We start from the raw sequence: 72,089 nt of genomic DNA, 5'->3' as shown, positions 1-72,089 counted from the left end.
TAAATAAACATTATGCTACGTGCCAGAAAAGAGACAAATGAGGTGTTGAGAGAAGAAAAATGCTGATGGCCTACTTCAGATTGTGTGGTCAAGGAAAGCTCCTCGGAGAAGGCGACATTAGGTGAGGCTAGAGAGATGAGGGGCCAACAATGACAGGGAGAACATGAGCTCCAGGCATCCAGATGGGCACAGGCTGTGAGTGGGTAAGTGCCAGGTGCATGGGGAACCTATACGAGGCCCGTGGCTGGAGTGAGGTGGGCAAGGGCCACAGCCGCAGGGATGAGGCAGGAGAGGTGGCGAGGGTTCCTGGATAAGGGTGTGGATTCTGTTCTGGGTGCAGAGAGGAGCCACTGAAGGACTTTAAGCAGAAGTGAGCGTTACTCCAATTCACATCTGAAGATCACGCAAGAGAAAGGGCACATGAATCTGGAACCTGCTGCAACTGTCCAGGTGAGAGATGGCAGAGAGATAGGCACCAACAGTGGGGTGGAAGAACCAAGTGAATCTGAGATCTAGTTTAGAGGTAAACTCAGCAGGAGTGACTTACTAATGGATGGGTAGGAGATGAAAGAAGAAAGTAGAGGAACTCCTCAGCAGCTGGCCTGAACAGAGTTGTGCTGATGGAGGTGGGAATCTGGAGTATCCAGCAGAGGCCTCAACACATCTCAGGTCCTAACTGCAAATTCCAACAAGAGTAACTGGCTTCCTTTGGGTCAAGTGCCCACCCTGATCCACTAGCTATGCAGAGATGGGGGAAGGTATACAGAAGCGAGTGTATGAGGGCCTGCCTAAACTTCCCAACTATCTTTTAAGGTGGAAATAACCATACAAACAACTAGGAGACAAAGCATCACAAGGCCTGGGACATATACCATTTGGCGGTGTCTTCTCAGCCCCACCAGCCATTCGCTGCCCCCCTTCTCTGCAGTTAGCCCACCTGCCCTGGGGTGGGGGCTAGCTACAGCTGATGGCAGAAAGAGACTCTCCTATGAGAAAACAAAGAACAACAACAATTCAGTGGAGAACAAGGTGGAGCATGTCCGTAAACACACCTCGCATTTTGTGTCTGAAGATTTGACAATTCCACAATGACTTTTGTCTACTTTGATTTCTCATTGATTCCAAGTTACCTCATTTATATACATAATTAATCTATACAATAGATTGGTCATTTTTTTTCACATGCCAGAAAAGATTTAAAAATGGTTTTCAAGTTACTTTATGGATCTATGTCTATCTAAATTTTCTGCCTGCCTGATAGGCCCTCTGAATCCACGGAAACTTCTCCATGAATTCTTGTTTACAAGTCATTCAGGACCTCTGAGTATTTTGGTGTACTGATGTCTACTAATTCACTGTATAAATGGCCTCTCTATCTTTATGTCTAACTTCTCTATCTTTATATCTAACTAGAGAGAAAGACAGGCTTCCCTGGTGGCTCAGACAGTAAAGAAGCTGCCCGCAATGCAGGAGACCTGGGTTCGATCCCTGGATTGGAAAGATCCCCTGGAGGAGAGTATGGCAATCCACCTCAGTATTCTTGCCTGGAGAATCCCCATGGACAGGGGAGCCTGGTGGGCTACAGTCCATGGGGTCACAAAGAGTCAAGCATGACTGAGTGACTAAGCACAAGAGAGAAAGAAATACATGGATAATGTTGGCCTAAAGTTTACCCATTTCTGGTTTCTATCCTAAAAAATTATTTTTGGCTAGGTGACCAATCTCTTAACCTTTAATTTCTCATTTGTAAAATGGCAATTGTAATAGTGCCAGCCTCACTGGGTTGTTCTGAGAATTAAATGGGATAATATGTGTAAGCCACTCAGCACAGTGCCTGGCACATGGTAAACCAAATACTCAATTACAGTTGGCAGCTATCCACCTGAAAGAAATAAAGAATATGTCTAAATGCTACCATGGTGTGGTCTCCAGCATGTATGGTGAAGTGAGAAAAAACAAGGTAGAGAAAGGTGTACAACCATAAAAATGTATAAAATATTAAATACATAAATGTATAGATTACATGTATACACACACACACACACACACACACACTTATATTTAAAAGCCAAGTGATGGAAAAATTACCAATAAAATTTAAAAATGGTTACCTATGGGGATGGGGCTTCCCAGTAGCTTAGCAGTAAAGAATCTGTCTGCTGATGCAGGAGGTATGGGTTCGATCCCTGGGTTGGGAAGATCCCATGGAGGAGGGCATGTAACCCGGTCCAGTATTTTTGCCTGGAAAATCCCATGGACAAAGGAGCCTGGTGGGCTCCATGAGGTCTCAAAGAGTCAGACATGATGGTGACTGAGCATGCATGCACCTATGGGACAGAGGGACCAGGGTCCTCTGGGAGGAGGAAGACAGACAGCAAAGTCGAACTCTGAACATAACTTCATATCTAGATTTGACTTTGGAGCCATGTGAATAATATGCGTAATTATGAAGTGTGTGTGTGTGTGTGTGTGTGTTTTAGTTGCTCAGTCGTGTCCAATTCTTTGCAATCCCAAAGAATCCAAAATTTTAAAGTCAACCATAAAATAAAAAATGCAGTAAAACAGATCAGTTTTGGGGATAACTCAAACTGGATAACTCCCAGAGGAGGAACTCTTCTAAATGACTGAAAAACAGTAATTTAAGGGTACATTCCATTGGATATACTCTCAGGACAAAAAAGAATGGCCAAAATAAAATCAGTAAGCTGTGTGGACTTTCCCGGTAGTCCAGTGGATGAGAATTCACTGGCCAATGCAGGGGACATGGATTTGATCCCTGGTCTGAGGAGATTTCACATGCCGTGGGGCAACTGAGCCCGTGTACCACAATTACTAAGCCCATGCTGTGCACCAAGTCACCGCAATGAGAAGCAAGCCCATGCCCTGCAACTAGACAGTAGCCCCCATTTGCCACAACCAGAGAAAACCTGCGTGCAACAGCAAAGACCTAGTGGAGCCAAACATAAATAAATATTAAGCTGTATGATCGTATTTATGCTAGCAGAAGTGTTATTCTGAGATTGCTGTACATTTGTTGTAGGATAATAAACCAATAAATATGTGAAATTGGAATTCTGTCACTCCCAGTGTAAACGGGAGACAGATGTCTCAGTGTAGCAGAAAGAGGATATGGGTATAAGACAGAAGGGGTCAAGTAAAATCCCTAAGGTCCTGATTTTGAACAGGAACTACTGGGATGAATTCAGAATGTGTGTCTCAGCTCTGTCCATGGAAAAGACCTAGAAATAATGACCAACCCTGTACCGGTAATGAGCATTCCCAGCCTCCAGATTGTGGCCTTATGTTAAAACATACCCATAGGATATAAATTTATGGAGGTAACTGAGTGATGACACAGAGAGGTGATGCCATTACAAGAATTTATTGCTCACATTTTCCAAGAGCAGGGCATGCCACACCATGCTGGGCCACGTGGGGAAACACCAGGTTTCACCAGAAGGCATAAGGAGTGAGGAGAGAGAGTGGTTCAGAGCCTTTGTTGTGTTTTCTGTGGGAAAGGCAAGGCAGAGAAGGATAAACAGTTTAGGACTGAATAGTCTGAACAATGTTGGTGGTCTCTGGGTTCTAAGATGGTCTCTAGTTGTCTGGTTCTGGCCCTGGGTTGACTTTGGGCAGGGGAAATACTGGCCAGGTGTGTGACAGTTAGATAACGGAGGTGGTTGGGGCTTTGGACTTCGGATTGCTTGGTTTGCGTGTGAAAGGTACACTTACAGGACAACTGTCTGTTATTTTTGAATTAGCTAGCCCTGGGAGAGGCAGTCTTCTCCCAGTCACCAAGGGTCCCCAAGACTTCAAAATATCATAAAATTCAAGCATGATTAGTACATCTTAAAATACCATTTCCTACTGAAAGGAACCAGTAGTCCTGGGAGAAATTGTTGGCTCTGGGAAATATAAGAAGGGCTTGGAAGGTCTTATCATACCAGGGAGTAAAGTGAAAGTGTTAGTTGCTTAGTCATGTCTGACTCTTTGCGACCCCATGGACTGTAGCCCACCAGGCTCCTCTGTCCATGGAATTCTCCAGGGAGTAAGGAGGTTTTTCAAAGATGACTTGGGTCATCCCCAAAGGACCCAAGAGCCAACCTGAGAAGCCTCTCTCTGGCAAAAGATGGGATGATTTCAGCATCAATAAAGATAAAAACTGCAATGGATTAAAATACATTTAGTGACAGGTTATTATACTATGCCAAAGCCTTTGACTGTGTGGGTCACAATAAACTGTGGAAAATTCTGAAAAAGACGGGAATACCAGACCACCTGACCTGCCTCTTGAGAAACCTATATGCAGGTCAGGAAGCAACAGTTAGAACTGGACATGGAACAACAGACTGGTTCCAAATAGGAAAAGGAGTATGTCAAGGCTGTATATTGTCACCCTGCTTATTTAACTTCTATGCAGAGCACATCATGAGAAACGCTGGGCTGGAAGAAGCACAAGCTGGAATCAAGATTGCCGGGAGAAATATCAATAACCTCAGATACGCAGATGACACCACCCTTATGGCAGAAAGTGAAGAGGAACTAAAAAGCTTCTTGATAAAAGTGAAAGTGGAGAGTGAAAAAGTTGGTTTAAAGCTCAACATTCAGAAAACGAAGATCATGGCATCCGGTCCCATCACTTCATGGCAAATAGATGGGGAAACAGTGGACACAGTGTCAGACTCTATTTTTCTGGGCTCCAAAATCACTTCAGATGGTGACTGCAGCCATGAAATTAAAAGACGCTTACTCCTTGGAAGAAAAGTTATGACCAACCTAGATAGCATATTGAAAAGCAGAGACATTACTTTGCCAACAAAGGACCATCTAGTCAAGGCTATGGTTTTTCCAGTGCTCACGTATGGATGTGAGAGTTGGACTTTGAAGAAGGCTGAGTGCCGAAGAATTGATGCTTTTGAACTGTGGAGTTGGAGAAGACTCTTGAGAGTCCCTTGGACTGCAAAGAGATCCAACCAGTCCATTCTAGAGGAGATCAGCCCTGGGTGTTCTTTGGAAGGACTGATGCTGAAGCTGAAACTCCAATACTTTGGCCACCTCATGCAAAGAGTTGATTCATTGGAGAAGACTCTAATGCTGGGAGGGATTAGGGGCAGGAAGAGAAGGGGATGACAGAGGATGAGATGGCTGGATGGCATCACCGACTCGATGGACGTGAGTTTGAGTGAACTCCGGGAGATGGTGATGGACAGGGAGGCCTGGCGTGCTGCGATTCATGGGGTCGCAAAGAGTCAGACACGACTGAGCGACTGAAGTGAATTGAACTGAGTGACAGAATAACAATGTTACTAAAATGAAGTTTATTGTTCCTGATTAGAGGATGCTTGAAAGTCAACTTTGTGTTTTGAAAACCAGTACATAAAGAGAAGGAATCAAGTATTTATCCCATTTTTCTGGACTGTACCACTGGGTAATTATATAGTAAATGAAAGGTGTTTCAGTGCTGTATGAGGAACAGGGGAATTAGACTATCAGACTGCAAGGAGATCCAACCAGTCCATTCTGAAGGAGATCAGCCCTGGGATTTCTTTGGAAGGAATGATGCTAAAGCTGAAACTCCAATACTTTGGCCACCACATGTGAAGAGTTGACTCATTGGAAAAGACTCTGATGCTGGGCGGGATTGGGGGCAGGAGGGGAAGGGGACGACAGAGGATGAGCTGGCTGGATGGCATCACTGACTCAATGGACGTGAGTCTGAGTGAACTCCGGGAGTTGGTGAGGGACAGGGAGGCCTGGCGTGCTGCAATTCATGGGGTCGCAGAGAGTCGGACATGACTGAGCGACCAAACTGAACTATACATTAAAGGATCTAGGCATTGAGTGTTAACATCCCTCGTCATAACAAACATGAAGAGCCTCCTGCTACTACAGTACTTAGGAAGTTATCTTGCAAAAACATTGAACCTGAATCTGAATACGCCTATAGTTCCAACAATTTATAAGAAATTCAAAGGTGAAGCAAGAGAAATACGATATATGATGCCACCACAGAGCTGTAATTGGCAAAATCCAGACTGTGGGAAACTCTCCAGGGCAAAATCCCTGTTGTATTCAACAAATTTATTTCAGTGAAAAAGTATTATATGGGGCAGAGGTGAGGGGACTGGGGCACTTATGGACAGATCAATCAGTATCCATGTGGACCTGAGATAGATCCTAAATAAAATAAACCTTTTAAATGTTGTAATTTGGAAATTCCCTGGTGGCTCAGTTGTTGGGATTTACTCTGTGCTTCCACTGTAGGGGGCACAGGTTTGATGCCTTGATGGGGAACAAAGATCTTGCATGCCAAGAGGCCAAATAAGTAAATGAATAAATAAAAGTTATACTTTTATGAAGTGACTGGAAATTTAAACTCTGATTAGAAGTCAGAGAAATATTTTAAAACTATTGGTTTTTTTAAAGATATAATAATGGAAATGGGGGGATTTTTTAAAAAGAGTCCTTACCTGTTAGAAACAGATACTGAAACATTTATGGTAGGGAATGTGTCCGTCCGAGGATGAACACTGTGGGAAGTGAGGCTCTGGACCTGCTGGCAGCCTGCCATTTGGAAATGCTGCATCTCCTGGGTGAGATGATAATCCTGCTCAGAGTCACACAGCAGTGAAGTAAAGCTGGGCTTTGGCCGGTCTGTCTGCTTCCAGAGCTCCTAGTCTTCAGTTCAGCCTTTGTCTTCACTGGGAAGTAACCGGGAAACGGGTCTGCAGGAACCCCCAGGCCACTACTTGGGGAAGAGTTTTGGTTTCTGGAGACTGTGAAGAAAGAAAAGGGGGAAGGTATTAGTTCTCAAACCTTGGCTCTGGGACAGAACTGTGTTTGAGTATCTCCTGTGAGGTGCGGGTCAGCAGTGGACTGCTGCAGGGGCAGGGCTCTGGGTGCAGTAAACCTGGGTATGGCATAAGCCCTCCTGGAGAAGGTGGCCATTAACCCCACCATAGAGCCACCAGAACTTACACAGGACTGGGAAATCAACTCTTGGAGGACACAAATAAAACCTCATGTGCACCAGGACCCAAGAGAAAGGGGCAGTGACCCCACAAGAAGCTGACCCAGACTTGGCTGTGTGTGTCCAGGAGTCTCTGGTGGAGGCGTGGGTCAGTGCTGGCCTGCTGCAGGGCTGGGGGCACTGAATGCAGCAGTGCGTGCATGGGACCTTCTGAAGGAGGTCGCCATTATCTTCATTACCTCCCCCATAGTTTCGCTTCAGGTCAAACAAGACCTCGGTTCGATCCCTGGGTCGGGAAGATCCCCTGGAGAAGGAAATGGCAAACCACTCCAGTATTCTTGCCTGGAGAATCCCATGGACGGAGGAGCTTGGTGGGCTACAGTCCACGGGTTGCAAAGAGTCAGACAAGACTGAGCGACTTCACTTTCACTTTCAAACAACAGGGAGGGAATACAGCCCCACCCATCAACAGAAAATTGGATTAAAGATTTACTAAGCATGGCCCCGCCCATCAGAACAAGGCTCAGTATCCCCCTCAATCAGTCTATCCCATCAGGAAGGTTCCATAATCCTCTTATTTTTCGCCACCAGAGGGCAGACAGACTGAAAACCACAATCACAGAAAATTAACCAATCTGATCACATGAACCACAGCCTCCTCTAACTCAGTGAAACTATGAGCCATGCCCTCTAGGGCCACCCAAGATGGACAGGTCATGGTGGAGAGTTCTGACAAAATGCAGTCCACTGGAGAAGGGAATGGCAAACCACTTCAGCATTCTTGCCTTGAGAATCCCATGAACAAAACGAAAAGGCAAAAAGATAGGACACTGAAAGATGAACTCCCCAGGTTGATAGGTGCCCAATATGCTACTGGAGATCAAAGGAGAAATAACTCTAGAAAGAATGAAGAGACAGAGCCAAAGCAAAAACAACAACCAGTTGTGGATGTGACTGGTGATGGAAGCAAAGTCCGATGCTGTAAAGAGCAATATTGCATAGGAACCTGGAATGTCAGGTACATGAATCAAGGCAAATTGGAAGTGGTCAAACAAGAGATGGAAAGATTGAACATTGACATTTTAGCAATCAGTGAACTAAAATGGACTGGAATGGGTGAATTTAACTCAGATGACCATTATATCTACTACCGTGGGCAAGAATCCCTTAGAAGAAACGGAGTAGCCATCACAGTCAACAAGAGTCTGAAATGCAGTTCTTGGATGCAATCTCAAAAACGACAGAATGATCTCTGTTCGTTTCCAAGGCAAACCGTTCAATATCACAGCAATCCAAGTCTACGCCCCAACCAGTAACGCTGAAGAAGCTGAAGTTGAATGGTTCTATGAAGACCTACAAGACCTTCTAGAGCTAACACCCAAAAAAGATGTCCTTCTCATTATAGGGGACTGGAATGCAAAAGTAGGGAGTCAAGAAATACCTAGAATAACAGGCAAATTTGGCCTCGGAGTACAGAATGAAGCAGGGCAAAGGCTAACTGAGTTTTGCCATGAGAATGCACTGGTCATAGCAAACACCCTCTTTGAACAACACAAGAGTTAAGACTCTACACATAGACATCACCAGATGGTCAATACAGAAATCAGATTGATTATATTCTTTGCAGCCAAAGATGGAAAAGCTCTATACAGTCAGCAAAAACAAGACTGGGAGCTGACTGTGGCTCAGATCATGAACTTCTTATTGTCAAATTCAGACTTAAATTGAAGAAAGTAGGGGAAACCCCAAGACCATTCGGGTATGACCTAAATCAAACCCCTTACATTATACAGTGGAAGTGAGAAATAGATTCAAGGGATTAGATCTGATAGACAGGGTGCCTGAAAACTATGGACAGAGGTTTGTGACATTGTACAGGAGGCAGTGATCAACACCATTCCCAAGAAAAAAGAAATGCAAAAAGGCAAAACGGTTGTCTGAAGAGGCCTTAAAAATAGCTGTGAAAAGAAGAGAAGTGAAAGGCAAAGGAGAAAAGGAAAGATATACCCATCTGAATGCAGAGATCCAAAGAATAGCAAGGAGAGATAAGAAAGCCTTCCTCAGTGATCAATGAAAAGAGAGGAAAACAATAGAATGGGAAAGACTAGAGATAGCTTCAAAAAAATTAGAGATACCAAGGGAACATTTCATGCAAAGATGGGCACAATAAAGACAGGAAATGGTATGGACCTAACAGAAGCAGAAGATATTAAGAAGAGGTGGCAAGAATACACAGAAGAACTATGCAAAAAAGATCTTCATAACCCAGATAACCACCTAGAGCCAGACATCCTGGAATGTGAAGTCACGTGGGCCTTAGGAAGCACCACTATGAACAAAGCTAGTGGAGGTGATGGAGTTCCAGTTGAGGTATTTCAAATGCTGAAAGATGATGCTGTGAAAGTGCTGAACTCAATATGTCAGCAAATTTGGAAAACTCATCATGGACACAGGACTGGAAAAGGTCAGTTTTCATCCAAACTCCAAAGAAAGACAATGCCAAAGAATGCTCAAACTACCACACAATTGCACTCATCTCACATGCTAGCAAAGTAATGCTCAAAATTCTCCAAGCCAGGCTTCAGCAGTCTGTGAACTGTGAACTTCCAGATGTTCAAGCTGGATTTAGAAAAGGCAGAGGAAGCAGAGATCAAATTGCCAACATCCACTGGATCATCAAAAAAGCAAGAGAGTTCTAGAAAAACCTCTACTTCTGCTTTATTGACTATGCCAAAGCCTTTGATTGTGTGGATCACAAGCAACTGGAAAATTGTGAAAGAGATGGGAATACCAGATCACCTGACCTGCCTCCTGAAAAATCTGTATGCGGGTCAGGAAGCAACAGTTAGAATTGGACATGAAACAACAGACTGGTTCCAAATAGGGAAAGGAGTACGTCAAGGCTGTATATTGTCACCCTGGTTATTTAACTTATATGCAGAGTGAAAGTGAAGTCGCTCAGTTGTGTCCGACTCTTTGCAACCCCGTGGACTGTAGCCCACCATGCTCCTCTGTCCATGGGATTTTCCAGGCAAGAGTACTGGAGTGGGTTGCCATTTCCTTCTCCGGAGGATCTTCCCTACCCAGGGATAGAACCCAGGTCTCCCACATTGTAAGCAAGACGCTTTACCGTCTGAGCCACCAGGGCAGAGTACATCATGGGAAATGCTGGACTGGATGAAGCACAAGCTGGAATCAAGATTGCTGGGAGAAATATCAATAACCTCAGATATGCATATGACACTACACTTATGGCAGAAAGAGAACTAAAGAGCTTCTTGATGAAAGTGAAAGAGGCGAGTGAAAAAGCTGGCTTAAAGCTCAGCATTCAGAAAACTAAGACCATGGCATTTGGTCCCATCACTTCATGGCAAATAGATGGGGAAACAGTGGAAACAGTGGCTGACTTTATTTTTCTGGGCTACAAAATCACTGCAAATGGTGACTGCAGCCATGAAATTAGAAGACACTTACTCCTTGGAAGGAAAATTATGGCCAACCTAGATAGCATATTAAAAAGCAGAGACATTACTTTGCCAACAAAGGTCCATCTAGTCAAGGCTACGGTTTTTCCTATGGTCATGTATGGATGTGAGAGTTGTACTGAGAAGAAAGCTGAGTGCCAAAGAATTGATGCTTTTGAACTGTGGTGTTGGAGAAAACTCTTGAGAGTCCCTTGGACTTCAAGGAGATCCAACCAGTCCATCCTAAAGGAAATCAGTCCTAGGTGTTCTTTGGAAGGACTGATATTGAAGCTGAAACTCCAATACTTTGGCCACCTGATGCGAAGAGCTGACTCATTGGAAAAGACCCTGATGCTGGGAGGGATTGGGGGCAGGAGGAGAAGGGGATGACAGAGGATGAGATGGTTGGATGGCATCACCGACTCAATGGACATGGGTTTGGGTGGACTCCGGGAGTTGGTGATGGACAGGGAGGCCTGGTGTGTTGCGGTTCATGGGGTCGCAAAGAGTCGGACAGGACTGAGCAACTAAACTGAACTGATGACTCTATTATATACCAAAATGTATGTTTGCAGGCATATATAATTGTTGCTAAGCAAATTGATAAAGGAGTTCTACTTCTAATTCTATCTAATATAAAGAATAGCCCTTGATTACCCAAGTAGGATCCCTACTTTCATTGTAAACACCAGTGTACAAAAGTATTACCTGAAATTCCAGGCTATTTGCTGAAATTAAAACACATTTTTATAAAAGATGATGAACTATTTTGACTCCAACAAAGAATTAGGTAAATTGTGTGGAAGGAGAAACAACCCATAATCTTCATTTAATTGGTCTTTTCTACTAAAACATTCTATCCTTTTAACTGTAAGACAAAGTATATCTTTCAGCTCAGTCGCTCAGTTGTGTCCGACTCTTTGTGACCCCATGAATCGCAGCATGCCAGGCCTCCCCGTCCATCACCAACTCCTGGAGTTTACTCAAATCCATGTCCATCAAGTCAGTGATGCCATCCAACCATCTCATCCTCGGTCGTCCCCCTCCCCTCCTGCCCCCAATCCCTCCCAGCATCAGAGTCTTTTCCAATGAGTCAACTCTTCGCATCAGGTGGCCAAAGTATTGGAGCTTCAGCTTTAGCATCGGTCCTTCCAAAGAACACCCAGGACTGATCTTCAGAATGGACTGGTTGGATCTCCTTGCAGTCCAAGGGACTCTCAAGAGTCTTCTTCAACACCACAGTTCAAAAGCATCAATTCTTCAGCACTCAGCTTTCTTCTCAGTCCAACTCTCACATCCATACATGACCATAGGAAAAACCATAGCCTTCACTAGATGGACCTTTGTTGGCAAAGTAATGTCTCTGCTTTTGAATATACTATCTAGGTTGGACATAACTTTTCTTCCAAGGAGTAAGTGTCTTCTAATTTCATGGCTGCAATCACCATCTGCAGCGATTTCGGAGCCTCAAAAAACAAAGTCAGCCACTGTGTCCACTATTTCCCCATCTATATGCCATGAAGTGATGGGACCGGATGCCATGATCTTAGTTTTCTGAATGTTGAGCTTTACAAAGTGCTTATTCTGTGCCAGGCACTCTTCTAAGTTCTCAAATATTAATGCATTTACCTCACAAATAACTCTCTGTGATAGGCACTTAATTATTTCTCAATAAATATAGTTTTGTTCAGGCACAAAACCTTGGGGTAATCCTAGATGTTCCTTGGTCTCATCTCATATCCAATTCATCTGTAAATCCTGTTGACTCTACCTTTCAAATCCATCCAGAGCCAACATCTCCACCACCACACCCCAGTCCAAGTCACCACTCTCTCTTTCCTGAGCTTTGTTTAGCTCCTTATCTGTCTCCTCCTTCCACCACTGTCAGTTCATCTGTAGCTGGAGTTACTGTTGATAAGACAATCTTACCATGTCTCTTCCCAGCTCTGTACTCTCCAGTGGCTCCTAGGACACCCTGCATCTCCTTAAGGTCTACTGTTTACACAGCCAGCCTCTGCCTGCCTCTCTGAGCTCATTCCTTTCATTCTTCCCCTTGGTTGCTCTGCTTCAATCTCGTGAACTTTCTTGCTGCTCCTTAAATATGCAATAAATCTGTGTTAAATGAATGAAATACAATAGTTGCTGAATGACTGAATTAGTGAATTCTACAATAATTGCAATCAATAAAACAATTAGCTGTGACCGCTACCTACCTGGTCTAAACTGGTGGATCTCAGACATTACCTGGTAACAGAATCACCTGGGGAGCTTGTTAAAACTCAGATGGTTGTCCCTACCCTTAGAGTTCCAGAATCAGTAGATATAGGGTGGGTCTAAAAACCTACATTTTTAATACATTCTCAGGTGATGCTGATGATAGTGGTGCAGGCATATATTTTGGCTTAAATATTCCAGCGTGGAAGGCCAGCTGAACATTCTGAACAGAATTTTGGCAAATTTTGTTCTGGTGTCCTGTCTGGTGGTCCTGTTTTTTGTATGAAAAGATTAATTGCAGAAACATGTGAGGGGAAAAAAACCCACAAAACTCTGGACCTCACTTTTTGACACTTAACCACACGGTGTCCCCCTAGTTCCAGTCATGACTCCATTGGCCCCCATTTAAAATAGCTTTTGTTTTTTTTGGAAAAGTTCCCAGCTATTTCCTTTTTAAAAAAGTGAATTCAGCAATAGGACGAGTAGCTTGCCGTTCACAAAAGGCTGTCTCATGGGACACACTGGCGGTTTCCTTAACAATGTGAGAGTCTATGCTGTTAGAAATGACTGCTGTCCTTCACACGGAAATGATACGGGGAAGTAGGTGTGCACGTATGAGAAGACTCGCTATCAGAAATGGAAAGGAGATTTCGTTGTAGCCAACAAGGAAGGGAGCACGCAGAGCACAGACGTCGAGCTCTGCGTAGCCGACGGCGCCCTGGACACAGCAGACGCCACACAGGCTGACCAGCCTCTCATGCCTCTCACACGCCCTCATCACTCCCCAACCCCATCCTCACTGTGCTGCGGGGGGGGACCTTCCCTTCAGCGGCTGCCTGATCTTCCATGGCGTCTTCACCTCACTCCATGCCAGCCAAGGGCCCAGGACTCGCAAGGACTGACGATTGAGAACCGGAGCTCATCGTCTTTCCGGGTGAGGCGTGGATACCTCCGCAGGGGCTGGGCTGGCAGCGGATGGGCCAAAGTGTGGAACGTGCTGGGCGGGCCCGCGTGCGCGGGCTGCGCGAGTCGCGCCTCCCTCTTCTCGCCTGCACACGTGTTCTCTTGCTTCTTTCTCCCTGCAGACTAAGATATACATACATTTCATATATTCATGGGGTCTGGAAAATGCAGCCAAGTGATAATATGCAAAAGTTAAAAACAGCCTTTCGCATGACAAGGTGGTTTTCATTCCCAGAAAGGTAAACAAGATGGTAAAATTGCCAAGGGTTCTTTGCTCATCAGACTGTCTTCAGTAATATAGTTTCAGCGATTTAAATGAGTTCTTTATGTGCGATTAGCCAGTTGATCTTTTGTCCCAGTACGGGTCTCAGTGAGACTATAGGTTGACCTCTTTGGGGACTGCTAGTAGTGTTTAGCCTTTGTTTTCATTTTTATTAAATTTATGAGAACTATGTCTCTTATCACAAATAAGTCTCATGTCTCTATTTTGTACTCCTTTGAGAGAAAAAAAGAGCAAAGGGAGTACAATTTCAAGTAGACGTAAAACAGGTATTGCTGAACAGAGATGGTGACACCACAGAAACAGATCCACCGGCCAGTAGGGAACAGAACGGCAAGACGGTTTGAAGTATTTATTCATTTGGGAAAATCTGCATGTATCATAATGCAGGCATTTAGGGGGATCCAGGCCTTGTCTGGAGTAAGGGGATGTGTCCCGTAAGTGGGAGCTGTGGCGGAGCCTGCCCATTGGCCCCTCGAAGCTCGTTCTAACTCCGACAGGTGTAAAGCCCAAAAAAACAGAAACCACTTTTCCAGACTTCTTCCAAGCTCTGCCAGGCAGAGGCGCTTGTGTGAAACTTGGCGGGTGTGCCTGGGAAGGTGCAAGCGAGGAATACAGGGTAGAGCTGTACTGGGACGTCAGATGGGGATGGGGTTCCGCTGCCTGGTTCCTTATGTCCCAGGTGTGGCGTGGTGGGCAGTGCCAACAATAGGACTTCTTTTAGAACAGTTCTAGAACTCGGAACTCTCAGCCGCATTGCTCCTGCCCACTGGCTTTTAGCAATGTTTCCCCTATAGTTCTCAGAAGTGCTACTTTTACTAATACCCTGTAATCAATGCTTTTCGTATCTAGAATGGATTCTGTTGTGTGTAACTTGGAACTCTTACCAATAGGTTACTCTAATCAAAGCTATTATTAAGACTGGGCTCAAGGCGGTGTGTTGTGACAGCATTCTCTAAACCCCCTGAAGTTGTGATGAATCTGCTGCTACCCTTTCTCCTAGTTACTGCTCCGGGTTTTGATCTCTTCCTCCCTGGGCCCTGATGCTTATCAGTCAGAGGGGGCTCTAGCACTCCCTATCGGACTGCCTGTTCTGCCCTGTTTCATCCAGTTTCTTGAAGGAGTTCATTTTGAAAGCCAGCTGATACTCTTCCTCGGCGCTTTTGTGGCACCTCCAGTGCTGTCATTTGGATGTTTTTTTGACAGCTTTTACCATGAGAACATAAACACCACGGAGAAATGAATGCATTGACTCTCGTGACTCAGAATGAGAAAACAAAGCCCAAGTGCTCGTTGGTCAGGGCTTACAGATGCCACCAGAGCTCTCAGCTGAGGGTGTTAATACTCCTTCTACTTGCTAATGGGTATTGTTAGGAAATATCTATGCTAACCCTATTCTGCTGCTGCTGCTGCTAAGTCGCTTCAGTCGTGTGCGACTCTGTGCGACCCCATAGACGGCAGCCCACCAGGCTCCCCCGTCGCTGGGATTCTCCAGGCAAGAACACTGGAGTGGGTTGCCATTTCCTTCTCCAATGCATGAAAGTGAAACGTGAAAGTGAAGTCGCTCAGTCGTGTCTGACTCTTCACGACCCCATGGATGGCAGCCCACCAGGCTCCCCCCTCCATGGGATTTGCCAGGCAAGAGGACTGGAGTGGGGTGCCATTATAATAGTGTAATTCCTCATATGAATGGCATTAACCATCTCTGCATAGAACAATGCTAAATGTAGTATACTTTTATTGTACATAAAGACACACAGCAGGAAAATTGAATATAGGGACTGAAAGCTGCCTAGAGATGTTTCATGTCAATAGCACTGACTAGACACTGAGAGAAGGCACCTGTGCTAAGAAAGAAAAGTGGCTAGCTCCGACTAACACCAGATCCCAACGTGTGGGTGGGACGGAGTTGGTTTTCTCGCATGGCTAATCCATTCTTCAACACCCTCTGGGTGTCCTAAACTTCAACTCAATTTGGACACTGTCCCCCAGGAGGGAGCATCAGATTCTGCAGGTTAAGACCTTGGTCCCACAAGACTGCCCCCACTTCAGATGCCAATCACAAGTCCAGGTTATCATGTGTGTTTCTGACTGATGGGCTATAAATCAGGGGCTCCCATTTTCCCATCCTTGGTTTTGATGAATTTGCTAAGGCTCACAGAAAATATTTACCAGATTACAGGTTTATTATAACAGGATATAATTCAAGAACATCCAGATAGAAGAGATGCATAGAGCAAGATACTGTAGGAAGGGGTGAGGAGCTTTGTGCTTGGAGTGTGCCCTTCTCCCCCGAGACCACCATGTGCTTCCCAATCCAGAAGCTCTCTGAACCCTGTCCTTTGGGTATTTAAAGAGGCTTAATTACATAGGTATGTTTTTTTTTCTTTTTTAAAATATAAATTTGTGTATTTTAATTGGAGGCTAATTACAATATTGCACTGGTTTTGCCATACATCAACATGAATCCACCATAGGTGTACATGTGTTCCCTATCCTGAACCCCCCCTCCCACCTCCCTCTCCATACCATTCCTCTGGGTCAACCCAGTGCACCAGCCCTGAGCATATGGTTGTTTAAATCATCGGCCACTGGTGATCCATTCAACCTCCAGCTCCTCTCCCTTACCCCAAGTCAGGGGGTAGGACTGAAAGTGCCAACTTCTAATCATGTGGTCGGTTCCACCGGACACCAGCTCCCATCCTTAAGTGCTTTCAAAAGTCACCTCATTAACATAAACCAAGTTGCAGTGGAACGGGACTTCTTAGGAACAACAGAACACTCACTTCACCTTTATGGCTCTGAAGCAATTTCAGGAACTGCCCACAAGAGACCACATATTATAATCAAAGATGCTGCTGCTATTCCTAGCACTCAGGGAATTCCAAGCACATGGGGAGCTGTGGGCTAGAAACTGTGGATGAAGACCAACTGTGTATGAGGAGTGTATTTTGGCCACCTGAATGACCAGATATCTATTTCTTACAAATTGCTGTGCTTCCTTGTGGCTCAGCGGTAAAGAATCCCCCTGCCAATGCAGGAGACACAGGTTTGCGGGAAGATCCCCTGAAGAAGAAAATGGCAACCCGCTCCAGAATTCTTGCCTGGGAGATCCCATGGACAGAGGAGGCTGGCCGACTACAGTCCATGGGGTTGCAAAACAGTTGGCCTCGACTTAGCAACTGAACAACAAATCACTAGCGCAGCAGTTCTCATCCTTGGCTCACATCCTTGGCTCACCTGGGACTTAAAAAATGTAAGTTATCCAGGTCCAAACCTAGACCTATTGAATCAGACTCTCTAGGGTGGGGCTTAAGCATTTTTATGTTCAGGTGATTCTAATGAGAACCACTGGGTAGGACTTTCTACTTTGCCTCATTTATTCTCATGAATGTGGCTTTACTTCTCTCTCTGGGGTGTCTGAAGATTTAAGATGAAATAACAGCATAGATTTTTCTAGTAAGTAGCATCTGTGGCTGGAGGCCAGCTTCCAGTTCAAAGACTCTTACACAGATGAGGTCTACTTGGTGTTATAGCTCCCATCTCCATAAGGGAATGAAAACTCGCAGGCCAGGATCTCTGGGGGCCACCTCAGAGTCTCCCTGAGGTATGTGCCTTAGTTTCCCTTGCCACTGACTGCCAGCCAGTCAACCCACAAACTTCAGGCCATGGTCCTAGGGTTGGGCTGGCTGTGCTATCTTTCATGGGCTGAACACCACAGCCTAGTTTACTTGGCTTTCCAGTTTCCAGCAAACCATACCAGTGGCAAATGGATCAGGAGAGATGAGACATATTTTCTTTACGGCAGGGGTTGGCAACCTTTTTCCATAAAGGGCCAGCTGGTAAGTTGGGCCATCTAGATTTTTCTGGGACAAGGCCAAATTGAGGATATCATGTAGATTCTTCTATTAATGTAACAGAAGAGAAAATTCCTGCCCCATCCTACCCCCACTTTGCCTGGGATGGGCCATTCCCAAGAATGGACGTCTTGATGCCCAGGTGCCATCAGCTTGGAGATATTTTCAGGACAGACAGCCACTGGCCTGTCTGGAGAGGGGCTTGATAGACAGTAGGTGAAGGGTTGGCTGCCAGTGTCACCTCAAGCCTGGAGCATAAGTGCAGTCATCTCAACTTGGGCCACTGGCCACATTTGCCAAGTTGTCAACACATGGACTGGGCTTCTACTCCCTGATCCCCTACATGTGCCAACAGCAAAGTCCCCAACATGTAGGTGGTGACAGTGTAGGCCCTGGGCAGGGATAAGATGTAGCCTCCAGCCAGAGAAGCTGGTGTTGGGAATGGAGTGGGGAACAGGGACAGGGCCATGTATGACTTTCCACCACACGGGCCCCTGTATCAGAAACACATATTAAAGATTACAGTTTGTAACTGTGGTCTTATAAGGACAAATGGAATTCAGGCTGAACTATATGCTTTCCTTCTGTTTTCAAAATAAAATATTTTCATGGGCTCCTAAATGTACTGTGGACCCTAGGCCCTGTGTGTTCTGAGACTAATGGGTGAGCTGGCCCTGACCTGGGTGGATGGGGCCACCAATGCTTAGTCTCCTTGGCTGCTCTTTGTCTGTTGGAGCAGTGCCCGAGGCCATACAAAAGCAAGAAGCAGGCTGGAGGCCACGGTTAGCTGACCCACTGCTCGAGAAGGTCAGAATGCAATTAGCTGAGAGCATTTCCCATGGGCCAAGGACACCTAAGAAAAGACATGGTCACCCAGAGAGACTGGGAACCACTACAGAGAGCTGGATCTCCTGCCATGTCGTGCCACCAATCCTGTTATTTTTCTTAATGAAGTATTCCTGACTAATAGAAAATGTATAAAACATATTCGGTCAACTTAGTACATTATCACAAAGTAAACACCCATTCAGATCAAGAAGCAGAACATAGCCCGCATTTCTGGAGGCCCCTCTAGTTCCCTTCCAATCATCGCCCCTCTTTCCACCTGATCATGGCTACTCAACTGACTTGTAACCCTGGTCACTTTTGTTGATGTAAATGGAATAATGCCACACAGAGCATTGCACTCTTTAATGTCTGGATGGTTTTAGTCCTGGCCATTGTTGCTCTTGTTTCTGGAAGGACTGAATGGAGTGGATAACCACTCACAAGATCCGTTTGTTGTAAGATTGCTTCTCTTACATGGACACAGCTGGAGGCGAGGGGCATCTGGGAGCAACCTAAAAAGGCAGCCCAGGGTGCTCTGTGGCCTAGAGAGATAAAGGGTACATTGATGCCACAAAGTGCCTGGCAACAGACCCTGTGAAAGACACACCAACAGGAAAACTGACCTGACCAGGGAAGTTAATTAAGGCCTCTGGGACTCATTAGCCACCACTTGTTAAAAAGAAAAAAAATTTTTTTTTACAGGGCAGACATTTTCAACATGCTTTTTATTTGTTGTTGTTCAGTTGCTCAGTTGTGTCCAACTCTTTGCCACCCCATGGACTGCAGCATGCCAGGCTTTCTTGTCCTTCACTGTCTCCTGGAGCTTGCTCAAACTCATGCCCATTGAGTCGGTGATGCCATCCAGCCATTTCATCCTCTGTCATCCCCTTCTCCTCCCTCCTTCAATCTTCCCCAGCATCAGGGTCTTTTCCAATAAGTCGGCTCTTTGCATCAGGTGGCCAAAGTATTGGATCTTCAGCTTCACCATCAGTCCTTCCAATGAATATTCAGCATTGATTTCCTTTAGAATTGACAGGTTGGATCTCTTTGCTGTCCAAGGGACAGTCTTCACCAGCACCACAGTTCAAAAGCATAAATTCTTCCACCTTCTGAGGTCAGGGCTGCACAATACACAACTCCAGGGAGCATCGCTCACACAGAACACAATGTGCACAGTATCAGGCATGGAACCACACAGTGCAGAGACCAGAATGTTAGCAGACTCGGTTGCCTGGATCCAGGCCACACTGTAACTTAGCATGTGGTCTAGATACCTAAACTTTCACCAGTCACACCTGTGTGGGGAAAAGTTCTGCAAATTAGTTAAGTGTTCTGGTTATCCACTATTAACCTAGAAATTCAATCCCCTCTTCCCCGCCCCCAATAGGCTAAAATGACTGAATCTGTATCTGATGATAAAGATCTTACATGGGACGTCCCTGGTAGTCCAGTGGTTAAGAATCTGACTTGCAATGCAGGGTATGTAGGTTCAATCCCTGATTGGGGAGCCAAGATCCCACATGCTGCAGAGTAACTGAGCCTGCACACTACAACTAAGACCAACAAAGCAGCCAGATAAATAAATGTTAAAAAAAAAAAAAGAGAGAGAGAGAGAGAAAATATCTTACAGGCTCTCCTGTGGGTGTATGTGGGAAGGTGGGCAATGATTACACTTTTTTTTTTCCAAAGGTAATTTTTTTTTTTTTTTTTTTGCCATGCCCATTAGCATGTGAGATCTTGGTTTACGGGCTAGGGATTGAACCCACGCCCCCTGAATTGGAAGTGTGGAGACTTAATCACTGGACCACCATGAAAGTCCTAGTGATTTTAAACATCAGTTCTTTTTATCTGGGATGTATCTATAAAAGAAAATATCTATATCTACAAATACAAAATATCCAGAATAGGCAAATCCATAGAGATAGAAAATAAATTAGTAGTTGTCAGAGATTCTGGGTTTCTTTTTGAGCTGATGAAAATCTTCTGGAATCAGATTGTGGTGATGGCTGCACAACTCTCTAATGTACTAAAAACTACTAAATCTTTAAAGTGAATTTTATGGTGTGTGGATTATTAAAAATTTTTTTTTAATTCTTTTTTTTTTTCCAAAAAATGAAGAGACACTGAATCTTCATTGACCTCAGGACATTTGCTGAAACTATTATTATTATTATTATTTTTACAAAGAAGGACCATGTCTGAGCTTAATGCATGATTTTCTTTTCCTCCTAAAGGCAGAGCTAGGGGACAGTCAGGAAGACCAGACTAAGAATCCCAAAACTATCATCTCAGTCTTGTGTGTCACTCCAAATAATCCTAAATCTGCTAAAAATCTAGCTCAACACTCTTCTGTATATTGTTTGTAAAAAATAATGTAGGTTTGAGACTCTGATGAGAGAAAATTTAGGATACTCAGTTCCAACTCTTTGAAAAGATGGAAAACAGTGGGGATCATAGTGCTTCTTCTTCCCTTGAGATGGGAAAGTTTTCTTCCAAATGACTCAAGATTTCCCTCTTGTTATATGCTCCCTCATTCTCATTCCCTGAGAGCCTCAAGAAGGGGGCCCAGGGCCCAGGGCCCTACAATTGGGAGGTAGACCAGAAGCCTGCCTTTGTGTCCCCTGAACATGAGGAAAAGGGGTTGGGCTTAGGCCAGGAGAGCAACTTCCTATGTACAGGACAGGACCCTGCTGGATGCAGCTGTCTGCATTCAGAGTTGCAACTTGGGAGGATAATAGTTGAAGGAAGGAAAGCTTGAGTTTTCTAGACGTGGGCTTCTGTTATGAATAAGGGACATTCACATGCATTCTGAAAATCATTTATAAAGCCTGGTTTCTTTTAGGTAGTTATCCAAATATTTTTAGGACAAACGTTCAAAATGGGCATTTTCTCATACCACACAGGCACAGATCTGAAGAAAGGCCCATGAGTTTAACTAGATCTTCTTTTCTGTCTTTCCAAGCCAGAAAAGGAAATGCCACTCATTAGGCCTGATGCAAAGGGCCACAGGCTGGTTGGGAAGCTCTCCTGCCAGAGTGTCTGATCTGAGAGCCGGCATGACAGAGGAACTTTCCTGGGCCAGGCGCTCTTTTGAGCCTCTTAAATGTATCAGCTCCTGTACTCTTCATGAGCCTATGCCACTGGCAGGATTATTATCCCCATTTTAAAGACGAATAGGCTGAGGCACAGAGACGTTATCATGCCCAGGGTCATGCAGCAAGAAGTGGCAGAGCTGGGACTGGACACAGACAGTGCGCATCCCTCCTTGCCGCATCACTCATGTGCTCGTGGTGTCACGAGATGTTCCTCTGTGCAGGCTTCAGTGACCCAGCAGATCAGCACCCTCTCTTCTCCCCTGGGAAGAGGTGGCTTATGGAACTGCCACTCTTGATTTGACAGGAAAAGCTTAATCACTGAGTACTCACCCCAGTCTCCAAATACTCCACCCAGAGAATCAACGGAGCCACACTCCAAGGTGGGAATCTATATGTCATTAGTAACAAGCCCCATCAGGCACTTGATCTGTGCAGGCTCTCCTCATCCCTTTGGGCCTTGCCCAGAAAGTAAAACTGGCTTCCATATTATGTGGAGGGCTGGATATGTCCAGGTGAGAGCAGGGTTCTCTTCCTTCTGAGGGCCCAGGGTCTGGAAACTAAGGCTGTCATTGGGAGCTGGTGGGATAATCCTATTGCAAGAAACTTAAATTTCCTAATAGTGCTGGGATGCAATGTCACTGAACACGTGTGCTTGGTCATTTCAGTCGTGTCTGACTCTTTGCAACCCCATGGCCTGTAGCCCGCCAGTCTCCTCCGTCTATGGGATTCTTCAGGCAAGAACACTGGAATGGGTAGCCATGCCCTCCTCCAGGGGATCTTCCTGACCCAGGGATTGAACCTGAGTCTTTTACATTTCCTGCATTGGCAGCCAGGTGTGCTTTACCCCTACACCACCTGGAAAGCCCCTACTGAACATGAGATGATATGAAAGAAGGTTCTGGGTGTGTTAAGGAGGATGGTAGGCACGGGCAACTGTTTTATGAAGGGACTTTCTCAGTGATTCTACAGACTGGAGCATTCTTCCAGCTTGGCTCTGGGTTTACACTAGATGGTCAATTAATACCTGTCGACCTACTTGTCCTAACAAGGCTTGGCTTAATGGAGGTATGTGGCCAAACCACTCACTGTTTCAAGGGTTCTGCTAGTGTTGAGTGGGAGGAGCCCAGGAGCCTGGAGCTTACCACCGCAAGCTACATCAGTGACAGTTCTGCCACCTGAGTGGCCTGCCCTGCTACAGGGGGTCATGCTGGCTAAATGCAGCTAGAAAAATAACCCCTCAGTTTGTCACCCACAGGCCATCCCCCAGAAGAACTCTACCAGTCCATGCAACTTCAAAACACAAGAAAAAAATAAAGGAACATCGGATTCTAGTAGAAATCTTGTATTCATTTAGAACACTGCTATGTTTTAAGGCAAGTGTCACATATTGAAAACAGAGATGAACAGCATTATGACATGTTAGAGCAGGGGACACATCATCAGACAGTGAGAGGGTGGCATTTTTCCCCAGCTGGCTCACTCCCAGTCTGATTCCTCTTTTGGACAGAAAAACAGGGAGAAACCAGGGAGAGGGGAGTGATCATCACAGGGGTTTTACATGGAAGCACCCTTCCCTAGGCCACGTGCTCCCCGCACTGCACTCCCAGGTCCCGGAGAGAGTGTGTGCAGCCCCTGGGTCAGACTGTCCATGGTGAAATTCACCTTCAGAAACAGGAAAATCAGGATGCCAAAGCCACACAACTTGCAGTTAATTCACCTCTGCCCCCAAATTCAAACTTGTCTGGACTGGAGCTAAAATACACAAACACACATGTAGATATAGATGCTAAACACATGTATGCCCCCCACATGCTACACATATGTGTGTACACACATAATTACACAGATGTGGAAGAGGGAAAGATCAGATCCAGCGAAGGCTGAAAAGTAATGAATGTTTACTTGCAGTTTGGAATCCAGCCATGTGATTATTTCTCCTTTAAAAATAGAAGGCATCAACAACAAGCCAGAAGGTAAAGGCTTCCATGTACTGCTGAGCCCAGCTCCTGGTTACTCCTGCTTCACAGGAGTGGCTTAGCTTGTTTTAAAGAGGGCTAGAGGGAGGAGGGCTTGCCCACTGGCTGGATCTTCCCTGTGCCCCTTGGCTCTTCCCCACCACTTCTGCTCAGGCCCATGCCCCATAATTTTAAAACAGGGGAGCTTCACTGTCTCTGCCCCTCCCCCTATTTTAGCTGTGATGGGGCATGCACCATAACGGTGTGCTCCCCTCCTGCAGGGCCTGGGTGACAGCAACAGAGAAAAGAGGGGAATGAGCAAGGCTGAAAGTTTGGGAGTTTGAATAATGGCCAGCGTGTGGTGGCAGAAAAGTGCCTGGGTCTGAGAGTCACTGGGAGGCCAGGGACCCAAAAGTGGGCTGGGAGGTTAATTCACAAAAAGATGAAGGACAATAGGAAGAGGCTGCATTTGATGCTCACATGAAACAGCCAAGAGCACAAGTGACATGATAACAGTTGCTCCCGCACACAAAACAAAGCCCTGCTCATAAAAGCCGTCATCCCCAGGAGAAGGAGCCTCCCGGAGAACTTAGGTATCACTTAGGTAACAGTGAGGAAGGTACGGGGTTAAGTGTTAGCACTTAATAGCCAAGATGCGAAATGATCATTTTCCAGATTCATTCAGTTTGCCTCACCAGATTCCTCTGAGGTAGGTAAAAAGCAGGTGACGTCAGCCCCATTTTACTGATGGGGTAGAGTGAGGCCCCAGGACTTGCTGTAGGTCACCCCACACATACACACCAACAACTACATAGAAACAGCAGTCTTGTGCCTTTTAGATATTCCTTCCCTGCCCCTGGCAACACTGGTTCTCTCTATAAAGCCCCATCTCCAAGGTTCAACCTGAGTCAGTAGGAATCAGGTAGACCATTTGGCTGATAATTTTAAACTCTGATGTGCTGGAGGAAAGGGAAACCAAGCCTATCAAAATCAGCCAAAGCCAGGACATCTGGCTTCACCCCAGTGAAGGGTGGGTTTGTAGTTTTTTTAAAAAAAATTTGCTTTAAGGGAGGGTCTAGTTGGATTGAAATCTATTGCTAGACCAGTCAGGGTCCTGAATGCAATGACCATATCACACCTCCCCAGAGGCAGAGGCCCCTCTGTGACTTGTTTGCCAAATCAGAGTGGAGGTGGATAAAGCTACAGTGTTGGCAGAAGTCCAGATCATGAAAGCAGAAAACTTTCCGGGGCTGGGGCCAGACTGGGGACATTAATATATGTGTGTGTGTGTATGTGTGTGTCCTTACCCCTCGGGCTACTTCCCTTTCCCCTGCAGGCTGCACTCCCCCTCCCTTCTTTGACCTCAGAATGTATTGTTTACCTAACGCCGCTAACCAGAGACACCAGCAGTGCTAACACCATGGAGTATTTCTAACTTGATGGGCACGCAGTGCCTCCAGCCCAGTGACCCAGAAGCCAGCCATGCCTAGTCGGAGACTCTTAACACCTGAGTCCCAGCTCAGAGAATTCCAGCCAAGGACACGAATTTGGGAATTTTTCCAATTATTCTGGCTCACAAGGTGACAGATGACTGCCACCCGCCCAGGTCTGTCCAGGAAGTATCCGAATGCTGAACTTTCCTGGGTGCAATGAAATAACATGTGCATCTTCCAAGCTTTAACTGCCAGGTCTCTATGAGCCTGTTACTCCCCACCCTGGCAGCTCGAGGGTGTGTTTCCAGACAGAGCCAGGGTGCACACAGTTGACCTGGACATGATCGAGTGTCAAATGTCAGAGTGTCTTGGTCCTCAAGAGTCAGTTCCCACTGGGAAACCCAATGCCTGTGCCGAGAAGTAACCCTCAAACTGGTGGCTGGGCCAGTGCATTGCTCGGGAGGCAAAAAGTTGGTGAGGGCGGTGCCAGGGCCAGGTAGCCAGACTGATGGGGTGGGCACCCCCAGTGGGTGAGCTGGAAGACCAGCCCCATCACAGAACTGACTCCTTGGACTCTGGGGTGCTGGCTGCTGGGCCGGTGGGGTTTGGGTGTGTCACCAAGGGCGACGTCTCCTCCTCCGACTTGCAGTTAGGGATGGCCTCCACTTTGACCTCGCTCAGCTCCTGCTCCCCTCTCTTCATCGCCTTCTGATTCAGGTGGTGGAGGATGCCCGCACCCAGGGCATCACCCTCCACGTTCACCACGTGGTGGTGCGGTCCCTGCAAGGAGAGAACAGGCAGGCGTTACAGTCGATGCCGCCTGGAGCCACCAGGGGGCGGATGTCATTGCGGGCTGAGGTACCAGGAGGCTGTGACCCTAAGGGAGAGCAAGCTAAGGGCATGGGGCGCTGCTTGATGCTAAACTGATTTTCTCCAAATATTTTTCATTCTTATGAAACAGGCCCACTCATTGTAGAAAACTTGGGGAGAAGAGAAGCATAAAGGAAAAAACAAAAGTCACTCCCCCCGATCCTCTGCATCCCTGAGTGAACCAGTAGTATCATCTGGATCTGTTTCCTTCCAGAAATCTTCCTATGTGTGCACTTCATGTGTGAGACACCATCATGTAAAAGTTATAAGTAACTGGGATGACAAGGGCTTCCTGGTGGCTCAGATGGTAAAGAATCTGCCTGCAGTGCAGAAGACCTGGATTTGATCCCTGGGTTGGGAAGATCCCCTGGAGAAGGGAATGACAATGCACTCCAGTGTTCTTGCCTGGAGAATCCCCATGGACAGAGGAGCCTGGCAACTACAGCCCACAGGGTCGCAAGGAGTCGAACATGACTGAGCGACTAAGTACCCACACACGACTGGGGTGATGGTGCAGATTCGGTCCTGGCTCCAGCTTCCCCCACTCACTGTAACCCTGCGGGAACCTCCCAGTCTCGGGTCCACACTGCATCTCTACTGAACTGTAACCTTCATGCGCTCCCCATGGCTGTTGGCAAATACCATCTCAGGGAGAAGAGCACTGCCCTTTCCAGAAGCTTTGTCCACCCAGAGCCCAACAACCAGCACCTCTCCCTGGGGCTCAGAGGAAGTATCATGCTCATTCTGAAGAAGGAGGGAAAATAGGAACTTGCCTGAGGTGCTGGAGAAGCTGAGAGTTGCGGAATCAGAGGTTGTGGATGGTGGGGGTCTCACTTGGGCAGCCCGCTTGGTGCCTGACCTCCCTCATCCTGACCGAGCACCCCTTAAACGCCTGCCTTCCCCATGGAGGGGAGCCGGTGAGGAAGGAGGCGGGGCCTCTGACACTCTGCCCCGGTCCCTCTTACTCGTCTGAACACTGTGCATCTCCAAAGCACTTTTCATCCCCAAGGAGCTCAAGGAATTCTGAGAAGTCCCTTCAAGTTTCCAGGGCTTAAAAATAAGGTTGGAACCCAGCATTCCTAACCACCGTGGGCAGATCCACCAGCCCGGGGCCAGGGTCTAGTGGTCAGAGTATCCATACCCGGCTCTGCCCAGCCTGGCCAGGAGTGTCTTCCCCAGTGCTGACTGAATGCTCTTCCATGTGCTGCGCATGTGCTAACTCGCTTAGTCTCCACTACAACTCTGCTGTAGGGCTCTGTTCTTATCCCCTTTCCACAGACTGGCAGACTAAATCACAGGCAGTTCATATCACACAACTAGTAAACGATGTGAACCCAGGCTCCAGGGCTCATTTCTTATTCATATGCTCTACCTATTGTCCAACATCAGTCCCTCACTGACCTTCCCTATGATACAGGTATTGGTTGTATCTGAGAAAAGTGTCATGGAACTCAAGGCAGCAACAATTAGGAACTGTTCTGCATCTTTACAGGAGCCCTGGTGCTGGTTACCCAGATCACAGCTTCTTTCTAACTCTGCCCCTGAGCCCAAGCCCAGGCACTTGCATTAGCAGCGCTCATCTTTTCTCCACTTACAGAAATCACTCCTTGGACATTCCAGGCCAAGGACAATCATTCCCGAAGATTCACTCCTCCAATGGTTATGACCCCTGCGCAGCCAACAATCTCCACAGACACTTGGGTCTCTGACTTTTCTGAATGTTCTAAGCAAGTTCTCAGTAATGGCATGTTTTAAGTTTCTCTGCATGCCCCGGGCCACTGCCAAGCTCCTAGGGAGCTCAATACAGACTTTCTTTTATTCAGTGCCCTTAGGACTTGCTACTTACACAATCCAGTCCACAGCCAGGATCAGAGAGAGGTCATGAGTGGGCAGCCCAATGGCCTCCAGGATAATGGCGATGGTGAGGACCCCTCCAGCGGGCACGCCTGCTGCTCCAACACTGGACGCCGTGGCGGTCACTCTAGGGGATGGGACGGCAGGATCAGCCATGAGCCCAGAGCACCGAGGGGACACAGAGACATGCAGAACATGGCAGCCACGGCTTGGAACTGAAAACCACACAACCCTAGTCTGTCGGCTGCACCCTCGAGAGAGGATCCACTTTCTTCAAGTAATGAATTCATGCTGTCCTCATTTACAAATGAGACGCCTGAGTCATGGTAAGATTGTATTCATGAAGTTTTTCTTTTCTTTTTTTTTTAATTTTTATTTTTACTTTATTTTACTTTACAATACTGTATTGGTTTCATGAAGTTTTTCAAAGGAAACCGCAATAAAAAAAATCTCAAAGTTTAAACCAGGCCTAAAGATGAAGGAAAGAATATGGAACTTACAGAATGGTGAAAATCTGTCCAGCTCTCAGCTCCACGTTGTTGAGCTGGGCAATGAACACTGCGGCCACACACTGGAAGATGGCTGCGCCATCCATGTTCACAGTGGCCCCGATGGGGAGAATGAACCGGCTGATCCTCTTGTCTACACCATTGTTTTCTTCAATGCACTTCATCATAGAGGGAAGGGTTGCTGAGCTGGGAAATGCAAACCACCAAATAAGAGAATAGTCCTTTGTGACCAGGCTAACCTATTACTCAGCTCAGACCCAGGAACAGAGCAATCAGCACCATCCTAGGTTATGGCACTCTCCCCTTGAAAGAAAAGAAAAATCAGAATTTTTGCAGAGTTTCTGTCACACATGGGGTTTTGTCAATTGCTTTCCCAAAGTGTTCAAAATTGGGCTTTCTAGACTTAGTTATTTTTCCCCTGGATACACCCATTCCAGATTTCCCAAGAACCACACATTGTCTCACAGTGCAAAGTATTCTCAAGAGAACAAAGAACTATTTCCTCTACACATGCATCTCCTCTCTTGAACATGTTCCCCTCCAAAAAGTAAAAGGCAAACTATGCTTTTTCTTCTACGCCAAGAAGCAGAAATGGCTCTGACAGGATTTCCCTGGTGGTCGAGTGGTGAGGGCTCTGTGCTTCCACGGCAGGGGACATGAGTTCAATCCCTGGTCAGGGAAGTTCCGCATGCCGTGAGAGTGTGGCCAAAAGAAAAGAGAAAAAAAAAAATGGCTCTGAGAGTCTGGAAAGAGGAACTGCATCTCAAGATAATGAAGAATAAGACCTGCTCCCCACAGTGGGTTCTGCAGACCCTGCACACGTGCCTGGCTGGTTTCTGCCAAAGCCGGAGAAACTTACCTCCTTCATTCCTCCCACACCACAACCGAGTCATAGACACTGCAGGGCAGGATGGTGGGAAGCAGGCAGCAGAGAGGCAGAAACTAAACGTGTGAATCAAACGATGTGCCACCATCCTTTCAAAGTTTTCTTTGTATTTGGAAAGCCCAGTGTTTTTCTGGAAGAATATCAGCCATGACAAGGTCCATCTTTTGTGGTAAATTAGATAATCCCACAATATTGTGTACTCCTAGAGAGCTGAGCATACACCCCTCACCAGGATGCCTTATGTCTTGGTCCTATTTCCTAATTCACCCATCCAAAGGGAGAACTGAAGAGGTATCATTCTAGAAACTTTATTGCAATGCATTTTGAGTCAAGTGGTTGTCTTCTTTTACTCAGGCTGAGGTCCAGTTAGGGTGAGGATCCACAGCTGGGTAAAATTATGATCTAACTGACCTCTAAGAAGCATGAAGGAGAAGGGAATGAGGCAATCTCTCATTCTGGCAATCCTAAAAATCTACTTCCCTAAGAGCTATGGGGCTGGCAGTGCAAAAAAAATCAGATGAAACCAATTTAGAGTTTTCAAGAAACTAAAATTTGTCAAGATGCTAGTTGTGCATCCACTGCGGGCTCATCTGGTTCTAAGCTCAAGGGCAGCCAAGGGCACCTGCAAGCCACTCACCTGGAGCAGGTGGCAAATGCTGTGGCAAACGGTGTGAGGAGGCCCAGGAGGAACCTGAATGGGTTTTTTCTAGTGAAGACAAAATAAATAAGTGGCAGAACAATTCCTCCATGAATAAAATGGCCCAATATAGACGTGAAGATGTATTTCCCCAGGCTGGTCACCAGCATGATGATGTCCTTCATTTCTACAATCTTGCTTCCAACCAGGAACATGATGCCCACAGGTACGTACCTAGGATGTGAGCACAGGGCACAGGTAAGCAAGGGTGAGGATGCTGGGGCTGAGAGATGCAGGCCCTTCCTGACATGGGACTTGCGCACTCTCAACCAGGTGGTCTTCATCTCTCCCTGGGATGACCCTGAGAAATAGAAAAGGAAGGGGGTATGCCGTGCCTATTTCACAGGCCATGAAACTGAGTAAAATTAACAGGATCACTCATCATGGGTGTGGAGTCAGGACGAGGACCCAGACTTCTTTCCCCTTGGATATTGTATGTTCTTAACAGCTGGATGCTGCCAACCACGTGGGCTCCCAGGTGGAAGGAACTCTTTGAGATTAAAGCCTCTGCGACTGTGGGCTTGATTTCCAGCTTTGCTCAGGCTTGCTCTGAGAACTCAGAAACACGAAAGACTAACACCTATTTCATTTTGCAGAATTGCTGTGATACAGAATTGAGCCAAAGCTGGGACTTTCATGAAGTTTCAAATTCCTGGTGGATTGGAAAACATGATTCCATGGGAAGAAGTCACTAACAATGACCTTCTGAGAACACTCTTGGAGCGTGAAGATTTTTTTTAATGGGCAGGTGGGAGGAAGGAAGGGAGGAAATGAACTATAAGAGCTACAAAGGACAAAAGCCTGCTGTTTTGAGCTTAACTGAGGATGAATTTTAAAAATATTAAAAAGCAGAAACATTGCTGACAAAGGTCCATCTAGTCAAAGCTACGGTTTTTCCAGTAGTCATTTGTGGATGTGAGAGCTGGACCATAAAGAAGGCTGATTACCAAAAAAGTGATGCTTTTGAACTGTGGTGTTGGAGAAGACTCTTGAGAGCTCCTTGGACTACAAGGAGATCAAACCAGTCAATCCTGAAGGAAATCAGTCCTGAACATTCATTGGAGGGATGCTGAAGCTCCAATACTTTGGCCACCTGATGTGAAGAACTGACTCAATGGACTAAGTGGTTTGAACTGGCTCATTGAACTGACTCCATGATGCTGGGAAAGACTGAAGGCAGGAGAATGAGACAGAGGATGAGATGGTTGGATGGCATCACTGACTCGTTGGACATGAGTTTGAGTCAGCTCTGGGAGTTGGTGATGGACAGGGAATCATGGCATGCTGCAGTCCATGGGGTTGCAGAGTTGGACATGACTGAGTGACTGGACTGAGCTGAAGATGAATTTTATAACTATTGACTTTATTTATAAATTTTAATTATACAGATATAATGTCACAGAGTTCAAATTTCAAAGGGTACAAAAGGATGCAGTCTACCTGCCACCTCTGTCCTCCCAAGTACCAGGCTTTCTTCCAAGGAGACATTGCCGGTGTCACTGGTTTCTTAAGACTTCTTCCCAGAGGTATTCTAAGAAGTATTATTATTTTTAAATCCTATAGTAATACATGAATACATTCTCCTTTCAAAAAATTAAAACATGATAGCTAAGACCAAAATCTTTAGGCCCTATCCTCAAGCCAGCCCCCTCCTCTGGTAACCAGTCCCACTTCCTATTCTCTTAGATACATGTGTTTAAATCTGCATATTTTTTAAAACTCCCTATTATGTATTTGAGACCTTTTCATATCAATACATAGACATCTACCTCATTCTGGTCTTTTTTTTTATCATGGTAAAGTATGCATAACATAAAACTGACCATATTAACCATTTCAAGTGTACAGGTTGGTGACATTAAGTATATTCAAAGTCTTGTGCGCTATCACCATCTCCAGAACTTTCTCATCATCACAAACAGAAACTCTATATTCAGTAAATAATAACCCCATGTTCCCCCGCACTGCTGCTTTCAGAGACCACTGTTCTACTTTCAGCCTCAATGAATTTGACTATTCAAGGTGCCCTTATACATGGAATAATACAATTTTAGCCCCCTTGTGTCTGCCTCAGACAGTAAAGAATCAGCCTGCAATGCAGGAGACCCAGGTTTGATCCCTGGGTTGGAAAGATCCCCTGAAGGAGAGCATGTCAACCCATTCATGTCTTTAAGGTTCCTCTATATTGTAGCACTTTTCAGAATTTCACTCCTTCTTAAGGCTGAATAATATTCCATTGTATGCATATCCCACATTTTCCTTATCCATTCAGTTTGTCAATGGACATTTGGGTTGATTCCACCTTTATCTCATTCTTTTAAAATAGCATCCTCAGAACTACACTATAGATTATTTGCATTGCCCTGCTGATGAGCATTTAAATTATTCCCAGGTTTTCATCACCACACAGAACACTGCAAACAGGCCTCTTTGTGCCCGCATGCCTATGTTCTCCAGGTAGAGAACAAAGTGGGGCTACTGAGTCATGGGATGTGTTTTAAAGTTTAGTGAAGTGAAGTCGCTCAGTCGTGTCTGACTCCTTGAGACCGATAGCCTACAAGGCTCCTCTGTTCATGGAATTTTTCAGGCAAGAGTACTGGAGTGGGTTGCCATTTCCTTCTCCAGGGGATCTTAAAGTTTAGTAGATCCTGACAAATTGTTCTCCAGTGTGGCTGTTCTAATTCATGTTCCCAATGGCTTCTAGGAGAATAATCCTTGCCCTGCACCACTGCTGCTGCTAAGTTGCTTCAGTCGTGTCTGACTCTTAGTGACTCCATGGACTGCAGCCCACCAGGCTCCTCCATCCATGGGATTCTCCAGGCAAGAGTACTGGGGTGGGGTGCCATTGCCTTCTCCCCCTGCACCACTGGTTCTCATCCAATGATGATTTTGTCCCCAGGGAACGTTAAGTAATATCTGGAGACAGTTTTGGTTGTCACAGCTTTGGCAGGGGGTGCTTCTGGCATCTAGGGGCTAGAGACCAAGGATATGCCTAAATATACTAACTACGGCGCACAAGACAGCCCCCCACAACAAAGAACGTCAATAGGGCTGCTAAGAAAGGGTACATTGTACAGCACAATAGCCAAAATACTGTAAAGATAGTCAGTATTTTATAGTAACCATACATGGAATATGGAGAAGGCAATGGCAACCCACTCCAGTACTCTTGCCAGGAGAATCCCATGGACGGAGGAGCCTGGTAGGCTACAGTCCATGGGGTCGCTAAGAGTCAGACACGACTGAGTGACTTCACTCACTCATACATGGAATATAATCTATAAAGACTTTGAATCACCATGCTGTATACCTGAAACTAATATAACATCATAAATCAACTATTAGTGATTAAATGAAAGTCACTCAGTCATGCCCAACTCTTTGCAACCCCATGGACTATTCTTCAGACCAGAATACTGGAGTGGGTAGCTGTTCCCTTCTCCAGGGGATCTTTTCAACCCAGGGATCAAACCCAGGTCTCTTGCATTGCAGGTGGATTCTTTACCAGCTGAGACACCAGGGAAGCCCTAAGTCAACTATATCTCAATAAAAAAGAAACAGGTTTTTATTGTTGAAAGTGGAAAATGCAGAAAAATTAAAATAAAAATTCCTCAAATTCCAAAGGAAAAAAAAAATAGTGCTGCTGTTGAGAAATCTTAACTTCACCCTTATCAGTGCCTGATAGAACCAAGCTTTTCATTTCCCTGATTTCTAATAAACTGGCCATCCCTTAAAACATTTATTGGTCATTCAGGTTTCCTCTTCTATGCATTGCCTGTTCATTTCCTGTGTTCATTTTCTAAGACTTTATTCAGTCTTTTTTTTCTTTTTCAGTAATCAGGGCTCTTTATATTAGTTCTTCTCAAACTATCTTTGGTGAAAGACTGGTTCATTTCTACCTAGTTGGTCATGGACCAGCATTCTTAGAAAACACACACACACACAAAATAGAACAATGATCATGGCTTGGATGCTGAAGAATATGAAACTGCTATAAAAGATTTTTAACACTTATTCTCAAGCTCTCTATTAATTTCACTACAGAAAGATGAACCTTTTGTGAACTTGTACCAGTCCTTTCAATCCCAATGCTTTGAGTGTGTGTTTGTGTGTGTGTGTGTGTATAGACTATATGTAAATATATATCACTTTTTTTCAATAAGTATCTTGTCTTATAACTTCATCCAAGGTATCCTTTGCATGCAAACATTTTAATATTCTGGTGCAATCAAATTTAGCAGCTTTTTATGGCTTTTCCTTTCTGTATTTTGTGTAGGAGGACTTTCTCTACCCCTGTATTTTCTTCTAATACTTTCAGAGGACTCCCTTCCCTCCTTCCTCCCTGGACAGTTTAATGCATGGGTTGGCACCATGAGTTTTACTGGAATACAGCCAAGTTCATTCATTTATAAATTGTCTATGACTGTTTTTGTCCTGTGATGGCAGCATTGGCAGCTATGACAGAGACCATATGGCCTGCAAGGTTTGTTGACCATCTACTGAGAAAGCATTTCTATGAATAGTACAGGCTAGGCAGGTGCCTGATATTATAGTAGGTAATTAGCAAAGGAAAGAAAGAGCTACTACTGAAGACCCCTCCCACACCTAGGGGAGATCCTTTAACCAGTTGTGCGTGTGTACTTGTATATGTTCCAGTTAATAAGTCATGTCAGACTCTTTCAGGACCCCATAGACTGTAGCCTGCCAAGCTCCTCTGTCCATGGAATTTTCCAGGCAAGAATACTGAAGTGGGTTGCCATGGCCTCCTCCAGGGGATCTTCCCGACCCAGGGATCAAACCTGTGTCTCCTGCATTGCAGGCAGATTCTTTACCACTGAACCAACAGGGAAGCCCCTTTAATCAGTTAAGATATTCTAAACCCCAGTTCTGTGTGGGATGCACTTTCTGGGCAACAGATATCCTATTGCAGTTAAGACTCTCAGCCGGGTCTGCCTTTCCAAATGTCTGCTTCTGTAACCAACACGTCATGTTGAAGGAATGACTGTAAATTGGTTTCAGATTGAAAACAAATGTTTTCACACAGGAACATCACTTTCCTGCACAGTTTCCTTTAATCCAACCTTTGGGAGGATTTCAGACTAAAAAGAATAAGCCAGGGAAAGAACCTGACAGGATGAAAATGCTTTTTCCTTTCTGGAAATATTTTTCTCCCCAGAACAACAGGAGTCATATGAAGTGTCATGTTTCTGATGCAGACTCAGACTCTGGAGTTTGGGGCTGAGCAAGAAAACTTGGTTAAGCAGGATAAACACTACTAGTGGAGGCTCTGAACTCAGCTTCCCAACCAATCTCAAGCTTTCCTACCAAATACCAGGCTTCTCTCTTCAGTCCAGCTGCCATCCCAGTATCATCTGAGAGAGAGACATCCTAGGATATTTAAGGGTTGACAATAAGGAACATGTTTTGTACATGAAAAGATAAACTAGTTTCTCAACAACGAGCAGGTAGAAACTAAAACCCACAAAGTCTGGCTTCAGTAAAACAGCAGGATAAAGCTTACTGAAGCATTACCACTGGAACTGGTATGATTTTTGAGAAGTTACTTTGAGAGATCTTGTCAAATTTTTCCTTGTTAGCCAGAAATCAATCTGGTGGTTTTTATTAAACAAGTACCCTTTCATTGCTATTATATAAAGAGACATTCATGTAAAGACCATTCCAAGTTTACCTGTATGTATGGGGTAAAGATGGATTTGTTCTCCATGTTGTGATACTCTAGTAAGGGGCCCTTCTGAAGCTTTAATCTATTCTTTAAAGAGAAATAAGCCTTATTTTATATGGAATTCACTGCCCCACAAGATGTGGCAAGAATAATGGTGAGGCTCATCGATAAATCATCAATGACAGACCCCCAGGGTCACTGTGGGTGACAAGCAAGTGACTAGTAACCATGGTATATGCTTATTTATTTCTCTGAGATCCTTCAACCCTTGTACCAAGACTGGTCGTGGTACATCATCCACAGACAGCTCTGGGCCGGGTGGCCCCACGGGGTGGCCTGGAACAGCTAAGTGGGGTTCTTTCCTGGGTAGCAGGAGAAATGAGACAGCGAGTGGGGGGCAGGGTGACACTCACCACATAATCCATGACACCAGCACCATGGTCGCCTCATTGAAGGCATTGAAAAAACGAATGAGCTCTTCTCCTTCAGAGCCGAGTTTCTTCAGGGCCACTCCTAATACCAGGGCAAAAAGGACCAATCCTAAAATGTTCATCCCTTCAATTTCGGTGCCAATGGGGATCTGTAGGATCAGAGGGGATACAGGGTCTAAGTTGACAGCAGACAAGTGAGGACTAAAGAATGCATTTGCTCAGGTCTCCGTCAGACGGAAACAGTGTGCCCAGAAAGAGGAAAGGCTCGTATTTCCTCTAACACTCAGCGATTTCACAGATCAAGGGGCCGGAAACTCAGAGGGAGATGGAGTCTCAGGATTTGGAAAGTCAACAAACAGGATTTTCACCTACTTGTTAACTGTGAAAGCTTTGGAAATGGGCACAGGTTGAAGCAGCAAGTACTGAGCCTCTCCTCACTGGATATGCTCAGGTAGAGGTTGGACAATCATTTCAAAGGGTTGCTTTTAAAAGACAGGGCTTCCCTTGTGGCTCAGCTGGTAAAGAATCTGCCCGCAGTGCGGGAGACCTGGGTTTGATCCCTGGGTTGGGAAGATCCCCTGGAGAAGGGAAAGGCTACCCACTCCAGTATTCTGGCCTAGAGAATCCCATGGACTGTATAGTCCATGGGGTTGCAAAGAATCAGACACAACTGAGCGACTTTCACTTCACATTAAAAGACAAGCTGATTGGTGAAAAGGTCCTTCAGCTCAAGAGTCAGTGATTGTAAGGAATTCCCTGATGATCTAGTGATTAGGATTCAGTGCTTTCACTGCTGTAGGCCCCAGTTCAATCTCTGGTCAGGGAACTAAGATCCCATAAGCCTCAAGGGTGTGGCCCCCGCCCCCCCCCCCCAAAAAAAAGCCAGTGATTCTAAATTTGGCTACTAATTCTTTGTTGCTAGGTTCTTACCATAGTCTCCTCACTGGCAAATTTCAAAAATGATGTTCAGAATCAACATGGATATTTTCAGGATATTCCTTCCTAAATCACCAACTTAAAATGTATAAATATAAGGTGTTCTTTATTTTTTTCCCAGCAGTACTGAATCTCACTACTGTAAGCATTTATGTTAGACAAACATTTTATTCCATCAAACACATTATGAAATTCTGAATAGGAAACATGTCAGTGTGGTAAAAACTGAAAGAGCATGTTTACCATCATTCTAGTCTGAGCCCTAGTCCCAGCTTTGATATTAAAATAACTTCTCTGAGCTTCAGGTGCTTCATCTGCAAGATGAAGTGAAAGGGACTAAACTATTAGCTTTCAACTTTTTTTAAAAAAAAGCAGAACTTTTCCTTCAATCAAAAACAGGCTGGTAGAACTCAGAGCCACTTAGCCCTGGGGAGGTGTATGGGGGATGGGGGAAGGGCAAAGTTCCTCCTTCTTCCCATGGCAGCTTCATAGCTGGACTAAATAATCCTTGAGGTTCCTCGTCTCTTTCAGCTCCAGCATGAAGGCTAGGACTTAGCTCAGTGTCTGGTAAACAATAGGTACTCAAGGGACTTCCTTGGTGGTCTAGCGGTTACTCTGTGCTTCAGCTACAAGGGACTCAGGTTCAATCCCTGGTCAGGGAACTAAGTTCCCACATACATGCCTTGTGGTGTGTCCAAAAAAAAAACCAAAACCAACACACACACAACAACAAAAGAAACAACAGGTACTCAAAACATACTTGTGAATGAATGATGGTTATAGTGAGTTAAACCCCTAAGACAAATTCTATGTGCAAGGGTAGGTTAAATCACCTATTATTTATATTTCAGAAAAACAGAAGGGATGTTACACAATTTTTTTAAAGAAAGGGAACATTAGTTTCAATTCAATGAAATGGACATTCTAAAAATGGTAAACGGCCTAAAGAGCAAACCTAAACTGTGTGATTCAAACCCCAGTCTTCAGTCCTGCTGAGAAAAAATTAAGCATCATGTATGCTCCTTGAGTTCAGAAGCATTATTTGTGTTACAGGATTTGTCGTAAGTGATCTCACAAAAACCCTTACTTTTTCAACGGTCATGTTTCCAGCGCTTGTGTTGTGGGTCACTTCTCTGTAGTCAGTTGCATACTGTGAGCAAGAGAAAGAAAACCCCGTCAGTTCACAGCTGAAGACCTTTCCCAAGAGGAATCCAGAAGACTGCTGGGCCTCTTGCTACTTCGTTGTTCTTCCCTCCAGGTCTGCTGGCATTCCTCACTTGCTTGGCCAGACAAGGGCCTCTGAGGACCTTACCAAAGCCACTTAAGAACAGGGCAACATGCACTCTAGGAGACCGCTGATTATTTAGGAACTCAAGGGAATGGAGAGAATTTCCGAAGTCCCCAGACCCTGGCTTGGAGAAGGTCTGTACAATTTCAAGCTGACATCTTAAACGGCCGAGAATTCATATTATTTGGAGAAACTTGGTATTCATTCCATAATACTAAAGTTCGTTTTTTTGATGTGCCATTTTATTTTCATTCATTTATTTATGCTCCACTCTGTTCCAAAACTTACTTGAGCTTGACTGCTTTTCAGCATCTAATAATACACCTTCAGCGCTCTACTCCTCAAAACAAAGGATATGGGGCAAGATGCTATTTTTTGGCTGAGTCTTCTGGGAGACCCACTCATCAGAGGGGAACTATCTTTCCAACTCTGGTCCTGTGGTTGACTTCAGACACTTCTGCCTGACACACACAGGTGTCTCCCTGCAGCAATATGCACTGACATTTAGTGGATTCTGTTATATGACACCCTTCCTCATCCTTCTAGGGACATGAACTGTTAAAAAGGGGTCCATCAGGCCCAGAGGCCCCTGCTTTGAACCTGCCTTTTAAAGAGCTCTGGTCTCTCTCAGCTTTGACTTATCAAGCTTTCAGACAGGCAGAGATGATCAGCTGTCCTGTGATAGGGGTGGCAGGGGATACAAAAGCCACCCCACACCTTCCGTGGCAGGCACTGAAAGCCATGACACTTTTCATTTTTCTCTTATCTTCTATCTCACATTATACATACAAGCCACAGTTGTATTTATACCCAGGTTTTTTTGTTTGTTTGTTTTTTTAAAGAGCAAGACTCAGTGGAAACTGAAAAGACAGCGCATGAAAAAGGCAATCAGTTTAGTCCATCTAATCTAGACCTTTATATTCCTTCTCTGTGTAAAGCTTGGCTGTAGGAACATTACATTCAGGATTGCTAAAGTTAGGGGAAAACTAGAAACAGCCATCCACATGGGACTGATTGAGTAAAATTATGACATGTTCATACTACAGCCAATAACTTATGCAGAAGGATATTTACCGACATGAGAAAATGTTCACAATAAGAGCCGGTTACTGAAAAATATGTGTATACATAATAACAATGTATGTAGTATAATTATTTTAAAATCTTGTGTGCGTATGTGTCTGTGTGCAGGTGCATATGTACATGTATAGAAAAAAGATACCAGAAAGATGTACAATAAAATGTTAATGGGTAGCTCTAGGTAGTGATTATGGGTGATTTTTATTTCCTTCCAATCTTTTGTACTTTAATTTTTTTTTACAAGGAGCATATATTATATTTATAATCAGAAAAAATATATAAAAATGCATTAAAAAAAATTCTAGGGAATTCCCCTGGCAGTCTAGTGGTTAAGATTTAGCACTTCCACTGCCATGGCCCAGGTTCAATCCCTGGTCTGGGAACTAAGATCCCACAGGCTGTGCAATGCAACCAAAAAACTTAAAAAAGATTTTAAAAAATTAAAATTCTAAAATATTTAAGAGCTCCATAAAACATGATTTGAGGGTACTGGGTGATGTGAAAAGATACTGGAACTAGTGGGATATTTTGGACAATTTTTTGGTTTCTTGTTGTTTTGTTTGTTTTCACTCCAGGGGCCCATCTATAAAAATTTAGGCCAATGATACTAAGTGCACAAAACCCTCCTTGTTCCACTTTACCTAACTCTATAGCAGTAATTTATATGCTATAAACATATAACACCCAAAGTTTCCTATTTTTAGCAAAGCATCAAGCTTACCGTCCGGAAAGCTGCAACCACAAGATTTGAAGGAAACAGGTTTCTGTTGGAAAAGAAAGCACTTTGTCAGTATCCTTAAAATTTGTCATTCAACATGTTCACTTTAAGATGCCCACACCTGACAGCCTAACACACAGGGTTCCCTCTCTCCCCACATCCTGCAGTTATTGCCATCTTCTGCTTGATCCAAGCACTCAACTGTGCCTTGGCTGAAGAGTCACAGCACAGACTTTGAAGCACTGATCTCTATCCTCATCTCCCTCGTGGTACCCTTGATATTTAGCTGTGTCCAAGCAAACCAGAGTAACTGCATCACTTTCCTTTCCCCTGGTGGCTAGGCCCTAGGGCAGTGGTTTTCAGTGGGAAGTGGTGCTGCTAACTTGTGAAATCCAAGGGAATGCTTTGTTGTTACGATAACTGGGGGGCATTCCTGGAACTGGGGGAGTATGTTTGGGCAGAAGTGCCAGGTCCCAGCTATTTGTTCTGCTAAGTGTGGCAAAGTCCTGTGTAATAAATAGTTTCAAGGCCCTCACACTTCCCAATGTCCTGTACGACACAAAACTGTAGAGGAAAATCTTGTTCGTAAATTATTTGAGCTTAGAAACTAACTTTACAGCAAGGTATTTTTTGTGCCGTTTGAATATACACTGAATTTTCTAGGACTGAAACTCCTGTGTAAAATGTGGGATGATTTTTTTGTTTTGCTTTGTTCAGAATATTTTCAAGAATCATTCACTTTCTGGGAAATCACATCACTAACGAAAAATTGTAGGATCTGGGCCCTTAATCACACATGCTAGTAACTGAGTATCAGTCTGAATTTAAAGCTCTCTCATTAATGGTGACTCTAAACTCAGAAGCAAGCACCTAACCATTTTGTTTTAGAGCATTCACATCTTGAAATACATTATTTTTACTATGAATTACTCTCCTTCAGTATTTAACTTTTAAAGACTTTACAGTACACTTTTTTATTTCTATTTTTTTAAATATGTAATAATCCCTTCTACCTATTTATCCCACCCTCCACCATCACCTCTGGCAACCACCAATCTGGTATGTTTTTTATATTACAGTTAAGTCATATTGATGTTTGAGATTATGTGTAGGGTAAGTTCTATTTATGGATTTCATTTCAGGATGAAGGAAATTATAGAATTTTGTTATAAAAGGAGAGCAATAGAACTGATCCAGTTACACTAGATTTTTGAAACCAAAACCTTGGCAGGCAAATAGTTTATACTGAGCCTCCTTTGGGTCAGATTTTGTACAGATGCTAGACTTATGCGAAGAGCTGACTCATTTGAAAAGACCCTGATGCTGGGAAAGATTGAGGGCAGGAGGAGAAGGGGACGACAGAAGACGAGATTGTTGGATGGCATCACCGACTCAATGGACATGGGTTTGGATGGACTCTGGAATTGGCGATGGACAGGGAGGCCTGGCGTGCTGCGAATCATGGGGTCGCAAAGAGTCGGACACGACTGAGCGACTGAACTGAGAACTGAGTTGTGATATATGAAAATCCCACTGACAATCCATTTTTCTACTGACCTCCTATAGTAAGTCTGGAGAGCAAAAGCTCATCCTTTACAATCTGTGCCAAACATCCATTAATTCTTACTTCTGTGGATGAGTTATTCACAGTGTTAGAATCTCTGGGCAACTATTAGCATGTACTCAGTTTCAGAGGTCAGCAGGTCTGACTGCAGCCCAGCTAGGCAAGCAGAGTCTAAGAGGCCTCCTGGTAGTCACATCTTTGTGTGATACCCTCCCCTTGAGTGTGTGCATCATGGTGGGGTGTGGGGGTGGGGGCTATGACTTGCTTCTAGTCAAAAGAATGGCACTAGTAGTAAAGAACCTGCCTGTAAATGTAGGAAACGCACGAGTTGTGGGTTCAGTCCCTGTGTGGAGAAGATCCCCTAGAGGAAGGCATGGCAACCCTCTCCAATATTCTTGCCTGGAGAATCCCAAGGACAGAGGAATCTGGCGGGCTACAGTCCGTGGGTCGCAAAGAGTCGGACATGAATGAAGTGACTTAGCATGAATACGAGCACAAACAAAACACAGTAAGGGTAATGGGATATCACTCTTGTGATATGCTACATAAACTTGTGGATGCTATCTTGCTAGAAGACACTCTTTATTGCTTTCTGGGCTTCCATATTGATGAAACAAGCCGCCATGTTAGAAAGACCCATATGACAAGACATGGAGGACGGTCTCTGGCCAATAGCCAGCTAGGAACAGAGGCTCCCAGTGTGAACCTCAAGGAACTGAATCTTGCCAGCAACCATGTGTCCTCAGAAGGGAATCCTTCCTCAGTTTAGCCTTCAGATGAAACCCCAGCTGTGGCTGACACTGATTGCAGCCTTGTGATAGACTCTGAAGCAGAAAACCCAGCTAAGCCATGCTAGGATTCCTGACACTACAGATTCTGTGGGATAATAAATGTGTGACTTTAAGCTGTTAAATGGTGGTAACTTGTTGTACAAGAGATAATACACCCACCAACAGGGTTAACAAGACACAAAAATGACTTTGTTAGAACACTCAGGCTTCCAAAAGACAGCCAACAGCTAGAGACGGCAACTCAGCATTTCCTCACTTGCTTGTCTATGAAACCTGAATTGCTTTCAACGTACTTAAAGAATACCCGAAAGTACATGGCCGTATTTAAACAGACAAAATGTGATCTGTGAATTAACCATTGCAAAATGGTGATCTGAAATTTGATTCCTATTACAAGCATTATTTATTTTAAAAGGAAGGTAGAAACAGACTAGGCATTGTTATTGGTTATTTGTTAATGTATAGATGAATAGCAACTTACTTTTGCCTATGATTTCCATTACAAAGCACCTTTCTCAGTCTTGTTTGGTATCTCATTTCCATTTGCTATACTAGTTAGAAGCAAAAACAGGCCCTGAGCCAAGGTTTCATCAATTCTACATCCACCACAGTAGTTCTCAGACTGAGCTGGCCACCTGCTTCTCTCCCAAAAAGGACAGAGAAGTTAAGGAGAGAGCTGGGATAGAAGCCCTCTATCTTCTCCATGGGGGATGATTTCCCCCACAGATAGTTCACATCCTTCAGAAATGAGCTGTTTCCCCACTCGGTGCAAGCACAGCCTCTCCCATCGCCTTGAAACACACTCTCTTCCAAGGGTCACAGACCACTTGTTCAAACCCTACTACCTGGCCAGCCTGGTGTCTTTGGCAAAAGCAATAACCCAATACTGCCTCACCCAGAATGGATTCTAACCCACAACTTCTAGACCAATCTGTTTTCAGATAGTCTACAAAATCCAGTGGGAATAGAGGGGTACATTCAATACTAGAGTCAAAGCGGCAACTCCAGCCAAAAGAATCAAATTTCTAAGAAGAACATGATGTGTTCTGGCAGTTTCTTATAAAGTTAAACATATACTTACCATATGACCCAGCATTTCTACTCCTAGATATAAGCTATATGAATAACAGCATTATTCAAAATTGCTCGAAACGGAAATGTCCATTAACTGATGAATGGACAAATAGCACTACGATAAATCCATACAAAGGAACTCTACTTGAAAATAAAAAGGAATCAATCACTAATACATACAACATGGAGAATCTCAACAATACTGTGCTGAGCAAAAGAAGTCAGACAAAGAAAAGTACATACTGAGTGATTCCACTGCCATGAAACTCTAGAAAAAGCAAAACTAATCCATAGTGATAGAAAGCAAAACTTTCTATCCAAAGCTGCCTAGGGCCAGGGATGAAGTGTGGGAACTGCTGAGAAGGATCATGGGAGAAACAAATGTTCACTGTTTGGATTGTGGTAGTGATTAAGTGGTTTATCTATCTGTCAAAACTCATTGAACTGCACCCCTGAAATGGGTGCATCTTTTGTATGTAAATCATATCTCAAAATTCCTTAAAAGGTTAAGACAAAAGATACCGTGCTAACTGCAAAGGAGATCTGACAACCAAAAACATACGCACATCCAACCGGATGACTGGACTTTTTAGATTACACAACTCAGCTCTCAGACATTAATCCCTTGGGAGGAGACGCCTGGGGGCAATGAGCTGAACCCACCGAATTGCTCTCCTTTAGTTCCCCTCGTTGCCACAGGCCAGGAGCAGGAGTGCCCCCTGCCCCACCTTCCTTCCAAGGGGCAAGGGTGTGATGCTGCAGGAGTAAGATGCATTGGTTAATAGTCAGCCGCCTGTTGCTCTGGCTAAATGAGAAAGTCACCATGGGAAAAGAATAAAAGCAAAATACAGCAATACAACATAACCCAAATAAAAGTATATTGGGTTGATCAGTCGGGATTGTCATGCCCTGCTTAGCTAAGGAAAAACACACTGTGGACTTTGGAATGCTAGGTCAGCGCAAATTCAGAACACTGCTTGTGCACACACTAAGATGTTTTCCCAAGGCATATGCGGGTCTATGACCTCCCACTAGGTGATAGCCCTTGTACAAGAAAATAATAATATAGTTTAAAGTAATCAATAAAATGGGAGATGTGACTAGGGACATAGGAGGCTGATTTCATTGTAACACAACAGATCCTTTCTGCTTGCCAAGACACTAAAAAATTATGTGGCTCCAAGGAACAGGGCTCTTGACCCAAGAGGTTGAGTCCCCTGGTCCCATCTTTAAAACTTTAACTCTGTCTCTAGTTTCTTTTTCCCAAACTGTGCGTCGACCACTTTCAATCACAGCAATAAGACAAAACATTTTTCTCTACTCTTCATAGATTCTGCCTTTGGTGTTGTATCTAAAAAGTCATTGCCATATCAGAGGTCATCTTATGTTATCTTCCAGGAGTTTTAGAGTTATGCATTTTACATTTAGATGTGTGATCCATTCTGAGCTGATTTTTGTGAATGGCACAGGGGCTATGTTTAGATTCACTTTTTCTGCATGTGGATGTCTAGGTGTTCGAACACCATTTGCTGAAAAGATGATTCTTGTGCCATTCTACTGCCTTTACTCTTTTGTTAAAGACCAGCTGATCATATTTGAAGTGAAGTGAAGTGAAGTCGCTCAGTCGTGTCCGACTCTTTGCGACCCCACGGACTGCAGCCTACCAGGCTCCTCTGTCCGTGGGATTTTCCAGGCAATACTGGAGTGGATTGCCATTTCCTTCTCCAGGGGATCTTCCCAACCCAGGGATCGAACCCGGGTCTCCCACATTGTAGACAGACGCTTTACCGTCCGAGCCACCAGGTGGGTTGATTTCTGGGCTCTCTACCCTGTTTCACTGATGTATTTGTCTGTTCTTTTGCCAATATCACACTGTCTTGATCACTGTAGCTTTCTTTTTTTTTTTTTCACTGTAGCTTTCTTTGTAGTAAGTCTTAACAATCAGGTGTGTCAGTTCTTTGATTTTGTTCTCTCTGCACTCTTCTTTCCCCTCTTTCATTGGCTTTTAGACACAGATGCTGCAGTGAATTTGGGCTTTTTCTTACCGCTGAGCTCTCCTGTATTGAGGGATCATCTGCTCCATCACACAAGCAGTTTTTCCCCCAGAGCTCTGTCTCCAGGCACTTTTCCCAGCTCCTCACTTTGACAGAGTAACCTTGGGTGTTTTCAAAATGAGGAACAGGATCTTAAAGTAATCAATTTAACCCTTCACTGAACGTCCAGAGATAGGAATTCGCTGTATCTCTCATTCACATTCCATACATATCAGCACCATCCAACAGGACTTTTCTATATTTATGCTGTCCAATATGCTAGTTGTGTGGCTACTGAGCACTTGAACAGTGGCGAGTGCTACTTAAAGTCTGAATTTCTTATTTTATTTACATTTAAACTAGTTAACTTGAAATAGTTACTTGTGGCTGGTGAGTTGTGGACCTCACAACTCCAGTACAGATTTGATGTTGTAAGATTCACCATCTGGAAACCAGAAGGAGAAAATGCTCCTCAGGCTCACCTCTGCAGAGCACTCCATTTCACTGGGTACTAGTGTGCTTCTAAACACTGAGTTCTTCATTTTATTCAAATTCTCAAATGTGTCCTTTTTTCAGTTATTTGATTCTGAGAAATGTTCTGGAATTACATAATACCAGCTATATTTCCCAGCTCTAAGGAGCACTCTATAAAAGATGTAATACATTAGACAGAATATAAAAGAGCAGCGTGCATCAGTACTTAAAACGTGGTTTTGTGGAACTTGTGTTTCAGGTTATCTATGTGGAGGTGGGGATGAGTATATGTGCATGCTATCATCTAAAATGTATTTCTCATAGTGTGTCTAAGTCAAAAACATCTCCAAAAGTGCCAAGACTGTATTACTACATCCAGAGACCCGAGTCAGAACAAACTGGGAGAGAATGAATGGACGAGTCTTGCTAGTGCTTTAGGAACATTTGAACACATAGTTTAAAGCAAACAGAAAAACTGGTATAAGCCAAGACCGAACTGGCAAAAGCAGAACTACTGTGAGTGGTACTGAACACACTCGTGCACCTCACACCATGAAAACTTCACAAATGTTCCTTCTTTATACATCTGGTCCTGTTTGTTCTTCTGAGCCTATTGTCAAGGATGGTATGCATTTCCCGGTTCCATACGAGAAGAATGTAAAGCAATTTACTTTTGCTTAAGTATGTTTTTTTTGTTCCAACAGCATTTCCTTTCATTTAACTTCAAACAGTCGTTAGCGAACTTATGAACATTTCAAAGACTCTTCAGAACAGGATATGACACTGTATGTACACCTAATAAATATTTATCATCCGCAGTGTTCATTGTTACAGAGTTAGCTAACAGGGGTGTGCACCTTCAGATCTTGGTACCCCCTACAAGGTCAGGAGCAGAGGGAGAGCTGGGGGTGATGGGCCCACACTATGGAGACAGTAGGGGGTAGGGGAGTAACCTATGCTCTTTTTGAGGCCCACATTCAGCCCACATTCAGTTTTAGATTCCTGCTGGAAAGGCTAATGCCGGGCCCCTGGGGTGGGGGGTGTTGGAGGAAACAAGGCTAAGAGGACCACTCATTCTCTGTATCAAGCAGCCTTCAGCTGTCCCCAAGAGGTTGGGACATGCTTGAATATTAGAGAGACACTCATATACTAACTCTTTCAATCCCTGTAACAAGTCTGGGTAGTAGCTACACTATTATTAACCCCATTTTACAGATAAGGTACAGATACTGAGGTACAAACAGGCTAAATGACTGTCCATACAGCTAGTAAGTGGTAGTGAAAGTGAAGTGAAAGTCTCAGTTGCTCAGTCATGTCTGACTCTTTGAGACCCCCTGACTGTAGCCTGCTCCTCTCTGTCCGTGGGATTCTCCAGCAAGAATACTGGAGTGGGTTGCCATGCCCTTCTCCAGGGGATCTTCCCAACCCAAGGATCGAACCCAGGTCTCCCACATAGCAGGCAATTCTTTACCGTTTGAGCCACTAGGAAAGCCTGTGGTGGTAAAGCTGTATTCAAACTCGGGTAGCTGACCTCAGTGTCTGTACTTCATCACTATCCACACTGTCTCCCTAGATTTATGTTCTTTAGGTCTGGTGTCGAGCTAAAGAAATTAGTTTTAAATTACAAGCTGCCAGTTTCAGTGACTAGGTAGGCTGAGAAATCTCCATTAATTTGGATCCACGTTCGATTTGCTAGGAGTCTTCATCTAGCCTACAGAAGGGAGAGACGTAGGTCAGAGAACCTGCTATGGTCAACATTTAAATAAAAGATTCATCATTTACTCCCTTGACTGTGATCTAGGGACTCATATCAGATCTCAGTCACTGACAATTTTCTTCACATCTACTGAAGAAATGCATTCTTTGCAGGCTGAGAGGGCTCATAGTCACCCAGTTCTTGGGAAAAAAAACTAAGGACCTAGAGCCTCCTTCCAGCAGGGGAAAGGCTCCTAACACAGTCCACTGTTGAGAAAATGAGTGCAAGGAAAGCAATAGAGCCTAGAAAACTGGGCAACAGGCAAAATCTCAGTGTCTTTACCAGGCACTCAGCAGCCATGGGTAGACTTCTGTAAGACAGTGGCCCAGGGCCATTTTCCAGGCTGCCAGTGCAGACGGTGTCTTAGATCCCTGCCTCCTTGGCACATCAGTGTCTGGTTTTCCATTTGAAAACCACAAATATTAGCACTCAGAGGAAGGTTACCTCAATCCTTTCCATTGACAGGTGAAGAAACCTGAGGTCAACTTTGGAGACCAGACGCATGTCATGCAGAGGAAAAAGAAAACAGATGTTGGGGAGGATATGTGAGGATTTCTGCCCCATTTCAGAATGGAAGGCTCTTCTGTGTTTAGTTTTGATTTTCTCCATTTCCCAAATGTTCCACATTGTTGATTCTGTTAGTCCAAAACATAGCCACTGATCACCAGGATTTTTCTCCAGGCTCCACGTGGTTCCCAATAGACCCAAAAAGCTCTATTACCTTCAAGTCATCCTGAGCTCCCCAAACTTCCTTTTCCTCCCACCCACTCTTTATTTCAGAGTATGAAAAGAGAGCCAGGCTTCACAGGTGGTGCTAGTGGTAAAGAAAGTGCCTGCCAAGGCAGGAGACTTAAGAGACATGGGTTTGATCCCAAGGTTGGGAAGATCCCCTGGAGGAGGAAATGGCAACCCACTTCAGTATCTTTGCCTGGAGAATCTCATGGACAGACAAGCCTAGAGAGCTACAGTCCATGGGATTGCACAGAGTCAGACATGACTGAGCCACTTAGCATACACATAAAAAGAGAATCATCCCCATTAACTCATGTGAACTGGAAAAACATCATCACTCATAATCTTGCTCCATTTATAACAAGAGCAAGCATTACTGGGTCAGTCCTATTCTTAGAGCTTTATAAACACAACTCATTCAACCCTCACCACAATCTCAAGATCGTGGCTAATCCCTGCAAAAACAGCCTCCTTTAAGCCCACAATCGTGCTCCCTCACTGATACACTGAAGGTAATAAGTCAAAGGCACATGAAACACTACCTACTTCCAACAAGCCGTGATGAAGGCTCACTTGGCCCTTCTGTGTTTTCAGCCTGAGCCACTGAGAGTCTGCACTTACACTGACCGCTAAGCCATGATGCTTAGCGGTCAGTGTAAGTGACCACTACTCTCAACCTCAGTAGACTTTTTCAGTACCCACCTAAAAGTTAGTCCTCAAACCGTAACAATCTCTAAAGACTCCAAATAACCAGCTACCAGACACTAGACAAAGGCTATATCTCATCAAAGTTCTAATAGGCCAACTCCACCTATTTTTTTGGTAAGAACTTCTTGGTCCCCCTTATCAGAGAGGTTATGGGTTTTGGTTTTTTTTTCCCCAAAGTAAATGCCTTTGACTTTTTTTTGTTGTTATAACTTTAAATGAACACTCTCTCTAAAGTGGCAGTCATCACATTTTCCAGAAGGAGAAATGGAAACAGCAGGAAGTCAAGTCACTTTGCCCAGTGTTTGCTGTTTTTCACAGCCTCAGCAATGAGGGGCTTTGCTTCAGTGACTCAAGACAAAACATATGTCCAAGGCTCTGATTCCAGAATTATTGAAAACCTAGAGAGGGAGCCAGCCAGGCTCTCCCCACTCAACTGAACCTGGCCACATCAGTAAATGCCTCTAGGTTGCAGTTTTCCCATCTGTGAACTCTGGGCTAACGAAGAAACCAAAAGAAGCTGAGGCTTTGGCGAATCCACAAAAACTACACTACATTTCTAGGGATGAAATGCAACTTCAGAGTCCCCAAAAGCAGGCAAAGTTAACTGAAGATGCTTCTTTCTCCTCCCTCTCTAGAATTCACAGCTTCCCACAAATAAAGCCCCTTGAAACTCACAATACTCTACAGTGGTCCTGACTATGCAGGTGGAGAGCAACCTGTCCCAAGCCCCGCGAGAGGCATGTTTCTGGGGAATGAGCCCTGCATAACTCACTCCAGCCTTGTTATTCTTGGGTCCACTGACAGCCCTTCAAAAAACTGCCAGCTTCTTCCCAGCCAAAGGGCTGAAACAGACGCCATAGATTACGGGGGAGAATGGCCCAACAGGCAAAATTTAACCAATGCTCTCAGAAGCTTCTCTGCACCACTTGGGGAGAAAATTAGGTGAGAATATAGGGGCGTGGTTGGAATGTTTTTCCCTAGAGAGGGCAGCCAAAGTGTATAAGCGAAGTACAGGTGAGACCTCTACCTCTCTCTAGCACACTCCCATCTAACGGTAGGACGGGTCTTACTAAAAGATGGAGCCCTGGTCCTTGAAAATGCCCGGTGAGACCCGGCTGACGTTTGCACAGGTGTGGTCAACACGCAAAGTCTGTAGACGTTATTTTGACATTTAAAACTGTTAAAGGCCACCAGCAGCCAGTTAAAAATGAATATGGGGGTATATGAACTAGAGTGCATTAATGAGCTGGCGTCTCCCACTGAGGCTCAGGAAGGTGGGGTGGAGGTCGCGGGGACATTACCTGGTCAGGTCAAGGAAGGAGTCCACTGTCTCTTTGGGGACCGGTGGGGGCCCCGAATCCTCCAGACCCAGGTCGCTGGACTGAAGGGTCTGCGAGCCAGATCCAGGTTTGATGATGAACGCCAAAGCGACCGCGAGAGCCGAGGCTCCTAGCGTGGTGAGGCCGAAGTAGGCAATGGCTATGCCGCCCAGGCGCCCGAGAGAGCTGGCGTCGAGGGAGGCGGCGCCCGACACCAGGCTGCAGACCACCAGCGGCAGGATGATCATACGCAGCATGCGGAGCAGCATCTCGCCCGGAAAGGCCAGGTAGGTGACCTGTGTGCGATTCAGCTTGAGTCCACGCAAAGCCGCGCCCAGGCCAGCACCCGCCACCACCCCGGACACCGTGAGCAGCACGAGCCCGTGGCGCCGCAGGAAGCCGGCGCAGCGCCCCGCGCGTCTAGCAGTGGTTCCAGGCTCGCCAGGCCCCGCTGCAGGCCCCTCCTGGGCGCTGTCTAGGTAGCCGTTGGTCTCGCTGCTTTTCTCCATAGCGCTGTCCGCGGCTTCGAGCTGGAGGAGGCGGGGGACTCGAGCTCCGGGAAAAGACTCGGCTCTCAATGAATGGATCCCCTGGAGGAGGCGAGATCCGCTAGCTATCCCTAGCGGGTTCTCGGAGTCGGCCCGCTGGGGTCCTCCGGCCTTGGCGCTGGAGCAGGTGCGGGAAGGGCCAGGACAGACGCGGGAGACCGAACTAGAGCCCCGGCCAGGGTGGATCGCGCCGCGCCCAGCCTTTCACTGCGGCCACTGGCTCAAGATGATGCAATGAGGGAGCTCGCAGAAGCCGAGAAAAACCGGAGTGCCGAGCGGCTTAGGCCCGCCCCCTTCACACCCACCGCCCCGCCCTCTGCGGCTCCGGCCAATCAGCATCCGAGAGGCGCCGCCGCGCGCCTCGCGCGGGGCTCCAGGCCACCGGCGCGGGGGGAGGGGCGGCTGCGCCTGGGCCGCCGCCTGAAGCCGCTGGGGCGCGGGGCGAGCTGGCGAGTCCCGGCGCGCACAGCCTCCGAGGCCCCGCTAACCGAGGCGGGCTCCCGGCGACCGCGGGGCAGGCCGCGGCCTGAGGGACGGCCCGGGCTCGTTGGCACCTGCCGGGGCCTCTCGGGCCGGCCGGGGTCTGGGCCCTCGCGGCCAGAGGGTCGGGGAGAACGTGGAACGCCGACGCGTTCCTAGTCCTGGGGATTGGGGGAGGGGCTGCTGGCACCGTGGTACTGTCTCTCCAGTGCCACCCGCCCCTCCTGCGAAGGGGCCTCGCGCGGTTGGGGGGATCCTGGGCGGTCCTCCCACCACATCTTACTCCTGCGTTAAGTACCCCCTCTAGTCCTGTGCGTGCGATAAAGCCTTGCCCCGGCGCAGGCCTTGACGTTGAGACAAAGGATGGATGGATGGATAGGCAAATGCAAAAGCCTTATCACCCTCCCAATAAAAGGTCTGACAAAGCTTTATTCGTAAGTGAAACGGGGTCCTTAATTGAGCCCCTACACCCCGCCACCTCGTGCACTCGCGTGCTCCTAAGCGCTTGGCCTGAGGCCACCGGGATAGGCCCTGGGTCGCCCTGCAGCTGTCTTCCCGTTATGTGAGCTGAGGACCAAAACTTGGAGAAGAAACAGAGCTCTCACCACCACTTCCAGTTGTGTTTGTTTCTACCTTGTACCTTCAGCTGAAACAAGCCACTGACTTTTAACCTTTTCCATCCCCTGGTCCCCAGCCATCCCATGAAAGTAGTGCACACAAAGATTCAGCCAGCCTGCTGAGATGTTTCCCTAAAGTTCACGTTAGATTCGTTTCCTTTTTATTTCAAGTTTTTTTTAACAACTGCTCTGGTCATGGCAGATAAGAGAGAAGTCTATGCAGAGGCGTCTTACTGTAACATTTATTAATTAGATTTTCATATTCTCTCATTCTGCTTTTGAAAGGAATTGTCCTTTTAAGACATCTGTGGAAGGGAAGCCTTATGTGTGGCTAATCTGAATTAAGGAGGAAGATAGATCTCTTGGTGAAAAGGAGTCATCTTTGAACACGTGAGCACTGCTATCTGTGCAAATCATAATGCCTTAGTAAAGAACTTTAAGGAGCTGTCCACATTTTGAGACATCGAGGATTTCATTGCTTGAAGCCAGACAGCTTGTAGGGTCTTTTGAGGGAGGGGGTATAAATCAAGTGAAGAGCTTACGTATTTTTATCTGGTTTTGCAGAGCAAAGTTTATTTCTCTATGTGCACTGAAGAAAGAGGAATCACTATAGACACACTCTATTTTGCCAACCAGCCCCTCCCTTCATTTTGACTCAAATCAAGCTGCAGAAATGAATTTCCAATGGCCTGCTTTACATCTCCCTCTGGATATCTTACAGGCATCTCAGCTCAATATGCTCAGGACTGAACTCCTAGTTGCCTTCCTCAAGGATGCCTCCTTATCCTGCTGATCCCCCTATTTCTGTTACCAATATCTTTGACTTCCCAGTCACCTCTGCTTGAAACCTCAGAATGACCTTTGATTCTTCCTGGTGTCTCCTCTCACCTGACCTATTGCCAAGTCCCACAGACTCTCCTTTCGCAATATTTAGCCCATCTACCTTTCCCAATCTGTTCCCAAAGCTGTCATTCTGGCTCAGTTCTTATTTCCACACTCCTTATCTTCACTGTTGAGGTGTTCTCCTAATTAGTCTTCCCACCTCCAATGCTACTCTGTTCCAGCCATCAGGCGTTTTGTCTTGCCCCAGGCCAATCTTCCTAATAAGTAATATGCATATTAGGATCTGGTTGGGCTTCCATCCAGAAGGAAAAAATAAGAAGGAGCAAAGCCTTCTCCCTCTGAAAACACTTCCTAAAATTTGCACACACTATTTCATTTCTGTTTCATTCACCAGAATCTAGTTATATGACCACACCTAGTTTCAAGAGAAGTTAGGAAAGCAATCTTAATTTGCACAGGCATAAACCCAGTTAAAAACTGGGGTTTCTGTTACCAAAGAAGTAGGCAAGAATGATCTTGGAGGGCAACTCCTTCAGATCACTTCTTGTTCAAAAGCTCTCAGAGCTCCCACTCAAGTAAGAAGATACTTTCCATCCTACATTCAAAACTTACCATGATCAGGCCTCAGCTCACTCTCCAGCCTTGTGCCCTCTATGAGTGCGTGCTCAGTTGCTCAGTCATGTCCGACTGTTTGCACCCCCATGAATTGTAGCCTGCCAGGTTCCTCTGTGCATACAATTTCCCAGGCAAGAACACTGGAGTGGTTAGTCATTTCCTTCTCCAGTGGATATTCCCAACCCAGGGACTGAACCCACATCTCCTACATTGGCAAGCAGATTCTTTACTGCTGTGCTCTCTGTACATGCAACAAAATCAGACTGCTGCTTCCACATTTTCTGGCTTCTGTATCCAGTCCCAGTTCAGATACCACTTCTCTCCCAAAGCCTTTCCTAATGCCTGTTGCTCTAAGTCTGCCTGCTGCCCATAGCATTGGGGGCTATTCCCATGCACTTCACAGCTGTGTTAATAGTTAACCCTCCATTGGAAATGGGGAGCTCCCTGCACTGTTAGCACTTTCCTTGAGTATAGCTGTGGTGCTGAGTGAGAGAGCAGTGTTTGTGGGTGCCTTATGTGGTGCCACATGCATCTGTCATTTAACTAGCAAAAGCTCCCTTTAAAGAGGAACTGGTCTGTTGGGACTTCCTACAAAGACTGGCTGCCTAGCAGTAGCACTGCCTACAAATTAAGTAAACCGAGAAACAGGTGTCCCCTCATGTCCCCCAACAGCTGATAAAGGGTTTCACTTTCTGCCTTCTTTTTCTCTCCTTACTTCTTTTTAAAATCCCCTCCATTTGTTCACCTATTACATTTATTTTGTCTCTTCATAGTCTTTTAAAATTTATTTTATTTACTCATTTGGCTGTGCTGGGTCTTAGTTGCAGCATGCTGAATCCTTAGTTATGGCATATGGGATCTAGTTCCCCAACCAGGGCTCGAACTTGGTTTCCCTGCATTGGGAGTGTGAAGTCTTAGCCACTGGACCAACAGGGAAGTCCCTCTTCATAATTTTTCATTCCTCCCCCTTATAGGGATTTAGTATAATAAATCAATAGAGGGATTTCCCTGGTGGTCCAGTGACTAAGACTCCACACTTCCAATGCAGGGGGCCTGGGTTCAATCCCTGGTCAGGGAACTAGATTCCATATGCTGCAACTAAGAGTTCACATGCTGCAACTAAAGACCCCATATTGCACGTTGAAGACTGTGCATGCCGCAGCTAAGACCTGACGCAACCAAATAAAAATAACTAATCATAAGTATTTTAAATAAATGAATACTTATTATAAATTGATAGAAATTGATAAACAGAAATATTTACTTTGTATCTGATAACAGCATCATATCTTCCACATTGTTTCACTAAAATTGCTAGTGGCATCACTAGAATCACATCATCTGGCAGGAATTATTTTCTACTGGATGGAATGAAAAAGGAAAGTTGTATCCTTCATCACAGGCAAATTTGGGTTCTAGAGGGCTCCTTTTCATTTACTAAGAGACACCAGATATTTTAACAACCATATTGAAAAGGTTAAATTTCTGTGTAATTCTTTCTACGGTAGCAAAATATAGCTTTGTGGAAAATCTAATGTGATTTTCAAAAATAGAATATTTGCTTTTCGAATAGATCAGATTACCTAACAAACAGAGCAAGCAAGTTGAAAAAACAAAATAGTAAATAATTTCTTTTTCTCCCATGATGAACAACTTAGTTCAAAGTGGCATACTGGAATCAAAGTGCGGGTCACTTCTCAACCTGTAATCATTCCTCTGGGCTCCCCTCTACATGATCTCTACCCACCAAAAAGGAAAAAAAAGGGGGGTCGTGAGGGGAAGGGGGCCATAAAGATGTCCCTAGAACCAAAAGGTCAGGCACAGACTCAGATAAACAATTTGAGTCAACACTAAAAGGGAATTTGGTCAGAGTAGGCGTAAAAGGCAGGGAGAGCAGAAATGAGATGCTTGTTTCTATGGTTTTAGAGAAAAGCTAAGACTCTGTGAATAGAACTGGTGAAATAGGAGCATTGAAAGAGATGAGTTAAAAGATGGGGAGGTAAATTCATTTGGTGTCTGTGTTTTGTGGACAAGGGTTCTAAGAATGGAGGTTTAATTCAGCGACATAAGCAGAGGTTTAAAAGTTTCTTACCAAGAGTAAATCACTCTAAATGGCCCATACGGTGAAGCACAAAAAAGGGAGTATGGACCATCTAGGGAGCTGATTAAAATGCATACTCCTGTGTCCAGAGGAAGACCTAGGAATCTGCCTTGCAACAAGCCAATCCTTCCCTTCCACAGCCCTTTACTCCCATGCTAGATTATTCGATTAAAAGTACGTGTAAGGGCAATGAATTAACAGAATTTGGAATTAAAGAGAAGTCTAAGATAAAGTCTAGGGCTAGGCTTTCAAAACCTGCCACTCAAGTTGTGAGCATAATGTTAAGAGGTGAGAAACAGGTGGGATTTGAGGAGAGGGGCAATGGTTAGGGAAGAGAAGAGATGGATATCAATAGTAATGGGGTATAGTTCTCCCAACAGTTTATTACTCCTGGAACAAGAATTCACTGAAGTCTGTTTGGGAAAACAGCCACGGACAGCTGAAAAGATAATTAACCTTCCAAATAGAACTCAGTGATTCCTAAGCTTGACTCTCATCAGTCATCCAGAGAGAATTTTCTTTTTTTTTTTTCTTTCAGAAAGAGTTTTTATTTTTTCAAGATTCCTGGGATCTAACCCTGGAAATTTTGTTTCTGTAGCCTTAGGGTATGACCCAGACATCTATTTTTTATTCTTCCTGTTAACAGATTAATGATATATAACAACTAAATGCAAAAAAAAAAAATAATAAAAATAACTAAATGCAATGGGATCTGGATTAAAAGAAAACTAAAGCATGATTTTGATACAATTAGGCAAAATTCATGTGAATGGAATGTTGGACTTAATGTTGTGTTTCCTAGGTGTGACAACGGCATCCTCAGTAAACAGGACAATGAACTCATTCTTGGGAAAAGATGGAGAATTGTTTAGGGGTGAAGTGTCATGGTGCCTGCACACCATGCTTGAATGGCTTGGTAAAGGGGAAATGTGTAAATATAAAGAGAGCACTGTAGTATAGGAGGTAATTTTTTCAAAATTACAAAACATTAATTTGTTGGTTTTTTTAACAAGAGAGAATAAATGATGGAAAGGGAAGGCTCCATTCTTGATTTTCTTGTACACAGATTGAGCAACCTTAGTAGGAAGGTATGGGTTACAGGAGCTCAGGGCAGAGAAGTCACTCTGGTTCTCCACTCATTCTCTGCTACAACACACGTGAAAAATGATGCTTATACACAATGCCCACAGCCACAGGTACACCTAGGCTTAGAGGTAATTCCTGGCTACTGACCTGTAACACAACAGGTTTTCCCACTCAAGAAAAAATACAAGTAAGTGATATTACCATAGATATAATTTTGAATTATTCAAATTTATTTTTAAAATAATACTGTCTAACCATCTCTATTTTTGTGTGGAAGAGGTTTGAAAATTTAATAAATCACTCTGAATTACAAAAAAATGTCAGTTATTTGCTATCTATATCTGATCTAATCTTTGTCACGGGCAGTCACAGCCCTGGGTCATTGCAGGGAGGAGAAAATGATTTCAACTCGACAATGAATGTACAGGAAATATTTTCTAGTTTAAATAACCTTGTGTGGATAATTCAGAGTCTTTTGGTAAGTACTCAGACTTCCTCTCTGTCAATAAGTGGTTCTACAATGATGCAGTTATAATTTTTTAAAAACTCGATTGGTAGTTCACTAATAACGAAAATGCATGGACATTGTGGTAGATTATTAAAAATAGTCCCATTCTTCACCTTTCCTTGAATCCCGACCCTTTGTCATATTGCTTTTCAGGGTCCTCTGATTCCATCTGGGGTCAACTATATGATTTTCCTTAGCCAGTGGGTATAATTTATCCTTTGCTTTTGTTTTTTGTTAAGTTGCTAAGTCATGTCCAACTCTTTGCGACCCTATGGACTGTAGGCCACCAGGTTCTTCTGTCCATGGGATTTTCTGGGCAAGAATACTGGAATGGGTTGCTATTTCCTGCTTCAGGGCCTCTTCTTGACCCAGGGGTCAAACCCAAGTCTCCTGCATTGGGCAATAGATTCTTTACCACTGAGCCACCTGGGAAACCCATAGCTGATCCTAGGTAAGCACAAATTTGAAATAGGTTTATACGTTGGGCTTTTTCCTTGTGCTTGCACCATTGCCATCAGAACACACTGGGCCTAGCCTACTGGAGGGTGAGAGATATGTGGAGTCCAGCTGAGTCCCCAGTCATCATAGAGGAAGTGACCCTTGATCAGCTACTGGCCAGTCAACCCTGATACAGGAACAAACCCAGCCAAGGTCAATGAGCTGTCTAGTCAGCAGCCCCCAGAAACAGGAGCCATAAACACCTAGTGTTGTGTGTCATGGAGGCTTATGGTTTTTTGTTACTATGTGACTCCAAGTCCACTAAGAAGCACATGCCAAGATAGGACAAAATGTACAAAGATTTTACTAGGGAGACATTTAGGAAAGAAAATAGAGAAGGAGCAGAAGTAGCCGAGCTGTCAGAGGGTGATGAGAGTCTGACCCCAAGTGAAGGAAAGAGGGGAGCAGCTTGGATGGAAACATCCTAGCCTGTCATGCAGCCAAGAAAAGTCAGAGAAGCTCCTGGGGAACCTCAAGGTGAAGTCAGCAGTCAGAGGCATCTCAAGCTTTCTAGGAACAAGTTGGCCTTCATATCCCACTGTACTCAGCCATTGGCTGGAGCAACCTTTGGGATGCATGGCCTTGGCATACACTTGGCAGTGGGTTTCAGAGCACACTAGTTAGCCAATTAGATTAATAAGTCTGCAGAGTTTTTTCCTCATGCTTGCCACGGTTACACAGCTTTGTTGGTTAGGACTTAAGCGACAGAGGCAGGGAGACTACTGACTTACAGAACAGCAGTTCTTAATGTGGGAGGTACTGCGTCCTAGAGGGCATTTTGGAAATGTCTGGGGGCATTGCTTGACCGGTGTCATGACTGAGGAGGTACTACTGGCATTTAGTGGGCACAGGCCAAAGAAGCTAGATGTCTTGCAATTCCCTGGACCATCCTGCATGACAAAGCATCCCACATGTTCACTAATTTTTGATGCCCTATGGGGGAATAATCTGTTTTAAATGATCTGAGCCAAGAACCTAATTCTGTTTTACACAGAAACATCAAGTATTAGGGGACTTCCCTGGTGGTTCGGTGGCTAAAACTCCACACTCCTGATGCAGAGGGCTCGGATTCAATCCCGGTCAGGAAACTAGATCCCACATGCTGCATCCAAGAATTCATATGCCACAGCTAAAGATGCTGCATGCTGCAACAAAAATGGAAGATCCCACAACTAAGACCAAGAGCAGCCAAATAAAAATGTTTTTTTAAAAAAGTATATTTTGCCCAGCACAAATATGCACTGTATTTCTAAGGTTACAATTGCCATGACATTGAAAACCGACTGCTTTGCTTCAAACTTTACTGTGTTGGTTACTCACATTAGGAAGTCATGCCACCAAGCAACACTATTTGTGCTATTCAAATCACCAATACAATGCTCCTGACACATTGTACATTTGTGGCTGTGGTCACCGTGAGCAACATGCAAAAACATTTGATGATTTTGCTATGTGCCCTGTATGATTGTTCTAAGGTATTTACTCAATGGAATATTTTATTGTACTGATTTTCCTGAAACTGTACAGTAGACAGGCTAAATTGCTTATGAACTTCATTTTAGAGTGAGAGAAAGTGCTAGGTCAGACATGGTTAAGAATCACTCTTATAGAAGGAAAGTGTACGGAAGGATTATGAGACAGAAGGGAAACATACAACCGTGTTCGCAGCAGGACTGCACACAATAGCCAAAGGGGAAGTGACCCATGTCCTCTGACAAAGGAATAGATAAACAAAATGTGGTGTATGTGTATGTATACATACATATGTAACAGAATATTTAAAAGCCTTGAAAAGGAAGGACAATCTGATCTGTGCTACAACGTGGATGAACACTGTAGACATTCTGCTAAGTGAAATACGCCAGTCACGAAAGGACAAATACTGTTATGCTTCCACCTACATGAAGTAGCTGGAGTGGCAAATCTGGAGAGACAGAAAGTAGGAGGGTGGCTGCCAGGGGCTGGGACCAGGGGAGGATTGTGAATTATTGTTTGGTGAGTAGAGTTTCGGTTTTGCAAGATGAAAAGATTTCTGGAGGTTGGTTGCACAACAGTGTGAATATACCTAACACTGTTGAAGTGTACGCTTAAAAATGGTTACGATGGTAAATTTTATATTATGTATATTTTGCCACAATAAAAGAGAAAGAGAGTAGAAGGGAATGTAATTCCAGCCTAGGTCAGACTCTGAGTAAAATACATATGGATACTAGTAAGTAATAGTGTCCATTAATGTTATATTGATATTTAAGTACATAGGTTTTTATGAATGTGGGTACATACTTTTTTAATATGTAAAATTGATAAGAAATGATATGACATTTGGAGAAACTAGTAACTCAGTAATTTGTTTATACCAAAACAAGATTTTTTTCTTTGAGAGGACTTAAAGAAGTTGGAGTTTATACAGACACAGAAAACAAACTTATGGTTACCAAAGGGGAAAGGAGTGAAGGGGACAGATAAATTAGGAACTTGAAATGAACAGATACAGACTACTACTTATAAAGTCGATAAATAATAAGTTCCTACTGTATAGCACAGGGAACTATATTCAGTATCTTTTTTAAGCCATAATGGAAAAGAACATGAAGAAGAATATATCTGAACTGCTTTGCTGTATGCCAGAAACATTGTAGATCAACTACAATTCAATTAAGAAAAAGAACTGGAGTTTCACTGGAAGGTCTGGGTGACCTCATGAACTCTGTGCTGGCTATCCTCTATTATCACCCCCTCCAGGCCCCCCTTTCTGTGATCTTGGGGCTGAGCCATACTTCCTACTTTCCCTTGCCAGCTGGCTTCCTATGGGTCTGGAGGCCCTGGTGGAAACTGGGAGGGTGGAAGTAGGGAAAAGAAGGCTGTTTTCTTGTTTCTTTCTCCTGTCGGGAGCCCTGGACAGCTCTAGCTCAGCTTCTAACTTCTTTCTGCAGCCCCAACGCTAGCCTCCAGCAGCCCCTTGGAGGTGCCCCATCAGCGGAACCACAGACTTCCTCATTATCCAGAGTCCCATCCTCTGAGCTTTCATCTGGAACTCAGTGCGCACAGGTGAGGACAGGTCTGGGTGTCAGGCCTGCCCAGCTTCCTCTGGAATTCTGGTTTCTAGTAATACCTCCTGCCTGGAGAATCCCAGGGACGGGGGAGCCTGGCGGGCTGCCGTCTATGGGGTTGCACAGAGTCGGCCACGACTGAAGCAACTTAGCAGCAGCAGCAGCAGTAATACCTCCTCTTCGCTTCTGCTCCTCAGACCAGTGGCAGCTGTGTCCTCAGCTATTAATCTCTGGTTTACCTCAGCATTCCTTGTTTGCTTTTCCCCCAACTACCTAACACTTTTGTTATTAATTGTCTATTTTATGTCTTTCTTATTGGAAATTCCTAATGCTGGTGTGATTTCTGTTTTCTTGACTGGATCTTGACTAATGAAATCTTTTAAAGACACACATCTACCTGTCAATAGTGTCTAGTAATGATGCTATCTCCATCTGTGTTCCTAGGGAACAATCTGGTATCCATCCCTAAAGCAGCCAGTTTTTGGTCTCTATTATTACTTTCTAATAAAAGGAACCAGGGCTCCGTGGAGAGTGACTATTATTCTATGTTCAGAGCACAGAAAGCAGAAATGTTAGAAAATCTTACTAATTTGAAAAAGCAAAAATGCTTGCAAGGATCTCTGGGACTCCCACTGGCCAGATTGTGAGAACCTGAGCACTGAAAAGGAAAAAAAAATTCTGTATAAAACATGAGTAAATAACGATACTCAAAAGGAATAAAAAGAGACTTCCCTAATGGTTCAGTGGCTAAGACTCCACGCTCCCAGTACAGGGGCCCAGATTCAATCCCTGGTCAGGGACTTAGATCCCACATGCCACAATCAAGAGTTCTCACGCCACAACTAGAAAGATCCCACATGCTGCAACTAAGACCGGATATAGCCAAATAAATAAATAAAAGTTAAAAAAAATAAAAAGACTTTGGCTTTTGTCAGGAGTAAAATGGGGGCTGCTGTAGGATTTGGGATGGAATTTGAATGGTTTAATATGATCTGCTGCATTAAGAATAAGACTCTAAGGAGGTTCTTGAATAAAAGATGTGAGACCTGTTGGGAGGCTATTGTATTTATCCCAGTGAGACATGATGGTAACTTGGGCCAACAGGGTGGCACAGGACGTGGTGAGAAATGGTTCGATTCTGAATATACTTTGAAAGTAGGGCAAAAGTATTTTCTCATGGATTGCACATAGGATGTGAGAGAAAGAGAAGAGACATGATGGCTCTGAGGTTTCTGGCCTAAGTAATTAGGATAGAATTGACATCCCACTGAGGTGGGGAAGGCTGAATGGACACAGTTGTTAGGGGGAGTTAAGAAATTCAGCTGTGGGCCTCTTGGGTTTGAAATCTCTGTCTTGACATCCCAATGCCATTGAGTCAGTATCTGGAATCTGCACCTGGTGTTCAGGAGAAAGATGTGGGCTGATAAATATTAGAATGGGCAAAGCTAGGCTGCGGTAACAAAAACTACAAAATCTCACTGGGTTAACTCAACAAAAGTGGATATCTTCTGTGAAGGGGCCCTGTTGCTCCATCTCTGTGGATTTCTCAAGGCTAATAATGTCCAGCCCATCCCAGCTCCTCCACAACTGACACTATTCTGACTGACCTGTCCTCCATCATGATAGATGGATGACTTTTCTGATGGGCTGGAACTGAACTAATTTTCAACATTTTGAACATTGTTAGTTATTTGAGATTATGTTCATGTTCCATGCCTTTTTTTTTTTTTTGGTCTCAAAGTCATCACATGCTGAAATTCTATATCCTGAATCGAGATCTCCTCTAGACAGCCAGCTCTCTCAGTACCACTGAATCTGGACATGGACATGTAGGAATTTCTGGGGAATCCCCAGCACTTCTGGGGATAAGTTAACCAACAGTGAGATCCTTTTGGCCAGGACTCCATTGTATTCATCTTTCTACTCTTGGCACCTTGCAAGTTGCTGGGAGTATTGAAGACACTATTGTATGGCATATGGGCTTGCTGCGTGGGGTAGCAGTATGGTGGGTGGTTAGCTGAACACTGGAGGAGTGGTGTAGTTGTTTTTGAATAGTATAGAAATGTGGTGTAGTGATCTGATCAACTGTGTAGCAGTATGGAGTGAGAAGTCAGACTGTGTTTATAGCCTTCTTGGCCAGTTAGTAGGTATGTGATCTTGGGCAAGTTACTTAACTTTTCTATGGCTCACTTTATCCTCTAGAATATGGGGCTAACAAACTCATCAAGTTGTTGAGAATTAAATGAGGTATGTACCTAAAATAATTAGCACAATTCTGGATGCATTGTACAATGTGAATAAATGTTAACTGAAATAATGTTATATAACATACTTTAATTATTATTTTGTGTGATCTAATTCAGTTACTTGAACTAAGTGTGTCAGAATAAAGAGAGGGAAGAGAAACAATGTTCCAAACCCTAACTGTACCCAATGAAAAAGAATTTGATGATATTACATGCAGAAAACACTGGAGACTCCACACAAGAACTACTAGAACTGAGGAAGGAATTCAGCAAGGTAGCAGTAAACAAGATTAACATATAGAAATTGGCTGCATTTCTTTACACTAATAATGAAACATCAGAAAGGGAATGTAAGCAAAGCATTCCTTTTAAAATCACATAAAAAAGTACTTAGGAATAAACGTCACCAAAGAGGTGAAAGAATTATATGCTGAGAACTACAAGACATTAGAGCTTCCCTGGTGGCTCAGATGGTAAAGAATCTGCCTGCAGTGCAGGAGACACAGGTTCAGTCTCTGGGCATGGAAGATCCCCTGGAGAAGGTAATGACTATCCACCCCAGGATTCTTGCCTGGAGAATTCCATGGGCAGAGGAGCCTGGCAGGGGGTCACAAGGAGTCAGACATAACTGAGGGACTACACTTTCACTTTTCACAAAACATTAACAAAGGAAATTGTAGATGATTCAAAGAAGTGGAAAGATATCCCATGCTCTTGGTTTGGAAGAATTAATATAGTTAAAATGGCCATGCTACTCAAAGCAATCTACATGTAATGTGATTTATTTAATGTGATCCCTATGAAATTACCCATGACATTTTTCACAGAAGTAGAACAAATAATCCTAAAATTTATATGGAACCATTAAAGACCTAGAATCACCAAAGCAATCCTGAGGAAAAAGAACAAGGCAGGAGGTATAACTGTCCCAGACTTCAGACAATACCACAAAACTACAGTAATCAAAATAGTATAGCATTGGCACAAAAACAGACATATGGATCAACAGAACAGAATAGAGAGCCCAAAAGTAAACCCATATTGTTATGGTCAGTTCAGTTCAGTCGCTCAGTCATGTCCAACTCTTTGCGACCCCATGAATCGCAGCACGCCAGGCCTCCCTGTCCATCAACAACTCCTGGAGTTCACTCAGACTCACTTCCATCGAGTCAGTGATGCATCCAGCCATCTCATCCTCTGTCGTCCCCTTCTCCTCCTGCCCCCAATCTCTCCCAACATCAGAGTCTTTTCCAATGAGTCAACTCTTCGCATGGGGTGGCCGAAGTATTGGAGTCTCAGCTTTAGCATCAGTCCTTCCAAAGAACACCCAGGACGGATCTCTTTTAGAATGGACTGGTTGGATCTCCTTGCAGTCCAAGGGACTCTCAAGAGTCTTTAGTCTTCAACAAAAGAGGCAAGAATACACAATGAAGGAAAGATAGTCTCTTCAGCAAGTAGTGTTGGAAAAGTTAGACAGCCACATGTAAATCAATGAAGTTAGAACACACCCTCTTCCCAAACACAAAAATAAACTCAAAATGGCATAAGGATTTAAGTATAAGACATGACACAGTAAAACTCCTAGAAGAGAATGCAGGCAAATAATTCTCTGATATAAATCATACCAATGTTTTCTTAGGTCAGTCTCCTAAGGCAACATTGTTAGGGAATAAAAGCAAAGATACACAAATGGGACCCAACTGGACTTACAAGCTTTTGCATAGCAAAGGAAACCATAAACAAAAACATAGCCTATGGGCCGAAAGAAAATATTTGCAAAGGATGTGAATGACAAGGGATTAATTTCCAAAATATACAGATCATACAACTCAATAACAAAAAACCAACAACCCAATTGAAAAATGGGCAGAAGACCTAAACAGACATTTCTCCAGACAAGACATACAAATGGACAACAGGCAAGTGAAAAGATGCTCAACATTGCTAATTATCAGAGAAATGCAAATCACACCTGCAATGAAGTACCACCTCACACTGGTCAGAATAGCTGTCATTAAAAAATATACAAATAACAAATACTGGAGAGGATGTAGAGAAAAGGGAATCATACTACTTTGTTGTAAATTGATACAGCCACTATAGAAAACGATATGGAGTTTCCTCAAAGCAACTAAAAATTTTAAGAGTTGTCATGTGATCCTGCAGTCCCACTCCTAGACATACATCCAGACAAAATTATAATTTGAAAAAATACATACACCCCTATGTTCATGCAATGTTCATAGCAGTATTATTCAGAATAGCCAAGACATGGAGACAGCCTAAATGTGCATTGACAGATGTGTGGATGAAGAAGATATGGTATCTATATACAGTGGAATATTACTCAGCCATAAAAAATAAGGAAAGAATGCCATTTGCAGCCACATGGATGGACCTAAACATTCTCATACTAAGCAAAGCAAGTAAGAAAGAGAAAGACAAATATCATACAATACCACTTAAACATGGCATCTAAAATACGACACAAATGAACGTATCTATGAAGTAGAAACTGTCTCATGGACATAGAGGACAGACTTGTGTTTGCCAGGGTGGAGAGTGAGGGAAGAATTGGGAGTCTGGGATTAGCAGATGCACACTGTAATATAAAGAATAGATAAACAAGAAGATCCTACTGTGTAGCACAGGGAACTATATGCAATATTCTGTGATAAACCATAATGGGAAACAATATGAAAAATGTGTATGTGTGCATGTGTGCTCAGTAACGTCCAACTCTTTGCAACCCCATGGAATGTAGCTCACCAGGCTTCTCTGTCCGTGGAGTTTTCCAGGCAAGAATACTGGAGGGGGTTGCCATTTCCTACTCCAGGGAATCTTTCTGACCCAGGGATTGAACCCACAACTCTTTTACTTCCTGCATTGGCAGGTGGATTCTTTACTGCTGTGCCACCTGGGAAGCCCCCCAAAAGAATATATATATAACTAAGTCACTTTGCTGTGCAGCAAAAATTGACACATTGTAAATCAACTATACTTCCATTAAAAAATTTTAAAGACTTTATAAAGTGAATATAAAAGAATCTGAATTCTTGTTCATATGTTTGAATGAAGTAAGGAAGAGTCCAGCAAAAACCTCACAGTGTAACAGAGGAGCAGGTTAGACTGGTGAACTTGTCAGATCTATTTTGTTCTATTCTTTTCTCTTCCCTTAGTATTCTTGCCCAGCTTTTCTGGACTCTTGCTGCCTCCAAGAGTACTGGGGAATTAGTCACCACCCACAGAAGGCATTTGCAGAAAAGACTGAGTTGAAAATTCCAAGCTGCCCCATGAAAGGTCAGCACCCGTGGATAGGAAGAAGACTGGGCACTTGGCCCTAGTTGGCTGCTGACCTTGGCCCTTGGCAAGCCTCCCAGCTGGGTCTGGCATGTTGTCAAAGTGGGCAGGTCAACCTGACTCTTCTCCACCTACCTCCCACTCTCAGGGCCAGTGTGAAGGTCACACATTTGTCTTGTGAATCATTTCAGTGTTTAGGCTGCCCAAGTCCAAGCTAACTGGGGATACTGACGGTTATGAATTGGAATCAAATCCCCGTCTGGACATGAAAGGCAGCAGGATTCCATTAAGCGGTATGTGAGGGATGATTAAGTCTAACTAGGAGCCAAGGTTAATATCAACAGTGATGAGTGATACTGATAATTCATCCCTGGTGGCTTCGATGGTAAAGAATCCACCTGCCAATGCAGGAGATGCAGGATTCTTGGGTTCCATCCCTGAGTCTGGAAGGTCTACTGGAGAACAGAACAGCTACCCACTCCAGTATTCTTGCCTGGAGAATTCCATGGACAGAGGAACCTGGCAGGCTACCGTCCATGGGGTCAGAGTCGGACATGACTGAGCAACTAACACTTTCACTCTTTTTTCACCCTTAACATGATGGCATCACCGACTCGATGGACGTGAGCCTGAATGAACTCCGGGAGTTGGTGATGACAGGGAGGCCTGGCGTGCTGCAATTCATGGGGTCGCAAAGAGTCGGACACGACTGAGCGACTGAACTGAACTGAACTGAACTGAACATGATGTAAAGAGGGTGGGCATTTTACTTCTATGGTTTTCCATTCAAAAACTCACTACGCTCTTTAGTCATGAAAAGAATGCCAAACAAATTCCAATAGGGGGGTAGTCTACAAAATACTGGATCTGTATTCTGCAAAACTGCTAAGGTCATCCAAAAACAAGGAGAGTCTGAGAAATCGTCACAGCTGAGAGGGACTTAAAGAAACACGATGATGAAATGTGGTGTGGTGTCCTGGATGGGATCCTGACCAGAAAAGGACATTAGAAAATCTGAATAAAGTGTCAGTATTTGTTCATTCATTGTGGTAAATGTACTATTCTATAGTAAGTTGTTAAAAACAGGGGAAAGTGGGTATGTGTATATAGAAACTCTCTGTATTAACTTCATGATTTTTCTGTAAATCTGAGGCTATTTTAAAATGAAAATTTATTTTTAAAACTTTGTGTAGGAGAGGTCTACAAGAGCAACACCTTAGCCTGTTAACCACAGAAAGGGATGTTGATGCCCTGCTGTGTGCAAGGTAAGCCCAGCTGTGTGCAAGGGATTGGAGAGACAGAGGTCAATGAAACAGGCATGGCTCATCTTCCAAAGTTCTACAGTCCAGCAGGGAGGGACTTTGTGCATTTCCCCACTGTTGGAATTTCTCTCAATGGATGTGACATACCTTTATAATCTGATTTCTTATGAATTAAAACAATACAACAAGATGCTGAATAAAAGTAATAATTAGTAGTCTCTCCTTAAGAATGTTACCCTGGATTTCCCAGGCCAAGCCAACTCCTATTCTTAGACTATGATTTTTAAAATTTTTTTTGGTGAGATTAGAGATCTATCAGTTTAGTATGGTGTTTCCCAAACTTACTTAACCTTGACCGAGGTATACATTAAAAATGATAGTGTACTGACAGAACACTAGCAGACATGTATTCACTACAATGAAAACTGGTTTGAAAGAAGGCAAAGGTAAAGGGTCTCACAGGTGTATTTCCTTAAGGAAAAATGTGAAAGCAAAACATCTTTTTATTTTACATGTTCTTATAAAACTTTTAACGTCGTTTGTACATATTTCATGTCTTTTGTATATCTGTGTTTTTAAATGTTTGTGTTTTTGGTCTTTCAGATATTTGTGTTTTGAATATTTTTGTCCTTTTAAAACCCCCGGTCTCTCTATTGGAAACAGTCTTGTGGCTGAGAGGTATTCGCATGAGACATCAGATGCAGCACTGCATTTTCATTCAGTGCTGTGTGTAGTGAAAAGTCCCACTTCCTATATACACTGGAGCAAAGAGGCAAATGATGTGAGTTATACGCTGTGTGATACTTGTGTCCTCTTAGTTTAGGCTACTCCATAGAGTGCTCACTGTTTCTGCTTGGGCAACACACATCTAGGGTTTTTGTTTTTTTGGCCATGCCACGAGGAAGCATGCAGGAGCTTAGTTCCCCACCAGGAATCAAACTCATGATCCCTGCAGTGGAAGCATGGATTCTTAAACACTGGATTGCTGGGAAAGTCCCCTAGATTTTTTTTTTCCTTTTTGAAAGTTAAAGCTCAGATTATTCATCTTCACTTTAAAGTATTCTAAATTTGTGTTGGTTCAGATATCATTTAGAACCCCAAGAACTTCTTATCATTTAAATCCTATCACTTTAGCCATAGATCTAGAGAGAACACGTTGCTGCTGCTGCTGCTGCTAAGTGGCTTCAGTCATGTCCAACTCTGTGCAACCCCATAGACGGCATCCCATCAGGCTCCACCGTCCCTGGGATTCTCCAGGCAAGAACACTGGAGTGGGTTGCCATTTCTTTCTCCAATGCATGAAAGTGAAAAGTGAAAGTGAAGTCACTCAGTCGTGTCCAACTCTTAGTGACCCCACGGACTGCAGCCTACCAGACTCCTCTGTCCATGGGATTTTCCAGGCAACAGTACTGGAGTGGGGTGCCATTGCCTTCTCCAGAGAGAACATGTTAGTATTGGATAATTATTTAATATTGAATGTTGTTGTGGTTCAGTCACTCAGCCATGCCAACTCTTTGTGGCCACATGGTCTGCAGCATGCCAGGCTTCCCTGCCCTTCACTGTCTCCTGGAGTTGGCTCAAATTCATGTCCATTGAGTTGATGATCCAACCCTCTCATCCTCTGTTGCCTCCTTCTTTTCTTCCCCTCAATCTTTCCCAGCATTAGTGTCTTTTCTAATGAGTCAGCTCTTCACATCAGGTGGCCAAAGTATTGGATCTTCAGCTTTAGCATCAGTCCTTCCAAGAAATATTCAAGGTTGATTTCCTTTAGGATTGAGTGGTTTGATCTCCTTGTAGTCCAAGGGATTCTCAAGAGTCTTCTCTAGCACCACAGTTGAAACCATCAATTCTTCAGTGCTCAGCTTCCTTTATGGTCGAACTCTCACATCCGTACATGACTACTGGAAAAACCATAGCTTTGACAATCCAGGCTTTTGTCAGCAAAGTAGTGTCTCTGCTTTTTAATATGCTGTGTAGGTTTGTCATAGCTTTTCTTCCAAGGAACAAGCATCTTTTAATTTCATGGCTGCAGTCACAGTCTGCAGTGATTTTGGAGCCCAAGAAAAGAAACTCTGTCACTATTTCCATTTTTCCCCCATCTATTTGTCATGAAGTGATGGGACTGAATGCCATGATCTTAGTTTTTTTGAATGTTGAGTTTTAAGCCAGTTTTTCACTCTCCCGTTTCACCAAATATTGCTTAACATCATGGACATCTGCTGAAATTATGTGACTAGGTTTGGGACATTATGGCAATCAATCAAAAGATGATGCACATGAGTGTACAAACCCAGGTGCATTTGGCTGCATGTAACAGGAATTATATTTGGCTATGTATAGTAGGAATCTGACAACAATGGCTTAACTAAATAGCTTTTCCCCCTTTATATCAGGGAACTTCAGTTCAGTTCAGTTCAGTCGCTCAGTCATGTCTGACTCTTTGCGACCCCATGAATTGCAGGAGTCAGTGATGCCATTCAGCTATCTCATCCTCTGTCGTCCCCTTCTCCTCCTGCCCCCAATCCCTCCCAGCATCAGTCTTTTCCAATGAGTCAACTCTTTGCATGACGTGGCCAAAGTACTGGAGTTTCAGTTTTAGCATCATTCCTTCCAAAGAAATCCCAGGGCTGATCTTCAGAATGGATTGGTTGGATCTCCTTGCAATCCAAGGGACTCTCAAGAGTCTTCTCCAACACCACAGTTCAAAAGCATCAGTTCTTCGGCGCTCAGCCTTCTTCACAGTCCAGCTCTCACATCCATACATGACTACTGGAAAAACCATAGCCTTGACTAGGTGGACCTTAGAGGTGAGCAATACACCTCTAAACCGTTACAGTAACTCTGTGATGTCATCAAAGACTCCAAGTTTGGCTAGCTCCTTGGGTCGCTACCTTTAGCTTGTGACTTTTGTCCTCTAGGTCAAAAGTTGGCTGCTGCAGCACCAGATGTCAAATCTGTATCTCATGCAGGGGAAAGGAGGACAAAGACAAACAGCAAAAGGTACTAGGCAGCTGAGTCTTTCCCTTTCAACAGGAAAACATCTTTCTGGAAGTCAATTTAGCAGACATCCCTTTACATCTCATGGTCACTACTAGCTTTGAAGAAGCTGAGAAAAATCAAGTCTGTACCTGGCCTTGGGCAGCCTGAACAAAATCAGGTTTCTACAGGTAAAGAAGGCGAGGAGAGTGGATATCATGTAGGCACTTTCAGGGCTGGCCACCAGGAGCTTGAAAGTCAGTTGGTGGTAATTGCTGCGCATACATCAAAGCACAGAGCAAATGTCCTCCAGGGACTACTCTACCTATTTCTGCTAAAGACAGCTTACTACAGAATTAAAATAATATTTATTTAGTTGATTTTTTACATATATACTTTCATATTTTTCTTTCTTTTAAAAAATATTTATTTTTATTTATTTATTTGGCTCTGCTGGGTCTTAGTTGGAGCACACGGGATCTTTGATCTTCATTGCAGCATATGAACTCTTACTTTCCCTTAGTGGGATCAAATTCAGGATCGAACCCGGGCCCCCTGCATTGGGAGCGTGGAGTCTTAGCCCCTGGACCACCAGGGAAGTCCCCACACATGTTTTTCTAGAAGAAATTTTTGTAGAAAAAAATAACATCAGCATCACTTATTTTCATGGAACACATATTCTATTTCTTCAGAGCACAGTTTAGGAAATTCTGGCCTAAGTCATAGAAATAACCCATTCCAAATAACAGATACATTTTACATTAAGAAAACCCAATACTTCAAGATTTCTTTAAACCATATTTTCTCTTAGTTAAAAAAATTCTTAATGTAATTAAAATTTAAAAATTGATGTATATATATCTCAGCATAAAACATCCTATACTACCTAGGTCTACAAATTTTCATTTCCAAATTCCAAATGGATAAATAGGAACACACTGTACACTTCCTGGTTAACATTTCTAGAAACAATTATGCTCACTTGTTAATCTGAATCTGTTTAGTACCTACTTCACTGATTTGGTCCCTACTCCCTGCCACTGTTACAAAGTCTTCTTTTGCTCTTTTTACTGACACTGGTTCACTTCCTGAGTGAAATGAATCCTTTCCTGCACTCAATTCTGAATGACTTCATTTAAAATATTTCTTTTCTTGATTGAAGTATAGTTGACTTACAATGGCATCACTTCATTTTTAAATGTAAAAAATAATGCCTTTTACTATTTTCAGATAATACAAGCTCATTGCAAAAAAAACATCACAAATATGTATGTCTTAGTTGGCACAAAGTTCCCTCTCATAGATAGCTGTTAACATTATTTATATTCTTACAGGGTTTTTGAATGCACGTTAATTTTTAATATGTAAAAATATACAGATAGAATATACTGTTGACTGTTTACGCCACATTCACTCTTGTTGTTTGTTAAACAACTCAATTTTGTTGAAAAATTCAAGGTATTATTCAAGCCTTTCAATCAAGATGCATGGCTCAAA

At 44.2% G+C, this 72,089-nt stretch overlaps 1 protein-coding gene across 1 annotated transcript; it reads right to left on the bottom strand.

The window, feature by feature from the left end:
• SLC1A4 (solute carrier family 1 member 4) lies at nucleotides 22,998–51,281 on the bottom strand. The gene is given in 9 exon segments (XM_018055426.1): nucleotides 22,998–25,823; nucleotides 25,826–25,839; nucleotides 27,776–27,910; nucleotides 28,284–28,478; nucleotides 29,816–30,049; nucleotides 35,972–36,138; nucleotides 38,013–38,075; nucleotides 40,015–40,057; nucleotides 50,445–51,281. Coding segments are annotated over 9 exon segments (1,590 nt in total). The 5' UTR covers nucleotides 50,972–51,281; the 3' UTR covers nucleotides 22,998–25,611.

This window comes from Capra hircus, chromosome 11 (genome assembly GCF_001704415.2).
Source record: "Capra hircus breed San Clemente chromosome 11, ASM170441v1, whole genome shotgun sequence".
Classification (NCBI taxonomy): Eukaryota; Metazoa; Chordata; class Mammalia; order Artiodactyla; family Bovidae; genus Capra; species Capra hircus.
The sequence above is the reverse complement of the archived record's forward strand: the minus strand, read 5'-3'. Positions and strand labels throughout refer to the sequence as shown.